Raw genomic sequence first — 55,935 nt, forward strand, 5'->3', positions numbered from 1 at the left:
ATGCGCCGTGGTCTGGACACTTAGGGGTAACCAAGACGTACAACCGTGTTCTGAAATATTTTTTTTGGCCATCACTTAAGCAAGATGTTGTGGAGTATTGCCGTACTTGTCATGTGTGTCAGTGCACCGGGAAGCCTAATCAGGTGGTTCCCCCAGCTCCTCTTTGTCCAATTCCCGTTATGACAGAACCTTTTGAGAGGGTGCTGGTAGACTGTGTTGGTCCGTTGCCAAAGTCTAAAATGGGTAATGAGTTTCTTTTGACAATTATGTGCACAGCTATGCGCTTTCCTGAGGCGATTCCCCTCAGAAAAATTACAGCGCCAGTGATTATTCGTGCTCTGATCAAGTTTTTCTCTACCTTTGGGCTGCCGAAAATTATCCAAACAGATCAAGGGACAAATTTCATGTCGAAAGTTTTTAGTCAGGTCATGAAAACTCTAAACGTGCAGCACGTTGTTTCCTCTCCCTATCGTCCTGAGTCGCAAGGGGCTCTCGAGCGCTTTCACCAGTCACTCAAAGCAGCTTTGAGAAAATTTTGTTTTGAAACGGGTAAACAGTGGGACGAGGGTGTTCCAATGATGTTGTTCGCTTTGCGGGAAGCTGTACAAGAATCTTTAATGTTTAGCCCTGCAGAGCTGGTGTTTGCTCACACGTTGCGTGGTCCCTTGAAAGTAATGCAGGAATCACTTATGGAGATCAGCAATGCTGGTCAGCCCAAATCAGTTTTAGAGTATGTGAGTTCGTTCCGTGAGAGGTTGCACAAGGCTTGGGAAATAGCAAGGGAGACTTTACAGTCGTCCCAGGAGCAAATGAAAAAAGTCCATGACAAACGTGCTGTATCACGCAGTTTTAATCCAGGGGATCAGGTGCTCGCTCTCCTGCCTGTTCCTGGCTCCTCTCTTTCTGCTCGCTTCTCAGGTCCTTATTCTGTAAAAAAAAAGTTAAGTGACACAAACTATCTCATTAATACGCCTGATAGAAGGAAAAGTTCTCGTGTTTGCCATGTTAACATGCTGAAGCTGTATCTCACCAGGGAAAGTACAGCTGATGCCACGAAGCCGGTTTTGGTTGCTGCTACAGAAGACGTGTCAGACGACGATGACTCGTCGCAGTTGCGTTCCTCCAGCATTGTTACTGCTCGCGTCCCTAACTCTCAAGCAGTAAGTGAGCTACCCACGAGTTTAAGCCACCTAACTCAAAGTCAAAGAGAAGACATTCTCTCTTTAGTTGAGGAGTTCCCTGAGCTGTTTAATGATGTCCCTTCACAAACATCTGTGTTATGTCACGACATAAAGGTGACCTTTGAACGCCCGATTAAGCAGCACCCATATCGTGCTAATGCAAAAAAGAGAGAACTGATGAAAACTGAGGTAGAGTATTTGTTGGAACATGGCTTCGCAAAACCTAGTGTGAGTCCTTGGAGCTCGCCATGTTTAATTATCCCTAAACCTGATGGTACCTTTAGGTTCTGTACCGACTACAGAAAGGTTAATGCTGTTACAGTCCCAGATTCCTATCCATTGCCACGAATGGATGACTGTATAGATAACATTGGTTCTGCTAAATTTGTGACAAAGCTTGACTTACTGAAAGGATATTGGCAGGTTCCTTTGTCCCCAGAAGCGTCGGAGATATCAGCGTTCGTTACACCTGATCATTTCCTACAGTACACTGTAATGGCGTTCGGTTTTAAAAACGCACCGGCTACGTTTCAGCGGCTAATTAACACTGTTTTAGGTGATGTCCCACACTGCTCCGCTTATTTAGACGATGCTGTACTTTACAATCATGATTGGCCCTCTCATATTTCCACCTTGCGAGAGTAATATAATACAGGAAATTGACAAATCCTGCACCTAACAGCTGGGGTTATGCATAGGGCTCAGCCAGGATCTACTACTCACTCAACTAACAACAATAGCAAAACCACCACAATCTGATACTGGCTCGACAAGAATCCAGAAGCACAGCCTAACACTATGTTCATGGTCCATTGCCTCAACTGCCAAGTAACAGACCTACCAAAAAATAACCTATGAACACATAGAATCCCTCCTTAATCTAAGCTCACTTCCTTTAACTATGGCAACAACACACTTACCTAAGCACAATCGCACACAATAAATCACATTATAAGTTGCGTGAGCAGAACACAGCAACCACTACCATCCGATACTGGCTCGACAAGAATCCAGAAGCATAGCGAACTATGTTCATGGTCCGTGCCTCAACTGCCAAGTACTCAGACGTCTACAAAAACTCATGAGACAAATTATTACAAGAGCAGGACCACACCAATCCCCTTCATCCAAACTTTAACACAAACTTCAGTGCAAGCTCTTCTCGGGGGTCATCAGGCAGGCACCTTCCTTCGTCAGTGTTTCGCTGAATTAGGTTTTTAACCGATTGAAGGATGCTTCTCTGACTCTGAACTTAGCTAAATGTGTGTTTGCCCAGGCTACTGTTTCATACCTTGGTATGGAGGTTGGGAAGGGTCAAGTGCGCCCTCTGGCGGCAAAAGTTGCTGCAATTCATGTGTTCCCAGCACCAAAGACTAGGCGTAGTTTGCGTCGGTTTCTTGGCATGGCAGGCTACTACAGACGTTTTTGTAGAAACTTCTCAGATGTGGTAGAACCCCTCACTAAGCTCCTGAGTCCTAAAGTGGATTTTGTTTGGTCTCCTGCTTGTGAACACGCTTTCACTAGTGTGAAGGTTTTGTTAACCGAAGCCCCTATACTTTTGGCTCCTGATTTTAGTAAGCCATTTTTGCTGGAGGTAGATGCTAGTGATGTTGGCGCTGGGGCAGTTCTTCTTCAAGAAGATCCAGATGGCATCCTTCATCCCACTTGTTATTATTCCCACAAATTTAACAAGCACCAACGAAATTATTCCACCATAGAGAAAGAGGCACTAGCCCTGATTCTAGCAGTACAGCATTTTGAAGTTTATGTTGGGGGTTCTTCTTTTCCTGTGGTTGTGTTTACTGACCATAACCCATTAGTTTTTCTGTCCAGGATGTTCAATCAGAATCAGAGACTGATGCGGTGGGCTCTTCTACTACAGGATTACCAGCTGGAGATTCGACACAAAAAAGGTGTCGATAATGTTGTGGCTGATGCACTTTCTCGTGTATCATAGTTTTTTTTTTAACTCTTGGTGTTGTTGTTTAAATGAAGTACTGACGAAAAACAAATTTTTTTTTTATGTAACTGATCGCAAACTGTGTTGCTCTTTTTAGGGGGGGCGTGTTACGTGCATATGCACGTAGAAAGTGTTTTTCTCTTTCTCCCCGTTTCTCTCTCTCTGTCTGTCTCTCGCTCTTTCCCTGTCTCTGATTGGCTGATTAGGTCTGGTGGGAGGACCCAGTAGGAGGAGCGTCGTCTGGCCGCCCAATAGATCTTCCCCGCTGGATCTTCACCCGCCAATGACCTGCATGTTCTGACCGGATGGGGCGGGCCTTTTCAAATATAACGCAGCTCAGTCGCGTCAGTCGGGAGATGAGAGCTGAGAGGAAAGACCTGTGTTTGCGAGAGCTGTGATTATTTAAGCTGTTTCTGTCTGTTTCTGTGTTTCCTGTGAATAGTTGTGAGTAGTGAATGTTTGGCTGAAAGTGGAGTAGGTAGTTTGTTTCTGTGAGAGTGAGGTGTTTGTTTGAGTGTTCTCCCTCCCTCACCCTCCACTCTGTTACACTTTGGTGGACAGATAAGTTGGGCCCTTCACATTATTCATCACGTAGGTAACACAATGTCTAGACACACCAGGTAAGGGGCGGGTGCCACTATTGTATTTTTGGTTTAGTTTAGTTTTTGGGTTAGGTAGTTTAGCACTTATATTATTTTCTTTCCTTTGGCACCGTCCACAGTCCACCTTAGGCATTTTAGTTTGAAGAAACGGCTTATTGATTATTATTATTATTATTATTAATATTTTTTTTGTTATACGCTTGTTTTTTTTGTATCTTTCATTTGCTATTTGTGTAATTGTACACTTTTGTAATTGTGTAAAACATCCAGTAAAATCCCTGGTTTTCTCTTTTCTACTAAATCTCTGCTTCCAGTCCCTTTATTCAATCAATTTTTATTTTTGTTTACTTCCTGATTCACCCTAGACCACAACACTTTTAATTGGGAACGTAACACTTACTTAGGAGTAATAATTATTAATATTTCTTTCAATAATTAGTTTCAGTGTGTCATAAAAGGTAAAAAAAAACAATTTATAAACAAGTGAATTGTTTACATTGTTACATAAAATCCATTAATGTACTGTTTTGCATACTTTATTGAGGAATGGATTTACTGATGGAATATCTTGTCCGTGTCCATGTACTATATTTCGGTCACCAACAACAGTCATTTTGCAGATACCTATTGTATATACACTGCTCAAAAAAATAAAGGGAACACTCAAATAACACATCCTAGATCTGAATGAATGAAATATTCTCATTGAATACTTTGTTCTGTACAAAGTTGAATGTGCTGACAACAAAATCACACAAAAATCATCAATGGAAATCAAATTTATTAACCAATGGAGGCCTGGATTTGGAGCCACACACAAAATTAAAGTGAAAAAACACACTACAGGCTGACCCAACTTTAATGTAATGTCCTTAAAACAAGTCAAAATGAGGCTCAGTATTGTGTGTGGCCTACACGTGCCTGTATGACCTCCCTACAACGCCTGGGCATGCTCCTGATGAGGTGGCGGATGGTCTCCTGAGGGATCTCCTCCCAGACCTGGACTAAAGCATCCGCCAACTCCTGGACAGTCTGTGGTGCAACGTGATGTTGGTGGATGGAGCGAGACATGATGTCCCAGATGTGCTCAATCGGATTCAGGTCTGGGGAACGGGCGGGCTAGTCCATAGCTTCAATGCCTTCATCTTGCAGGAACTGCTGACACACTCCAGCCACATGAGGTCTAGCAGTGTCCTGCATTAGGAGGAACCCAGGGCCAACCGCACCAGCATATGGTCTCACAAGGGGTCTGAGGATCTCATCTCGGTACCTAATGGCAGTCAGGCTACCTCTGGTGAGCACATGGAGGGCTGTGCGGCCCTCCAAAGAAATGCCACCCCACACCATTACTGACCCACTGCCAAACCGGTCATGCTGAAGGATGTTGCAGGCAGCAGACCGCTCTCCACGGCGTCTCCAGACTCTGTCGCGTCTGTCATGTGCTCAGTGTGAACCTGCTTTCATCTGTGAAGAGCACAAGGCACCAGTGGCGAATTTGCCAATCCTGGTGTTCTCTGGCAAATGCCAAGCGTCCTGCACGGTGTTGGGCTGTGAGCACAACCCCATCTGTGGATGTCGGGCCCTCATACCATCCTCATGGAGTCGGTTTCTAACCGTTTGTGCAGACACATGCACATTTGTGGCCTGCTGGAGGTCATTTTGCAGGGCTCTGGCAGTGCTCCTCCTGTTCCTTCTTGCACAAAGGCAGCGGTAGCGGTCCTGCTGCTGGGTTGTTGCCCTCCTACGGCCTCCTCCACCAACATTCAAAACTGACCAAAACATCAGCCAGACAGCATAGGTTCTGAGAATATTCTGTGGTCCCCACCTGCAGAACCACTCCTTTATTGAGTGTGTCTTGCTAATTGCCAATAATTTCCACCTGTTGTCTATTCCATTTGCACAACAGCAGGTGAAATTGATTGTCAATCAGTGTTGCTTCCTAAGTGGACAGTTTAATTTCACAGAAGTTTGATTTACTTGGAGTTATATTGTGTTATTTGAGTGTTCCCTTTATTTTTTTGAGCAGTGTATATATATATATATATATATATATATATTTATTTACCCATGGTATGTAGTCTAGTATGAAGATGATCCGTGCAGAGACTCAAGAGAACTCCAGATAAACTCCAGTCCAACTAAACTTCTTTAATATATTTACTTTATTCTACTAAAATACATTCATTTACAATCAGCATATATGCAGCTGAAACAAGGAACAGCCGAGTGCATCTCAAATTTATCAACATTAACATTTTAATAATAGAACATTATAGTTATTATGACTTTTAGAAAAATGTGTTTTGGGGAGGGGGGTGGTGCACTATACGACTCTGTGGGCGTGGCATAAGCTTTTGTTGTATGTCATTTTTTCCCCTTACATTACTTTTACTTTTATACTTTAAGTAGTTTTGAAACCAGTACTTTTACACTTTTACTTAAATAATAAAAAGCTTGAGTTGATTCTTCAACTTATACAGAAGTATTTTAAACCCTAGTATCTATACTTCTACCTACAGAGTAATGAATAGAGATATTTTTTTACACCTTTGGACGTTATTGAGAAGCCCTGCTCTATCCAGCCTGCAATTCTCTGTAATTCTCCCTATAGCCAGAAGGTGGCATCTAAAGCCACACTGATCAAATGATCTCACGTTATAGATTAATCCTGGTAACCTGGTGTTGCTCTGTCTGTCTGTATAGCACTATTATCTTTAGGTGGACCTTGAACGGCTCGGGACTCTGCAGAGCGCTGCAGATCAGACGAGATGGAAGTACTATACACTGTTGTTTTGGGAGCAGCTTTAATTTTGTTTTTTTGTTTCTTTAAGTTTCCTTATTTCCTGCAGGACTGCAGGTTCATGAGGAAAATGCTGGTAGTCCGTTCCAAGAGGATGAAGTTTAGAGAGAAAACTCCTTTCTACTCAGTTCTTGATTGTTTTCTGGACGTAGTAAAGAAACAACCACACAAGCCCTTCATCTTGTATGAGGATCAGGTGCACACTTACCTGCAGGTGGACCAGGCGAGTAATAAGGTGGCACAGGCACTGCAGTTGCACGCTGGTTCCACCGTGGCGCTGCTTCTGGAAAATGGGCCGGTGCTGGTGTGGATGTGGCTGGGCCTGTTTAAGCTCGGATGTCCTGTTTCCATGCTCAACACCAACATCAGGACCAAATCCCTCCTGCACTGCTTCAGATGTTGTGGAGCGTCTGTCCTGATCGCTGGAGCAGGTATCGTCTCATTCAGGCCAACACAAGAGCTCATATAAAACAATTTATTTTAATTTCTTTACCCTTTCTTTAACCGGTAAAATCTACCTCGAACATTTGTGTGTCCTTTTTTTAGATTTGTTCAGTGTTATTTTGTTGTAAGATGCAATTCGGCCTTCCATTCCTGCTAATTAAATCTCATGCTCAAAGCGCACCTTTAACCTCTCTTTCTTAGAGAGTAACAATATAGTATTGTTGTCTTATCTTGCTACTTAAGTTCTTTAAATTGTTTTCTTGGCCAGTGATTGCATCAAAATCGTGTGTCTGGTGTTTTCATTTCATTCTGGTCTGTGGTGCTGCACTCTCTGACAATTAGGTTCTTGATAGTTGGATTATTGGTTTATCAGTCACTACCTGTGTTAGCTGAGGTTAGCATAGTAAGTAAAAGGTTTTATGGGATAGTCTGGGACTCTGCTCCCAGAGGGCTTCAGTTGTACTGCTAAGGAACCTTTGGCAAAATGTTAAATTCTTCTTTTTTTAACATATTTATATATACAATGGCGCAAAAAAGTATTTGCCCCTTACAGTTGTTGTTTTGTTTTTGCATTTTTGTCAAACATATAGACTATACGTTTTTCAGATGATTAAAAAAATTTAAATCAGACAATGTAACCTGTATAAATATGATTAAAGGGTGATTTCATTTATTAAGGGTTAAAAAACTATCCAGACTAATCTAGCCCTGTGTGAAAAAAGTGTTTGCACCCCCATAAATTAACTGTGATTAATCACACTTTTTGGAAAGCTGAGTTCAGGTTAACTACTAACCACAACCAGGCCTGATTACAGCCAGACCTGTAGAATCAAGAAATTACTTAAATACAACCTGTCTGACATCATGAAGCAGATAAAAGATCTCAAAAAACAACACCTTATGCCACAATCTGGAGAAATTCAAAAACAGATGAGAAAACAAATTCATTGATCATCTATCAGTTTAGAAAAGGTTATAAAATAATTTCTAAAGCTTTGAGACTCCAGTAAACCACAGTAATTCACTATTATTCACTAATGGAGAAAACATGAAACACTGGTGAACCTTCCCAGGAGTGACCGGCTGACTGAAATTACTCCAAAAGGGCATGAACAACTAATCCAGGAGATCCCAAAGGAACCCAGAACAACATTTAAAGAACTGCATGTCTCACTCGCCTCAGTTAAATAAGTCCACCTTAAAAAACGAAATGAAGATTTTGAACTGGCCAAGTCAAGGTCTGATTGAGATGCTGTGGATGATAATAAACATGCTGTTTATGCTGGAAAATCCTCCAGTAAGTCTGTATTATAATAATACTGTAGATAAGAAGATTTGAACAAAATTCCTCCACAGAGAGGAGAAAGACTCGTTACCAGATATTAGTAAAGCTTAATTGCAGTTTTTGCCGCCAAGGGTGGCACAACCAAGCTATTAGATTTAGGGGGCAAACACTTTTTTTTTTTTTTTTTTTACAAAGGGCTAGATTTGTTTGGATATTTTTTCCTTTAATAAATAAAATTAACATTTAAAAAGTTTTTTTTTTTTACTCAGGTTATCTTTGTCTGATATTAAAGTTTGTTTGGTTATTAGAAAAAAATGTCAGTATGACAAAATAGCAAAAACAAAAGATATCTGTAGGGGGCAAATACTTTTTTTAGGCTTTTTAAATGAGGATTACCCAAAGATTTACTGTACTTAGCTCTCACAGTAAGTGTTTTTCATCCAGTGGGACTCGGCTCCCAGTGTGCCACAGTGTTTCTGCTAGGGAACTTTTGGCCATTTGTTCTTTGGGGTTTGTCTCTACCAGCTTTGCGCATCTAGAGATTGAGATTTTTTCTCATTCTTCTTTATAAAACAGCTGAAGCTCAGTCAGGTTGGATAGACAGTGTCTGTGAACAGCAGTTTTCAGATCTTTCCACAGAAACACATAAATATATTCTTAAATATATCCTAAACCATTCCACTGTAGCTTTGGCTGTAGGTTTAGGGTCATTGTCTTGTTGGAAAGATTGAACTGTATTTGGTAGGGGTGAGACGAGACACTAATATCATAAGACGAGACGAGACATTATACTGGGTTCACGAGAACGAAACGAGATGAGATTTAAAAATAAAATTTTAAAGAAGGCGTCAAAAATGAAAAATGGATTGAAAACTAAAGTTTTATTTGACAAAATCATATAACGCAAACTTAACAGACTGGTTTCTCTCACGCATTGATTATATAAGAAATATAAATAAAAATAAGAAAAAAAAAAAAAAAAACTTTTCTGGGTCTTATATAGTGCAAACAATAAGTGCAAAGTGCTTCATTATTGTAAGTGTCACATCCTGGTCTCGTCTCGTGTCTGTGTGTCTTCCCCACGTGACCTGTGCTCCTCTGTGTCTCCCGTCTCAGTACTTTTCCACCTGTTTCTCATTTGTTGCTCCGCCCCTTCCCCAGGTGTTTCTAATTATAGTGTTTCCTGTTTCTTTAAATAGCCCTCCACTGCCACCTTGTCCTCCGTCGGTCTTTGCACCTTCCCCTGTTGTTTTGTCTCTCTGTTGTTTCACCGCGTTTCATAGCCCTAGTCCTTGCTCTGTGTTTACCTCTGTTTATCTCTTGTGTATATTTCTAGTTTCCTTTATTTCCATTGTTTTCTCCCTTGCCCTGCTTAGTTTAGTTCCCCTTGTCTAGTTTAGTTTCTTGTTTAGCTCTATGTTCCCTGTATTTAACCTTAGTCATTTGTTTCTCGTTTATTTCTTGTTTTCACGTTTATAGTTTATTGCCTTGTTTATTTTCTAGTTTATTTCCCTTGTATATATATTCCTTATTTGTTTATTATTATCATCGCTCGTTTGTTATTAGTTATTTGTGTTTCTTTGTTACATGTTTACTTGTTCCTCGTTTCCTTGTTTCTTTGTTATTTATTTAATAAATTATTTATTTATATCGCCCTTACCTGCACTTGTGTCCGCTTTCCTCGTCACCCTGCCTGGGTCATTCCGTGACAGTAAGTCGCTTTGGACAAAAGCGTCTGCCAAATGTAATGTAATGTAACGTAATGCAAACCACAACCAGTCATATTAAGAATGTCTTTTTTTTTTTCTCCTAAATCTCTTGTAATTTAACTATGCATAAACATATCCAGTCATATTAAGACTATGCTTGAAGTGCAAACAGAGACAGAACATTTTTTATACAGAGCTAAGGGATTAGTACACCTGCCTATGAAACAGTCACGTGTAGGATTTACTTACAGTATTGATATATGGTTTGTGTCTTGTTGGTCACTCTGTTACCGTCTGCTGAGAGCTGCTCTCACTGCTCAGCCACCACACTCGCTGCTGGGTTGCCAGATCCCTCTTAAAAAGTTTTTTTCGCAAGACAGGTTTAAGCTTGACGAGAAATATCGTCACGTTTAAATCTCGCGAGATATCGTGCCACGAGATCTCGTCACACCACTAGTATTTGGCTCCATCCATCTTCCCATCATCTCTGACCAGCTTTCCTGTCCTTGCTGAAGAAAAGCATCTCTACAGCATGATGCTTACACCACCATGTTTCACTGTGAGGATGGTGTTTTCAGGGTGATGAGCAGTGTTTCTTTTCCACCACACATAGCGCTTTGCATTTAGGCTGAAAAGTTTAGCTTGGGTCTCTTGTGAACACAGCATGGCTTGTTGCCAAACTGCAAACAGCACTTCGTACGTTTTTCTTCTTGACACTCTTCCATAAAGGCCAGATTTGTGAAGTGCATGACTTCTAGTTGTTCTGTAGACAGTTTCTTCTATACAGTTGTGGATTTCTGCAGCTCCTCCAGAGTGATCATGGGTCTCTTGGCTGCTTCTCTGATCAGTTCTCTCCTTGCTCGATCTGTCAGTTTGGGTGGAACATGGTCATGACTTCACAAGCAGTAGGTTTGCAGGTGTAGAATACTTTTTTTTTAATCCGTTTTTGGATGATGGATTGTTAGACAGTGCTTCTTGGGATGCTTAAAGCTTGGGATATGTTTTTGTAATCTAACCCTGCTTTAAATTTCTTCTCCACAACTTTATCTCTGACCTGTCTGGTGAGTTGCTTGTTCTTCATGATGCTGTTTGTTCACTAGTGTTCTCTAACAAACCACTGAAGCCTTCACAGAACAGATGTTTATACTGAGACTAAACTACACACAGCTGAACTCTAGTAATTTATTTAGTGACTTCTGAAGGCAATTTATTCCACTGGATATTGAATACTTTTGCATGTCACTATTGCAGTTTTTTATTTGATTAAAATGTTGAAAACCATGTATTATGTTCATTCCATTTCACAATTATGTATTACTTTGTGTTGGTCTATCACTTCAAATCTCAATAAAATACAGTTAAGTATGACAAAATGTGACAAAGTTCAAGATGTATCAAGGTGAAAATTAGAAAGAAAAAGACCAGCTCAGAGAAACAGAGTTTGTGCAGAAAAACCTCTAGCTGTACAGGTCACTGTCGCTGCACCATAACAGATAAATACGTAATCTATTACTGTAATCACACGATGTCCCAGGACAGACAGTGCAAGAGGGTAGTGAACAGGAACAAAACAAGGTTTCACCATGTTCACCCAGTTACCCAGTTCACATAGAGGAACTATAAAAAAATATATGTTTTATTGGTTTATATGATGTTTAAGTCTCTTATGTAGTACTGTTGAATCGAAACAGATTTTCTGAAAAACAGAGGGATACAAATACTTTATTACCTTACTTAAAGGAGAACTTCGGTGTAAAATGGACTTTTGTTGTTGTAAAACATGATAAAAAATGCTTACATTTGATGAACAGCACACCTCTGTTCTCCCACAGCGTTCCAAGATACAGAAATGTTAACAGTTTGTCCAAACACTCTTCAGACTGGGTGACACGGGGCATAATTTACCCTGATAAATCACTTTTTCCACCGTTTTCCAGCTCAAAGTAGCTCCACACCTCCTTACTAGAATCCGGAGAGCCCTGATATTTAAAACAAGGCATTAATAACTTCACTGCACAAGAAGCTTATTAAAAACCACTATTTACATCCTATAACGCTAGCTTCAGCTCCGAGCGCCGGCTGTAGAGTCATTGTAGTATCAAGTTTTACTACACCAAAAGTCCATTTTACAGTCCATTGGTTATCTATACTTTACTGGAGTAATTATTTTTCAGATGTTTTTTACTTCTACTAAAAATAGTCTTGTTACTCATATTTAATTTCAGCTCGTTTTCATTCCGGCTTCTCATCCTTCAATAAAACCCCTATCCAGATAAATCTCTCCATCCAGATAGAGTGAATCTGATTGTGATTGGATGTAGAGAAGTATGAACATGTACTATTCTGACTCCCTACGTCCCCCCACCACACCCCCAAACACACACTCCAGCAAGAACATAGCAGATGTATGTAGTCTAGTATGAAGATGATCCGTGCAGAGACTCAAGAGAACTCCAGATAAACTCCAGTCCAACTAAACTTCTTTAATATATTTACTATATTCTACTAAAATACATTCATTTACAATCAGCATATATGCAGCTGAAACAGAGAGAAGCCTAGTGCATCTCAAATGTATCATCATTAAAATTTTAATAATAGAACATTATAGTTATTATTGTGTACTGCACTATAGGACCCTGTGGTTCAGCCTAAGCTTTTGTCCTTAATGACATTTTCTGTCCTTATTATTATAGTAAAAAGCTTGAGTTGATTCTTAAACTTCTACAGAAGTATTCTAAACCCTAGTATCTGTACTTCTACCTACAGAGTAATTGATGGAGATTCTTTTACACTTTTGATGATAAACTCATTGTAGAGTTTCTGTTCCCCTTTACAAATCATTCACAAATGTGATGTGTCAATTTTCTCACGTTTCTCTGGATGATACTGTGGTGTGTTTTCTCAGAGCATCGAGAGGCAGTGTGTGAGGTGCTCCCAGACCTGCTGGCAGAACATGTGCGTGTGTATATCCTGGGGGATGCAGGTGGGGTGGAGGGGCTTCACAGTCTTACTGAAAAAATACAGCAAAGCCCAAACACACCTGTACCTCACACACTCAGAGACAACATCACCATGAGCAGCACTGGACTCTTCATCTACACCTCAGGAACCACAGGTACACACACACAGTTACATTACATTCTGTATTAGTTTTTTTGTAACAATGTGTTTTTAGGTGTAATGATATACAATAATTTATTTGTTTTATTAGAGAAAATGAAAATGTGTTTTTCTATTACAATTGACTTTGTACAGATTTTGAAAATGAAAGAGCACATATATTTATATACAGATATTAGGCCCTATCTTGCACCCTTTGCAAGACACGTTCATTGCTCATTGCTATCTTACAATCCACCAACAGTCTATTGTGCATCTAAACAGCAACTGTGCTTGTGAATATATCTATGCCGATAAGCGTGTTAGTCTGAAAGTGAGGTGTATTCAGGTAAATTTCTTAGAAAAAAAAAAAAAACAGGTGCATCACTGACTGAAAAAGTTCATTGCTATCTTGGCAAAACAGGCATGCAACACATACAAAATAAAATAACATTGCTGTTTCTGTAAATTGCCTGCTTGTGCATCTTCATAACGAGAACAAGCAAGTCAGTTTCCTCTGCTGAGAAACACAGAAGCACTGCACTGTTTAAATAGCAATCCGCCAGTCAGAGTTTTAGAGCGCACCTGCCTCCTATAGGGAATGGCAAGGTGACTTGCTGGTTTATTTTATGTTACACTCAAAACACACTCATGCTTTGAATTAAAATAATTAGTACATGCCTTTTGTGCTTTTAAGCTGCGTAAGGTGTACTTTTCCTGTCGTTACGATAGCAAAGACACAGTGACACACCCTAAATCAAGCTGCACGGTGCACAGTTGGACCCTGAGTCTCTTATCTCTGTTACTACAACACTAGAAATATTGATGACCAACACAAACTGTTCAGCAGCAGATTCCGAGATTCTGTTTCTGATGTGTCTTAGTGTGACTTTGAGCTGATAAAATGTACAATATGTGCAGAAACAGGAGAAGGTGTTAATGTTAAGTGTTTATTGCAGGGTTTATGTTGTGGATGATGCACTGTGTGTTATTGTTATAAAGATAATGCTGAATGTGGTCAGTTTTCAGCAAAAATCAAGCCATAACACTTTTCACTTTGGGTGTTTTTGCAGGTTTACCTAAAGCAACACTGATTCCTCAGGACAAAATATGGGGTGCACCATTTTTTCCATACCTGACAGGAGTGAAGGCGGATGACGTGTTGTACATCCCGCTGCCCCTTTACCACGGAGCAGGACTGCTGATTGGCCTGGCTGGTGCCATAGAACGAGGTACGTCTACAACTAAGTTGTAGTGTTGAAGTTGTAGAGGTACGTCTACAACGTCACTTTCTTTCTTTGGGCCTTACACTCTGCACAAGTCACGGTGCAATGCTCACCGCTATCTTACACCCTGTCGAACCTTCCTTCTGCATCGTTTAAATAGCGACAGAGTTTATAAATATATCTACTCTGTGGTGGTCTGGAGGTGAGGTGTATTTAAGTAAATTTCTGGCACATTGCTATCTTGGCAGTGGAAAACACAGGTGCATCACTGACTGATTTAAACACTGTTTTTGCTATGTCCCTTGTCACAAATGAGTAAGGTGAACGTAAGTGCAGATATATATTGTTCATTGTATTTAAGAAACAAGATGAATGAAAAAACAGAAAACAAACATGGGTAGCGCAAGAACTAACAAAACTAAGAACAAAACTAAGCTTAACTAAAGAAACAAGAAACAGAAAAACTAGAATAACACTAAGAATACAAAATTAACAAACTTGGCACTAGGGTTGCAACGGTATGAGATTTTCACGGTATGATAACCGTTTTAGAAAATACTGCGGTATCACGGTTATCACGGTATCACAGTTTGTTACATATATTATTAAACTGACCCTTAAAGAAATTACAACAAAGGTTTTTTGTTCAATTAACTATATATTGTAGAAACCTGGAACAACTATAATTTTAATGTCTCTTTAAAAAAAAAGAAGCTGTACACCATCAGGTGAAGGAAAACAGGTTTTTCCACTACTCTTAAGGGCATTAATTTTATATATATATGTAAATATATAATATATATATACATATATATATATATATACACTGCTCAAAAAAATAAAGGGAACACTCAAATAACACATCCTAGATCTGAATGAATGAAATATTCTCATTGAATACTTTGTTCTGTACAAAGTTGAATGTGCTGACAACAAAATCACACAAAAATCATCAATGGAAATCAAATTTATTAACCAATGGAGGCCTGGATTTGGAGCCACACACAAAATTAAAGTGAAAAAACACACTACAGGCTGATCCAACTTTAATGTAATGTCCTTAAAACAAGTCAAAATGAGGCTCAGTATTGTGTGTGGCCTACACGTGCCTGTATGACCTCCCTACAACGCCTGGGCATGCTCCTGATGAGGTGGCGGATGGTCTCCTGAGGGATCTCCTCCCAGACCTGGACTAAAGCATCCGCCAACTCCTGGACAGTCTGTGGTGCAACGTGACGTTGGTGGATGGAGCGAGACATGATGTCCCAGATGTGCTCAATCGGATTCAGGTCTGGGGAACGGGCGGGCCAGTCCATAGCTTCAATGCCTTCATCTTGCAGGAACTGCTGACACACTCCAGCCACATGAGGTCTAGCATTGTCCTGCATTAGGAGGAACCCAGGGCCAACCGCACCAGCATATGGTCTCACAAGGGGTCTGAGGATCTCATCTCGGTACCTAATGGCAGTCAGGCTACCTCTGGTGAGCACATGGAGGGCTGTGCGGCCCTCCAAAGAAATGCCACCCCACACCATTACTGACCCACTGCCAAACCGGTCATGCTGAAGGATGTTGCAGGCAGCAGACCGCTCTCCACGGCGTCTCCAGACTCTGTCACGTCTGTCATGTGCTCAGTGTGAACCTGCTTTCATCTGTGAAGAGCACAAGGCGCCAGTGGCGAATTTGCCAATCCTGGTGTTCTCTGACAAATGCCAAGCATCCTGTACGGTGTTGGGCTGTGAGCACAACCCCCATCTGTGGACGTCGGGCCCTCATACCATCCTCATGGAGTCGGTTTCTAACCGTTTGTGCAGACACATGCACATTTGTGGCCTGCTGGAGGTCATTTTGCAGGGCTCTGGCAGTGCTCCTCCTGTTCCTTCTTGCACAAAGGCGGAGGTAGCGGTCCTGCTGCTTGGTTGTTGCCCTCCTACGGCCTCCTCCACGTCTCCTGGTGTACTGGCCTGTCTCCTGGTAGCGCCTCCAGCCTCTAGACACTACGCTGACAGACACAGCAAACCTTCTTGCCACAGCTCGCATTGATGTGCCATCCTGGATGAGCTGCACTACCTGAGCCACTTGTGTGGGTTGTAGAGTCCGTCTCATGCTACCACGAGTGTGAAAGAACCACCAACATTCAAAACTGACCAAAACATCAGCCAGACAGCATAGGTTCTGAGACGTGGTCTGTGGTCCCCACCTGCAGAACCACTCCTTTATTGAGTGTGTCTTGCTAATTGCCAATAATTTCCACCTGTTGTCTATTCCATTTGCACAACAGCAGGTGAAATTGATTGTCAATCAGTGTTGCTTCCTAAGTGGACAGTTTAATTTCACAGAAGTTTGATTTACTTGGAGTTATATTGTGTTATTTGAGTGTTCCCTTTATTTTTTTGAGCAGTGTATATATATATATATATATACACACACGTTACACACATTACATGTCCTCTAAGAAGTAAAGATTCTGTATTTAAAATATTCAGTACAATTTTTTAAGTTTAAATTATTTAATATCTGATAAACTGAGCCTGGGTCAGTGTCTGATCTACAACTGTTGTAAACGTCCGTTTTACTGCCAAGTTGGTATATAACCAAATAATGCAGAAAGAGGGGATTTATTTCTGACATGATCCTCACAATAGAGATTTCTATTTTAAGGCTTTCACAGCGAGTCTGGTTTTAACACATGAAAAACAGGCACGTCAGAATGTGAAAATGAACGCATGTAAATGAACGGCGTCTTTCACATCCAGTCCGGCCGGACCTTTACACGGACACGTGAATCCGTCGTAGCGCGCACTTCACGCCTGTACCTGCGTGCCCAAATTTCGGATAACTCAGCGCTTTTGCGGGCGCTTACCGCATGGGTTGTGCACGACTACAAAGAGGTTTTATTTAGGTTCAGATTAAAATGATAAACTAAACACATACTTTGCGCTGCACAGCGGGGTGGTGTTCTTGGAGATGGGAGAACAGGTTTGGCGTATGTCCACCTTTAGCTGTGACTTTACGGCCACATTGATTATAAATCAGATAACCATCCTCGGGTGCGTTCGACGGGTATCCGAAATAGTCCCACACTGCTGATTTTAGTTTCGCCTTTTTGTAGGCGGACAGAGGTTTGTTTAGTCTGATGCACTTTCTGCCGTTCTCACCGCTGTGTGCTGAGTAGCTGAAGCGGAGCAGAGTTGCGCATGCGCGGGTGAGTTTCTCCGCTGGCTTGCATTTTACTGGTAATAAGCAAACACACACGGTATGATAACCGTGCATTTTAATACCATGGTATACTGTGAAACCGGTTACCGCTGCAACCCTACTTGGCACACTTACTTAACAAAACAGACCTGGACAAACTACAAAACTGATACACGCATATACAGAAGACACAGATGCAAAAGACCCGACCAGCAAACACTCATACAATGGGCTATTTATACATTATATATATATTCATAAGGTGACAACACTAATGGCAAGGGCTGGCTCGGGGCGGGGCTAGGGTGGGGACATCCAAAACACACCAATGATTCATTAACAAAATTACTACATGCCTTTTGCGCGTTTCGAGCTGCACAAGGTGTACTTTCCCTGTTATGATAGGGCAGTGTTCCAACATGATGACCCCAAATATGATGACACCTCCAAGACAACCATCTTTCTCTTTCTAAAGATATTGAGAGTAAATATGCTGGACTGGCCAAGCATCTCTCCAAACCTAAACCTTTTTTACGCACCTGTGAGACATCTTCAAAAGGTGGAGGAGTGGAAAAGGATTCCAGTGGAAACCTGTAAAGTAATAGTGAACTCCATGCCCTAGAGAGTTAAGGCAGTACTGAAAAATAGTGGTGGCCACACAAAATATGGCACAGTTCTATCAAATACTCTATTTTGTTTATATGGGTGATTTAGACATGAATGACTGTGTTGAGTTGTTTTGAGGGCACGTCTTTAGTGTTGACCCATGAGAAGATATATAATTAAATATTTACATGAATTTAAGGTGTGTTCTCATTTTGTGAGCTAACCCTAGTGTATGTATACACTGTTTTGTAACTAGTGAGTAGAGTTTGTGTTCCTGACTCAGGTTGTGTGTGTGTGTGCAGGTATCACAGTGGTGTTGAGGAGGAAGTTCTCAGTGTCTCAGTTCTGGAAGGACTGCAGGAAGTACGACGTGACAGCGTTTCAGTACATCGGAGAAGTCATGCGCTACCTCTGTAACACACCTAAGGTATCATATAAGCCCCCTCAGACGCAGACCATTAATGCAGCTGATCAGCCTAGATAAGTTAAGGTGCTTCTACAGTTGGCACTGGAGTAATGAAGCTAATGTAGATAATACATATTAATATAATAATGGGGTATAAAAAATATATACCCCATTAATTACCACTTATGCTACACTGTAACTATTTGCTGCATTTTTTTTGACAGTAAAATTTTACAGTAAATAACTGTTAAATTATATTTCCTTGTGAAATGGACTTGAAGTGAAACATACCAAACCTTTGTCGAGTAGCCCACCTATGTTCACCAACAGCATTATAAAATACACTTTGAAAGTGCAGGTTGTTTATTAAAGGTCTCATTCCGTAGTTTTTTCATTCATTTTTAAAATGCCATGTGAGCTGTTTTTTTTTTTTTTTAAAGTGCTTTGGTGATCCGGTGTGATGTGGGTGGGAATGATGAGATTTTGGTGCTTGCTCATTAATATTCACACATGCAAACATATCGCCTCTGATTGGCTAACAGCACTAACAGAAACGTTTTAAAATAAATACTTTTTTACACTAATAACAGTCTTTGCAATGTCATATATTACTCTACAACATGTGTAATGCCATGTGTAAAGTGCAGTTTAGCCACTGACCCAGTCTTAGAGTTTCTGTAGTATGCCAAATCCACTGGAGATCCTATGTAAACCTATAGTTACTTACAAACAGAGGGAGCAGGCAGATGCCCAGGCAGTTGGAACAAAATCGTGGGGTGGATTTTTAGTTTTTTTTTTTTTTTTTTTATAATTTTATTTCTAATTTTTTCCCATTTTCTCCCCAATTTACACGGCCAATTACCCAACCCATTCATTAGGACTCCCCCTATCACTAGTGATACCTCAACACACCAGGAGGGTGAAGACTAGCACATGCTTCCTCCGATACATGTGAAGTCAGCCACCGCTTCTTTTCGAGCTGCTGCTGATGCAGCATTACCGAGCAGCCAGCGCGCTTGGAGGAAAGCGCAGCGGCTCGGCTCCAGTACATCAGCTCACAGACGCCCTGTGCTGCAGACATCCCCGTAGGAGTGATGTGGGGAGAGAGCGCCATCTACCCACCCAGAGGGAGCAGGGCCAATTTTGCTCCCTCTGACTCCCTCTGATGGCAAAGCTGCATGAGCTGGGGTTCGAACCGGCGACCTCCTGCTCATAGTGGCAGCGCTTTAGACCGCTGGACCACTCGGCGCCATGGATTTTTAGTTTTAACTAGTGTAAACAGAACTGCTTCAAAAATACACCTACTTATCTCAGTTGTACTTCGCTTGTGGTGTTCCATAGACAAATTCTAACCATTTGTTCCATAGCTCTGAATTACTGGGCAGAGCAAATAAGAACACAGGAACGAATGCGATGTTAGCTCCTATGTGATGAGATGACGTCGCTGAATGACTTTAGCTCTGTCTGTGGGCGATCTTGAGCCGAGGTGGGCGGGGCCAGCAATACTAATTCACAGGATGATGTAGACACGGTGATTTTCCTAATCGACTTGTTTTTTCTGAATATTTTCTTTTACTAGCTGCTGCAGACAATGAAGGCTGAGGAAGAGTTTATGTGCAGCAACATATACAACTCAGAGAGACCTATAGTATTGCACATAGAACAAAAAAAAGTAGATTTTAGCGGAAGGACACCTTTAAAAACACTGTTTATATGGAGGTGGGCTATTCGACAAAATTTCATACTTGTTATCATTTATCACTACTACCCAAGTCCATTCCACACTGGATTTCTTCTTTAAATATTTGCTCAAATGGAGCTTTGTTTTTAAAAACGACCTGAATATGGTGCTGTAAGTCCATCACACCATCTGATGTCCTGAATGCTGCTCTTCCAGACAGACACCGACCGTCAGCACAAAGTCAGACTGGCCATTGGGAACGGGTTGAGGGCCGACGTGTGGCAGGAGTTCCAGCGTAGGTTTGGATCTGTGGATATTCAAGAGTTCTACGCTGCCTCTGATGGGATCCTGAGCTTCATAAACTATGTGGGGAAAGTGGGAGCTGTGGGCAGAGTCAACTTCTACCAGAAGGTGAGTAGGTAGGACCAAGTCCCAAACCAGTCAACTCAACTCTTCTGGGTTTGGTCAGGTTTTGGCTTTAGGTGCAAATTTTATGATTGTGTTTGTGGTTTTACAGTAGCTGTTAAATAAAAGTAGCTTGGCTGTTTTTATAGTTGCACACTGGAGGATGCTTTATCTCTTCTGGTTACTGTTGCATGGGTGTGAATGAAGCTCATGCTCTTCTTTTAATAGCTGCACTCCAAAGCCAATATTCTAGCAGAGGAAGAATACTTAATTTTTTGGCTGTTTCAAAGTGAAAAATCCTTAATATATGGCCTACAAATATAGCTATTTCTTCCAAAAAGAAATACTATTTTTTTCTCCTTTGTGTGCTTTTTAAGTTGAATTGTGCTATAAATTATACCAAACAAATTGCCTCAACTAACTTATTGAGTTTCTTGTTGAAAGTTGGTCTTACTAATTTATCTGTGTGGCAAAATGTACAAATTGTTGTTGAACCATAGTTAAGGCCAAGCCAACTACTGCACCTGAGCTTTTACCTGATGTTGGTCACGGTATTTGCATATTGGGTGTTTCCACCCACCTCTCACTCACCATCAGTGTGTAGTCATTCTCCTTAAGCTGCTGCTGCCTTTCTTAGGATTTATTTACAGTATTGTGCAAATGATTTGGGCACCTGTGGGAATTTCAGTAAAGAAAAGGCTTCTTATCTGTAAAGTAAATGTTTATTAGCTCAGTAAAACACTAACTCAAACTGCACACAGCAATTTTTTTTTACAAAAAAAACAGAGCAGCTTTTACAGCCCAGTTTTACTTAAACATCTCCTAATCTCTCCTCCTCATCTGAGTGTAATAGAGTTATTTCTAGTTCTCATCATATTAATCAACACCTGGTTTGGTAAATTGGTAAATGGGGTAAATCAGGTGAGCTGCTGAAGGAACTGAACATAATATACACATGCTGGCTGAGAAGCATCCAGAAGAAATCTGGAATCTCTACACTTTGTTCTTCAGCTTGGCTCACAGGATATAACACACTTATCTAAAAATGAGAATTCTTTGTTACGTTTTACTGTACGTATGTTTATTTTTGGATAGGTTGTGGTGTTTTTTCCAGAAAAAAAACACTCATATTGCTGAGATAAATGGATTAGTGTCATTTGCTTTGGTGCCTAAAACTTTTTCACAGTACTGTATGTGTAATATAATAGTTAACCCTTGTGCGATCTTAACATTCTTTTTACTCCTCTTGTCCTACAGGTCAAAAATGAGCCGCCCTGCCAAACCCTCTAAATAAATCAGCCTAATTAAATACAAATAATTCAAATTTGAGTACACTGTTGGCCCTGGAGTCATGCATCAAAAATGACCTATAAGACAATCCTTGTACCCTAGTGGTGAACAGCCCACATGGAAACATAAACAAAAACAAAGTATACTTTTTTGTAATGATGGGGTGCCTTTAGGAAAAGTCATACATTTCAAAGAGATAGTTTAAGGTATTTTTTCTAAAGCTAAACATGGTAGCTGGTCACTTTTGACCCGCAAGACAACACAAGGGTTAACTACCTGGCTTCAGTGTTGCAGGTTATAAGAGCAAGTTGCTATGATTTGTGTTGCTGAGTGTATGAGAGTTTATATGCTGGTCACATCTGCATTACTGCAAGCTTATATGACTGACAATAAAACAGATATGTAATTTTAATAATTCCCAGACCAGGATTTTGTAAAATGTGGTAAGTGATTTTAATACATTTTAGTAAAGCTCTAATTTTGTATAAAAGATGTGTATACCCAACCATTACTCAAATAAATTACTCCAATTTCTTTCAAATAAAATCAATTTATCAGATTTAACAGTATGGAGGTAGACTTTGTGTTTTTGATTACGGAATTTTTTTCTTTCAGAAAATGTTTCCCCACGCACTGATTCAGTACGACGCAGAACGAGAGGAGCCAGTCCGAGACAGGGAGGGGCGCTGTGTACCTGTTCCCACAGGTCAGACTACATCTATATACAGTCAAATGAAAAAGTTTGGGCACCCCTATTAATCTTAATCATTTTTAGCTCTAAATATTTGAGTGTTTGGAACAGCCATTTCAGTTTGATATATCTAATAACAATATATCTAATAACTGATGGACACAGTAATATTTCAGGATTGAAATGAGGTTTATTGTACAAACAGAAAATGTGCAATATGCATTAAACCAAAATTTGGGGCAAAAGTATGGGCACCCTTATCATTTTATTGATTTGAATACTCCTAACTGCTTTTTACTGACTTACTGAAGCACAAAATTGGTTTGTTAACCTCATTAAGCTTTGAACTTCATAGCCAGGTGTATCCAATCATAAGAAAAGGTATTTAAGGTGGCCAATTGCAAGTTGTTCTTCTATTTGAATCTCCTCTGAAGAGTGGCATCATGGGCTCATCAAAACAACTCTCAAATGATCTAAAAACAAAGATAGTTCAACATAGTTGTTCAGGGGAAGGATACAAAAAGTTGTCTCAGAGATTTAACCTGTCAGTTTCCACTGTGAGGAACATAGTAAGAAAATGGAAGAGCACAGGGACAGTTCTTGTTAAGCCCAGAAGTGTCAGGCCAAGAAAAATATCAGAAAGGCAGAGAAGAAGAATGGTGAGAACAGTCAAGCACAATCCACAGACCACCTCCAAAGAGCTGCAGCATCATCTTGCTGCAGATGGAGTCACTGTGCATCGGTCAACAATACAGAGACACTTTGCACAAGGAGAAGCTGTATGGGAGAGTGATGAGAAAGAAGCCATTTCTGCAAACACGCCACAAACAGAGTCGCCTCAGGCCTCAGGCAACTCTGTTTGTGGCTTAATTAATAGGGGTGCCCAAACTTTTTCATATGACTGTATCTATCTTGATCGACTTTTTCTAAATATTTTCTTTTACTAGCTACTGCAGACAATGTAGGTTGAGGAAGAGTTTTATGTGCAGGATCATACAACTCAGAGAGATCTATAGTATTTTACAAAGAACAAAAAAAGTACATTTCTTCTTCTCCGTTATAAGAGCCTCTTTCTCGGCCGGTAATCACGTTCATCCCTGAGGACAACATAATCTAAATTAGTAACAGAAGCTTCATAGAGAACACAATCATTATTCTACTATTTACACATTAAATCACTCAGTTACAGTTTAATCTGCAGTTATTCCGTCTAACAGTTAAAATTGGTACACCTTACGACTAAAGGGAGTTTAGCTTCCCCGGTGAATCGGCTAACCCGCTAAGCTAACAGAAGCTTTAGCCGGTCAGGTCTACCTTTTAAATCAAGTACAGGCAAAAACAACACTGGAAAACAACTTAAAACAGTGTTAAATGTACTAGTTTGATAAACACAAGCAGCAGTGAGTGGAAATACAGGAGAAAATTACTTACATTTGTACAGAACCCCCAAATAATCCCCAGCCAGGCTTAACTGATCCAGTTCTACCCACAAACACTGACTCCTCCTTTTATTCAGTGCTGTGAGGATGAAGGCCAGCATCTGTTGTGTTAAAGGAGAACTCTGGTGTGAAATGGACTTGGATTGTTGTGAATCATGATAACTAGTATGAACTTTTGTTAAATAGCCCCTGTCCATTCACCCCCAGCATTTCTTAATACAGAGCTTTTAGCCGACGCTCCCAACAGGCTTACACTGCTAGTGATAGGGGCATAACGTTACCCATGCAAAGAAAGGGCTATTTTTACACGGCACTTATAATTTGTTACCCATGGTTACATGTGAATCATTGAAAAAAATGAACCAGAAATCATAAAATACAATTGGATAACATATTGATCATGATGAATATAGAAAAAATACTGATTATTTGTTTAATTGAGAATAACACAATTTACTATAGGACCAAACACCTCCATATTCTTTTAATGGACTAGGATATTTTCCTTAGATATTGTCCTAAGATATTTTTCTTTAGAGACCATAAACCGAACATGAACAGTAAATTATTGGCTATATTTCTGTGTGCAGGTGAAACTGGTCTCCTGGTGGTGAAGATAACGAAGCTGGCTCCATTTGTGGGCTATGCTGGGAATCCGGAGCAGACGGAGAAGAAGAGGCTGAGGGACGTTTTTGAGAAGGGAGATGTTTATTTTAACAGTGGAGACCTGATGAGAATGGACAATGAAGACTTCATCTACTTCCAGGATCGAATTGGAGACACTTTCAGGTATAGATCAGCCTATGTTACTCTGTATTAAAGTTAATGTCTAGTTGAAATATACAGCTCCCTGCTTGGGGTTGTAGCTGGTTTCAGATGGACTAAGTTAGATTTAACTGATCAAATTGATAAGAGGCTCCCATTAGATAATTACTGCATGGATAATTTTGTTAAATGACCCTAACTGATGCAGTGAGTAGCTTCTCAATTGTTAAACAACTATCTGGAACGACTCATCCTGTGGTCCAACACATTATTAAAAATTGGAAGGACAGTGGGGGAACATCATCTTCCAGGACGGAATAGGGATAATTGATGGTGATCTGTGATGAAATCAAATCATAAAAAAAACAACACTAGAACTCAGGGATATGTTTAATAGTGAAAGTAAGAGCATTTCTAAACACAATGCAGCGAAGAAAACTCAAGGGATTGGAACTAAACATCTGTCTAGCCTAAAGAAAACCAATTATCAGTGAGGCTAACCGGCAGAAACAGCTTAAATTAGCTAAGGAGCATAAAGATTGGACTCTGAAGCGATAGAAGAAAATCATGTGGTCTGATAGGTCCAGATTTAACCTGTTCCAGAGTGATGGGGCATCAGGGTAAGAAAAAAGGAGGCTAAAGTGATGCACCCATTAGACCTAGTGCCTACCGTATAAGCCAGTGGGGGCGGAGCTATGATCTGGAGTTGCTGTAGTTGGTCAGGTCCCTGATGGTACGGGTATATTCCAAGATGTTAATGCCAGGAATTCAGTTTCTCAGCTTCTGAGACATTCTCACCCAAAACTTAAAGACTATACATCCAAACTGAACTTCAAGTTGTTTAAACTGGTGGGTTAGTTTGGTTAAGCTGGTGTTTAAATAATAATGTGTGTTACTGTACCCCTCCATCTCTGTGCTCTGTTGTTCTGCAGATGGAAGGGAGAGAACGTGGCGACAATGGAAGTTTCTGACGTTATGACTATGCTGGAATTTATTGAAGACTGCAATGTGTATGGCGTTGAAGTTCCAGGTACAACAGCTTCTAACTTTCTTTGCTTTGTCAGTAAAATAAATCTGCAGTAAAGCACCATATTACACATATTACACTTTAGTATAATCTGTTCCTAACATTTCTACATTCATTTTTTAAACCATGCTACAATACACATACTTTCCCTATAGTCCTTTTTCTGCCTAATAGAGTTAAAGTTTATTACAGCACCCATACTTAGGGGTGTGTATCACCACTGATTTCCCAGTTTGATTTGACTCAATATCGATTAATTTAAGTGTTATTTTGAATATGAAATGTAATTACACAAGGAACACTGAAACTTCCATTATTAAAATATTAGTGTTTATATTATGAAGACTTAACACAACAGTTAAGTCTTTTTTTATAATATTTAATGTAGCTTAGTTAATTGTGACACCATGCTTCACATCTCTATACAGGTTTAGACTGGCCCCTTTACTCAAATGTGGTCCCAGAGCATTAATGAGGCTTCAGAAGCCATCGTTTTCTACAACGCTGTACGAACATATATACTGACATTTTAGTAACATAAATCGAAAACATAACTTGTTTCATAAATTTCTTATTTATTTGCAAATAAAAGTCAAAACGTTACTCATATCCACTAGTTCAGAGATGATACTACAATTAGCATAGTGACAATAAAAAGACAACAAGCATTATGAACAATGTTAAGAGAGAAAACTTTATTAAATTAAAAGAAAAGGTACATTTTCTACTCTTTTAATAGAGTTAGATTGTGAAAAAGCACTTACACTTTCAATCTAGTTCAGTTTCTCCTTTTTTAATTGAGTTGAATAGTGATACAGTAGCCATACTTTAACTATTAAACAGTTTACATGCATTTTCAATTGAGTTAGGTTGTAATACAGTATATACTTTGGCTATAATAAAGTTTCTACTCTTTTAAGTTACGTAGATTGTGATGGAGTGCTCTTTCTGTTACTATGGTACAGTTTCTACTCTTTTAATTGAGTTACACTGTGATACAGTACACATACTTCCACTATATTGCACTTTCTGCCTAACTAATTTGGATTGAAATACAGTACCCAGAATTCAACTATAGTACAGTTTCTACTCTTTTAATTTTTGTTGAATAGGGATACAGTGCTCATATTTTCAATCTAGTATAATTTTTGTTATTTGAATTGATTTGGAGTGCAATACAGTATCCAGACTTTAACTATAAAACAGTTTGCATGTCCTTTCAATTAAGTTAGGTTGTAGTACAATATATATTTGGACTATAGTAAATTTACTAATAACTGAGTTGGATTGTAATACAGTACCCAAAATTTGACTATAGTACAGTTTATACTCTGTTAATTCAGTTGAATAGTGATACAATACTCATATTTTCACTATAGTACCGTTTCTGTTATTTGAATTGAGTTGAATAGTGATACGATACTCATATTTTCACTATAGTACCGTTTCTGTTATTTGAATTGAGTTGAATAGTGATACGATACTCATATTTTCACTATAGTATCAATTCTGTTATTTGAATTGAGTTGAATAGTGATACAAAACTCATATTTTCACTATAGTACCGTTTCTGTTATTTGAATTGAGTTGAATAGTGATGCAAAACTCATATTTTCACTATAGTACCGTTTCTGTTATTTGAATTGAATTAAATAGTGATACAAAACTCATATTTTCACTATAATACCGTTTCTGTTATTTGAATTGAGTTGGAGTGCAATACCGTATCCACAACAAAACAGTTTACATACCATTTTAATGGAGTTTGATTGTAATACAGTATGTATACTTTGACTATATTACAGTTTCTAGGTTTTAATTAAGTTAGATTACTCACACATTCACTATACAGTAGTACCATTTCTGTAGTTATGGTACAGATTGCAATATAGTATCCATACTTTACCTTAGTACAAAGTACTACTTAGTACAAAGAGTTTCTACTCTTTTAAAGATGTGATAAAATACTCATACTTTCACTATAGTAACAGTATGCATACTTTGACTGTAGTACAGATTTTACTCTTGAATTAAATTATATTTTGATACAGTACTCATACTTTCAATATACGTAGTGCATTTTCTTCTGATTGTAATACAGCACCCATAATTTCACCTGATTACAGTTGGGTTCTAATACAGTATCCATACTTTCATCTTATTACAGTTTCTGTTCTTTTATTAGAGTTGGGTTCTAATACAGTATCATACTCTCAATATTAAATAAAATCTGCTCTTTTCATTGAGTTAAATTATTTGACAATTAAGTTAGAATGCATGTTTTTTTAATGTTTTACATGTTGATATTTTTGTTTTTTATATTTCTAAAGGTCACGAGGGTCGTATTGGCATGGCAGCGGTTACTCTGAAAGAAGGCAGAGAGTTTGAGGCTAAAGAGGCGTTCATCCACGTCTGTAACTTCCTGCCTGTTTACGCCAGGCCGAGATTCATACGCATCCTGGTAAAATATTCACATGCAAATAGATAACACACAAATACAGAATATTCTACAGTGCTTGAGATGAAAATGGTTAGAGTGGGTTTTGAAGAGTATGGGCCCTATTGTAACGACCTATAGGAGAGCTGCATACCAAAAGTAGTAAAATGGGGGTGGCTTAACTGCTTTAGACTTTACGAGTGAAGCTTAACTAATGTGGATTCTGTATGATGAATGGGTGGAGCTGAAATGCTGCAGGATGAATGAGTAAAGCTGAAATACTGTAGGTTAAATGGGTGTAGCTGAAATACTGTAGGTTGAATTGGTGAAGCTTAATCACTGTGGAATGAATGAGTAAAGCTGAAATACTGTATGATGATTGGGTGGAGCTCAAGTACTGTAGTTTGACTGGGTGGAGCTTAAATACTGTAGGTTGAATGGGTGGAGGTGAAATACTGTAGGATGAATGGGTGGAGCTTAAATACTGTAGGTTGAATGGGTGGAGGTGAAATACTGTAGGATGAATGGGTGGAGCTTAAATACTGTAGGTTGAATGGGTGGAGGTGAAATACTGTAGGATGAATGGGTGGAGCTTAAATACTGTAGGTTGAATGGGTGGAGCTGAAATACTGTATGATAATTGGGTGGAGCTGAAATACTGTAGGTTGAATGGGTGGAGCTGAAATACTGTATGATAAATGAGTGAAGCTGAAATACTGTAGGTTGAATGGGTGGAGCTTAAATACTGTAGGTTGAATGGGTGGAGCTGAAATACTGTATGATAATTGGGTGGAGCTGAAATACTGTAGGTTGAATGGGTGGAGCTGAAATACTGTATGTTGACTGGGTGGAGCTTAAATACTGTAGGTTGACTGGGTGGAGCTGAAATACTGTATGTTGACTGGGTGGAGCTTAAATACTGTAGGTTGACTGGGTGGAGCTGAAATACTGTATGTTGACTGGGTGGAGCTTAAATACTGTAGGTTGAATGGGTGGAGCTGAAATACTGTATGATAATTGGGTGGAGCTGAAATACTGTAGGTTGACTGGGTGGAGCTGAAATACTGTATGTTGACTGGGTGGAGCTTAAATACTGTAGGTTGACTGGGTGGAGCTGAAATACTGTATGTTGACTGGGTGGAGCTTAAATACTGTAGGTTGAATGGGTGGAGCTGAAATACTGTATGATAATTGGGTGGAGCTGAAATACTGTAGGTTGAATGGGTGGAGCTTAAATACTGTAGGTTGAATGGGTGGAGCTGAAATACTGTATGATAATTGGGTGGAGCTGAAATACTGTAGGTTGAATGGGTGGAGCTGAAATACTGTATGATAATTGGGTGGAGCTGAAATACTGTATGATAATTGGGTGGAGCTGAAATACTGTAGGTTGAATGGGTGGAGCTGAAATACTGTATAATGAATAGGTGGAGGTGAAATGCTGTATGATAAATTTGTGGAGCTGAAATACTGTAGGTTGAATGAGTGAAGCTGAAATAATGTAGGATGTATGGGTGGAGCTGGAATACTGTAGGTTAAATGGGTGGAGCTGAAATACTGTAGGATGAATGGGTAGAGCTGAAATACTGTATGATAATTGGGTGGAGCTGAAATACTGTAGGTTGAATGGGTGGAGCTGAAATACTGTATGATAATTGGGTGGAACTGAAATACTGTACATTGAATGGGTGGAGCTGAAATACTGTAGGTTGAATGGGTGGAGCTTAAATACTGTAGGTTGAATGGGTGGAGCTGAAATACTGTACATTGAATGGGTGGAGCTGAAATACTGTATAATGAATAGGTGGAGGTGAAATGCTGTATGATAAATTTGTGGAGCTGAAATACTGTACATTGAATGGGTGGAGCTGAAATACTGTATAATGAATAGGTGGAGCTGAAATACTGTATGATAAATGAGTGAAGCTGAAATACTGTAGGTTGAGTGAGTGAAGCTGAAATAATGTAGGATGTATGGGTGGAGCTGGAATACTGTAGGTTAAATGGGTGGAGCTGAAATACTGTAGGATGAATGGGTAGAGCTGAAATACTGTATGATAATTGGGTGGAGCTGAAATACTGTATGATAATTGGGTGGAGCTGAAATACTGTAGGATGAATGGGTGGAGCTGGGTGGGTGTGTGTGAGCTGTTTGTTCTGTTTTTTTTCAGGAGAGTATGGAGCTCACTGGGACCTTTAAGCAAGTGAAGGTGACGCTGGTGAAGGAGGGGTTTAATCCTGAAGTCATCTCCCAGCCCCTTTACGTCCTGCAGGAGAGCAGCCACAGCTACGTCCCGCTCACCCACTCCGACTACAGCATGATTATAGCGGGACAAACATGTTTCTAAACACCCACACACTGAATGACTGACACTCACAATGATCTCAATTATCAATCCTGTTATTACTGTTAAATTAACTCCTCATCTTTTGTTACTGATATTATGCTGTACTTTAATAAAAATGATCTGATAAAATGAAATATTATTTTGGTTAATTTGAGCCGAATACTAACTTTAGAAACCACAAATACACACAAATGCAAACTTCACAGTCATTGGCCTTTTATTATTCTTCTGATGAAGCAGGTCAGTAGTTTTAATAGTACTACATATAGAATATGTGTTCAAAAAAAACGTACACAGAATCAGTTGCAGCATATCCAACAAAAAGGCAAAAAGTAAGAACTTTACATTTAAACATAGATTTTTGGCTGAAAAAAAAATTTGAGTGACATGAAAATTGAATGTTGTGAAGATGCTGAATTCTATCACCTGTCTGTCAAAACATAATATTAAGTTGGCATTAAGCTCAAACATCAATATACAGTATATCATCGTCGCTGTCCAATGAAAAACACTTATCTCCAAAACAGCACCTTTACAGGAGAGAGAGACCTTGTAAACTTTCAGTGGAAGTCAATGTAAAAAGAGTTTATTTCAGGTCATTTTAAAGAGTTTCTATTGGTCTGTTCATCAATAAAAAATTTTGACAGTGTAAGGGACAGTTTATAGATTCAAATTATGTATTAAACTAAAAATCGTCAAAAATGGACAGCTACGATATTCAAGGATTTAAGGAGACTTTTTTGTCATTTACATCACATGTGGGACATGAGGTGGAACGAAACTGTATTCTCACTGTCCAATAACACCCAAAAGAGCAATTGTTTAAATAGATAAATATAAAAATATAATAAAATATTTTCAATTTCAAGATAATTACACGAATATGAACATGTAACATGATAAGGTCTCAGTGCGGAAGAAAGAATCAGTGTTGTTTTAATATGTAACAGACCTGGATTTTGGTCACTTACCTGTCACTTATCAGTACTATGTGTGTTTTGGTCACATAACATTTTGACTTGCATTTAATCAAATAACTGTGTATTGGAATACTAAATTCTAAATATATTGGCATAACGCTAACTGGCACAAAGTTTCGTCATTCGCATCACATGTGGTACATGAGGTGGAAATAAATTGTGCTCCTCTTTTACGCTGTGTCGGGGAGGGATGCTGGACGACTGGGCAGGCTGGTGAGGAAAGCTGGTTCTGTGCTGGGATTGTGCTGTGTAGTTCTTAACACCACTGGCAGAGAGGAGAGCCCTCAGCAAGCTGCTGAACATCATGGACAATGTTCACCACCCTCTGCACCCACAGCACCATCACCATGCAGAGGAGCTCATTACCATACCCCCACAGAGACACTTCCTCAGAGATGCCCTATTATATTATTATTTTTATTGCTTATTTTATTCTGCACTAGTATTTATTGTCCACTGTTTACTGTTCAATTTAAATGATTATATAACTGTGTCATTGCACTGCACTACATCCATAACACATACTAAAATACTGTATATGTGTATATGAAATATATATATATATATATATATATATATATATATATATATATATATATATATATATATATATATATATATATATATACTGCTCAAAAAAATAAAGGGAACACTCAAATAACACAATAAAACTCCAAGTAAATCAAACTTCTGTGAAATTAAACTGTCCACTTAGGAAGCAACACTGATTGACAATCAATTTCACCAGCTGTTGTGCAAATGGAATAGACAACAGGTGGAAATTATTGGCAATTAGCAAGACACACTCAATAAAGGAGTGGTTCTGCAGGTGGGGACCACAGACCACTTCTCAGAACCTATGCTGTCTGGCTGATGTTTTGGTCAGTTTTGAATGTTGGTGGTGCTTTCACACTCGTGGTAGCATGAGACGGACTCTACAACCCACACAAGTGGCTCAGGTAGTGCAGCTCATCCAGGATGGCACATCAATGCGAGCTGTGGCAAGAAGGTTTGCTGTGTCTGTCAGCGTAGTGTCCAGAGGCTGGAGGCGCTACCAGGGGACAGGCCAGTACACGGGGAGACGTGGAGGAGGCCGTAGGAGGGCAACAACCCAGCAGCAGGACCGCTACCTCCGCCTTTGTGCAAGAAGGAACAGAAGGAACACTGCCAGAGCCCTGCAAAATGACCTCCAGCAGGCCACAAATGTGCATGTGTCTGCACAAACGGTTAGAAACCGACTCCATGAGGATGGTATGAGGGCCCGACGTCCACAGATGGGGGTTGTGCTCACAGCCCAACACCGTGCAGGACGCTTGGCATTTGCCAGAGAACACCAGGATTGGCAAATTCGCCACTGGCGCCTTGTGCTCTTCACAGATGAAAGCAGGTTCACACTGAGCACATGACAGACGTGACAGAGTCTGGAGACGCCGTGGAGAGCGGTCTGCTGCCTGCAACATCCTTCAGCATGACCGGTTTGGCAGTGGGTCAGTAATGGTGTGGGGTGGCATTTCTTTGGAGGGCCGCACAGCCCTCCATGTGCTCACCAGAGGTAGCCTGACTGCCATTAGGTACCGAGATGAGATCCTCAGACCCCTTGTGAGACCATATGCTGGTGCGGTTGGCCCTGGGTTCCTCCTAATGCAGGACAATGCTAGACCTCATGTGGCTGGAGTGTGTCAGCAGTTCCTGCAAGATGAAGGCATTGAAGCTATGGACTGGCCCGCCCGTTCCCCAGACCTGAATCCGATTGAGCACATCTGGGACATCATGTCTCGCTCCATCCACCAACGTCACGTTGCACCACAGACTGTCCAGGAGTTGGCGGATGCTTTAGTCCAGGTCTGGGAGGAGATCCCTCAGGAGACCATCCGCCACCTCATCAGGAGCATGCCCAGGCATTGTAGGGAGGTCATACAGGCACGTGGAGGCCACACACAATACTGAGCCTCATTTTGACTTGTTTTAAGGACATTACATTAAAGTTGGATCAGCCTGTAGTGTGTTTTTTCACTTTAATTTTGTGTGTGGCTCCAAATCCAGGCCTCCATTGGTTAATAAATTTGATTTCCATTGATGATTTTTGTGTGATTTTGTTGTCAGCACATTCAACTTTGTACAGAACAAAGTATTCAATGAGAATATTTCATTCATTCAGATCTAGGATGTGTTATTTGAGTGTTCCCTTTATTTTTTTGAGCAGTGTATATATATCATTATATCTTATTTTTCTTTTGTAACTTCTGTGTACTATGTATACCTGCTACTGGGTGTCTATAATTTCCCTCTGGGATCGGAAAGCCTCACTTCCAAAGTCTTTTATCAGTCTGATCAGACTGAGAAAGGCTGGAATTATGGAGCTAATGACTCCAGCAGAAAAGACTATAACTAAAGGCAGAGAGCCAAAGGGTAACATAGACATGGAACACTCTGAAACACTGGAAAAATATGTGTACATTAGAATTTTGTACACTGAGCTGTATGGGTTGTGAAGTGCAGTGATGGGAGTAACGGCGTTGAAATAAACGGCGTTACTAACCAGAGGCGGTTCCTTAATTAAGCAAACCGAGACATTTGCCAGCGGGAAGTGTACGCGACTAGAGTGACAGCTGTCACAGTGAAAATGAAGCGGAGTTATGAAAGTGGTTCTGCTAAACGAAAGAAACGGACAGAGAGCAAAAGAATCAAAGATGTAGTGCCAAAATTCACCTCCCTTTTTTACACCTCCTGGACCGATCAGTGTTCGCCGATCGTCGATACCGATATTGGGCGGGGCCAAATGCCACATTAATGCCACACAGGTGCCAGACAAACCTGGTACAGATTCCTCTAATTACATCCACGCCAAATCAAACACTGGTAATTTACACTGATAGTAAATAAACACAAGTGTTACTGACCAAAATAAACGCTTTTTAGGAGAGAGATAAGTTCTGTGTAAATATTTATAAGACAATACCTGACAAAAGGACGCAAAGGACGAGGACGTGAATCAATTATCTAACCAGCCTTTACTGATTTCTGCCCCCAATAACCCTTTCAATAACCTCCAATAGCCTTGAATAGTCTTCAGTAGCCTTCAAAAGTCTAACCTTGCAGCCGTGGTGTGTCCACTAAACTAAACTCCGTAGTTATAAACATCCTGAGGTTAGCAGCGCGCTAACTAACCTGTTTTTAATGTAATCCCAGCAGTGACTCCGTAACGCAATAGTTACTTTTACTGGTAACTAGTAACTTTTATAGTGGAGTAACTCAGTTAGTAAATCAGTTACTTTTTTGGAGGAGTAACTAGTAACTATAACTAACTACTTTTTCAAAGTAACGCGCCCAATACTGGTGAAGTGTACCGTAGAATACTGAGGTTTTTTTTTACTTATAATGAAAAAGCAATCCTTTTGATCCTATATGAAATTATTTTAAAGATTTAAGCTATTTAGAATCATTGACTAAGAGTGGTAGTATGAGTCAAACGCCTTCCTTTTGGGACTGAGTTTAAATAAAATGTAATAATAAATGGCGTGTTGGTGCCATCTAAAGGCCAGAGTGAGTAACGCACCTGGAAAAAAACTTAAAACATTTAAAACTATATTTATTTAATTAACTTCCAGAGATAAAAAAAATATCTCAAAATAACTAATTTGAGAATCATGTGGAGGAGCAAGCCTGTCACACAAGAAAATACATAAAAGTAAATGCATAAAAGAAACAAAGAAAAAAGTAATGGTTAGTATAAAAATCATAAATAAATTAATTAATGGATTCATGTGGGACATAAAATCATTAATAAATTGATCAATTCAGCATAGAATATAAGTAAAAAAATATATACATTTTTCACTTTTTGTTTATTATTTCTGTATAACTTTCTATTTTTTAATAATGCCTATATTATTTATTTTGTTTTTGTATGCATATTTGTTGTGGGTATATTTTTATCTTTTGTTCAGTTTACTTATTTATTTATTTATTTTTCTGTACGATAATTAGGAGCATGTTTTTTCGGGCAGGCTTAGCATCAACACCAGGAGCTGGTTGGAATTTATCTATTTTCTACGCTGAATTTATTAATATGACTGATACAAAACAATTAATTTATGAATTAATTTGTGTTTTTATATAGTCACTATTTCATTTTTGTTTGTTAATTTTATTTTTTTTATTCATTTATTTATTTTTATTTTTCCTTCCCCTTCCTAACCATGGAATTAAACTTTTTTTCCCCTCATTTCCTTTCAGAAGCTCTATCATAGAATAGTATAATAATAAGGGGAACTTTCTACTCCTTACATTTTAAAAATAGCCTCGTTACTCCTATTCGTTTTCATTCCGGCTTCTCATCCTTCAATAAAAAACCCTATCCAGAGAAACCTCTCCATCCAGATAGAGTGGATCTGATTGTGATTGGATGAGAAGTATAAACATATACCATTCCGACTCCCTATTGGTTTATACTGTGATCCATCACACCTGCACACGTCACGATCCTTAAAAGTCTTCCGGAGTAGGATACACTGATGTAACCTCCGTTGGAAGCCTACTACAGGTGGATTTTAAGCTGCTTCTTTCGTCTCCTACGGGCTGCGTCCGAAATCGCGTACTTAAGCAGTACGTACTGGATTGGGGTGAGTACGCACTGCTTGTCGAGCAAAGCAGTACGCTTTTTCAGTACGCCAGACCGCAGTACGCACGCAGCCTCGGACGCACTACATCCACCATCTTACCTCTGACGCCCTTTCACCTCTCACCCCTCCTAACCAGCGGCACACTTTACAGAGCTTTACCCTAATTAATTTCATTAAAATCCCCTCATTAATCAGCTCTTATTAATAAATAAACCCCCAAACTGTCCTATTTAATAAACACTGACTAAATAAAACTTAAAATTAATATTTCCTCAAATATGAAATATTTAATAATAAATATGAACAGACTGTTTAATATTCATGAAGCATATTAATAATACTAGCTTATGCAACAAAACAATTATCAAAAAGTTTCAATGATAAATACCAAAATGTTAATTAATTCCTGCCTTTCCATTTCACCTCAGAATTTCCTTTTCTAGCCTAAATATTTAAACACATGATCCTTATTGTTATACATTATCTTTTACTGACTGCATTAAACATAAAGGCAACATATATGCATTACTGATGTAAATAAAATATGCTAGAACCAGTCAGTTTCTGGAAAACTGGGGATCATATTTGGCAATAAAAAAATATTTTAGTTATTTTATTTAATATAATTTTTCCCTCACTTGCATATTTACACAAATACATTTCTCACAAAATACAAGAATGACAAGTCTTTAAAGTAGCTTTATTTATTTTTTTTATTCATTGTTCATTTTTCTCCCTCTCTTCATCTTCATCCTCTCGAGTAGGAAGGATAGTTGAATCTGAAACACACACAGATTAAAACAGTTTAGCTTGGTCATTAAACAAATATAATATAAATTCTGAACAACATAAAAGTCTTACCATCCTGGCTGGTTAGCTAGCTATTTAATAAAACTAAATAAAATGGTCAGATTTTGGTTATAATTTATTAATGTGATTTTTGGCAACCAGTCTGTCTGTCTGTTGAAAAGCCTCTCTGATATCAGCAGCCTTTTTTCTCAGATGAGTTTATACAGACTGATCAGTATTAAGTTAAAACTGCCCCAGCTCTTCAGCACTGCAGCAGTATACAGGGCTGTAGTGAGTTAGTAAACGCTGGTGTTGTAGAACAGAAGATTAATAAAGAGTTGTGATAAGTTTGATAACTCTAGCTAAGCTAACTGATCTCAGTAGCACAGGGCTAACGCTGCTGAGTAAAGCAGTTCAGATCCGAAAATAAAGATGTTCTGTCTGCAACAGCATTAATAACAAACCCACACCCCTATAACTCGCTACTTTAACTTAAACTAACCCTCATAAATCTTTCATTTACAGCCTGATATCACAAACAACCAAAACAGTTTATATATCTGAATCTCCTCACCTCATAAACTTCTCTCTCTCTCCACTCCTCTCCTCCGCCGCTCCGCCGCTCACTGACGGGTCACTCAGCTCAGCGCGGCTCCCGGTGGATTGTGGGAAATATTAGCGGGTGAAGTGTGCTGGGCTTGTATACTTAAAAATGTCTCCCGGTGCAGTACGTCATCCGGGAACTTTTCGCGTACTCAAACTCGCCTACTGCGCATTCGGACACACTACCCGATCTCGCATACTGCTTTTGCATACTGTTTAGTATGGAAGTACGCGATTTCGGACGCAGCCACGGGCTGCGTCCAGAAACTTTTGCTACTCCTCCTCTCCTACTCCTCCTTTCCTACTCCTCCTCTCCTACCCCGGAAGAAGGTGGAGGAATCGAGGAGAGGAGAGGAGGAGGAGGAATGGAGGGAAGGAGCTGTAATTGGGGAAATGGGACAGCTGATCCCTTTTAGATAGGATGTTGACTACCGTTGAACTGAGCCAATCACAACGCTCACTTTCAGCACGTTTCATAACATTACTATCACACACAGCTAAAAATTCAGATATTCCAATAAAATCCTGTTTACTCCCAGACGCATTTTTGGCCGCATCTCTGACCAGTGACTCTGGCAGCCCTGTCTGACCTCAGCCTTATGAGGGATCCAGTTCCTCATCAGTACCTAAGTTAAAATAAATAAGTAAATAAATGAATTAATTAAAATTATATATATATATATATATATATATATATATATATATATATATATATATATATTATAAATAATATATGTTTTTATATGTATAACATGATACACATAGGGTCATAAATATAGTTTTACTGAGCATACAGTTTATCTAAACTATAAATTATATTACTGCTTTACTGGCTGTTTAATTAGATAAGGAACCTAGTTAATTAATGTGTTTATGACGTATATTTGGGCGTTGCCTTCCCCATTTTCACGTGCTCTGTGGGCGTGGATGCAGTGATGTCATTGGAAAATCCTTAAAAGTCTTCCGGAGTAGGATACACTGGCTGCGTCCAGAAACCCCAAAAGTGTCTCCTTTTTCCTACCGATCCTCCTCCTCTCCTCCGTGACCCGGAAACTGATTTCGTGAGGCCATCTTGCCGCCTGTCCGAATACCGTAGGAGACGAAAGAAGCCGCTTAAAATCCACCTGTAGTAGGCTTCCAACGGAGGTTACATCAGTGTATCCTACTCCGGAAGACTTTTAAGGATTTTTAATGACATCACTGCATCCACGCCCACAGAGCACGCGAAAATGTGGAAGGCAACGCCCAAATATACGTCATAAATATATTAATTAACTAGGTTCCTTATCTAATTAAACAGCCAGTAAAGCAGTAATATAATTTATAGTTTAGATAAACCGTATGCTCAGTAAAACTATATTTATGACCCTATGTGTATCATGTTATACATATAAAAACATATATTATTTATAATATATATATATATATATATATATATATATATATATATATATATATATATATATATAATTTTAATTAATTCATTTATTTACTTATTTATTTTAACTTAGGGACTGATGAGGAAACTGAATCCCTCATAAGGCTGAGGTCAGACAGGGCTGCCAGAGTCACTGGTCAGAGATGCGGCCTAAAATGCGGCTGGGAGTAAACAGGATTTTATTGGAATATCTGAATTTTTAGCTGTGTGTGATAGTAATGTTCTGAAACGTGCTGATAGTGAGCGTTGTGATTGGCTCAGTTCAACGGTAGTCAACATCCTATCTAAAAGGGATCAGCTGTCCCATTTCCCCAATTACAGCTCCTTCCCTCCATCCCTCCTCCTCCTCTCCTCTCCTCGATTCCTCCACCTTCTTCCGGGGTAGGAGAGGAGGAGTAGGAAAGGAGGAGTAGGAGAGGAGGAGTAGCAAAAGTTTCTGGACGCAGCCACTGATGCACCCTCCGAAAGAAGCCTACTACAGGAGGATTTTAAGCGGCTTCTTTCGTCTCCTACGGTATCCGGACAGGCGGCAAGATGGCGTCACGAAATCAGTTTCCGGGTCACGGAGGAGAGGAGGAGGATCGGTAGGAAAAAGGAGACACTTTTGGGGTTTCTGGACGTAGCCCAGAAGACTTTTAAGGATTTTCCAATGACATCACTGCATCCACGCCCACAGAGCACGCGAAAATGGAGAAGGCAACGCCCAAATATACGTCATAAACATATTAATTAACTAGGTTCCTTATCTAATTAAACAGCCAGTAAAGCAGTAATATAATTTATAGTTTAGATAAACTGTATGCTCAGTAAAACTATATTTATGACCCTATGTGTATCATGTTATACATATAAATACATATATTATTTATAATATATATGTTTATATATATATATATATATATATATATATATATATATATATATATATATATATATATATATATATATATATATTTATTTTATTTTTTTTTTATTTTTTTTTTATTAATTCATTTATTTACTTATTTATTTTTACCTAGGGACTGATGTGGAAACTGAAACCCTCATAAGGCTGAGGTCAGACAGGGCTGCCAGATTCACTGGCCAGAGATGCAGCCAAAAATGCGGCTGGGAGTACTTTTATTGGAATATCTGAATTTTTAGCTGTGTGTGATAGTAATGTTCTGAAACGTGCTGAAAGTGAGCGTTGTGATTGGCTCAGTTCAACGGCAGTCAACATCCTATCTAAAAGGGATCAGCTGTCCCATTTCCCCAATTACAGCTCCTTCCCTCCATTCCTCCTCCTCCTCTCCTCTCCTCGATTCCTCCACCTTCTTCCGGGGTAGGAAAGGAGGAGTAGGAGAGGAGGAGTAGCAAAAGTTTCTGGACGCACCCAGGGAGTTATTTTGGTGAATCGATACACGACTCGGTTCATCGTGTCTGAGTGTTCTTAAGAGTCGAGTCGGAGAAGCGCTGCTGGATCTGCGGTTCAGCGCTGAAGTGCGGATAGTTAGTTAGGTTATTTAGCTCAGCAGCTCCGGTTTATACTGAAGTTTAGCTTCATTACTTTTAAACCAGCGTTTAAACATGGCATCGGGAACACCGTGAGTTTGTTTAGCTTGTTTTTTAGAGCTTTAGCTTAAACCCAGCGGGGAGTTCGCCCAGCTGTTTGTAGCATTAGCAACATGGCTATTGACTTAGCTGAACTGTTAGCTACCTAGCAGTTGCAGCAGATATTAGCGAATAAACGTTACATAATTATAAATACGTCTTTATAAGAGTGGTGTATACTAATACTGATTATAACTATATAACCTGTATATCTTATTTAGCTTTTTGTTAAAGTGTGTTTTTTCGTTTCAGTAGAACGCTCAGCTGTTAGCCTGTCTGCGCTAGCTGGGTTGTTACCTAACCTCCCCGTCTGTTAGTTAAAGTTATATTTCTGTGGGGGGTTGACTTATTTATCCTAAATTTTGTATTATATTAATAGGAGTATTATTAAGTGGTCTGGAGGGTTTGAAAGCGGCCTCAATAAGCTCTGAGTCCCGCTGATACTCCCCTCCTACAGTAACGGTAAAATCCCTGCAGAGGCTGAACAGGCCGCCGTCTCATAGTCCGAGCTGCGGCCTACTTGCCCTGCACACAAGTTCCCCCAGCACCGTACTCCAGCCCGCGGCTTCAAGGCCTACACCGGGGCTCTACAACATTTTTAACAATTTTTCTACCATATTAAGACATTAACACATGTATAGTGTTTATTAATATTCACACATTCATTTAATATTAATTAATATATTTAATAGCACACTACATTAAAGCTTAAAAAATACAGGAACACATGCATAATTATTTTTGTTAACAAAAAAAGTGTACAAAAAAGTACAATTAGAGTATTATTAAAAAAGGTAATTTATTTCAGTAATTTAGTTAAGTTTTTAAACTCTCATTTATATAGTTATATTGCACATAGAGAGGTATATTTTGAGCAATTATTTATTTTAGTGCTGATGATTATGAAAATCAGTGTCTCAGAATATTAGAGTATTATATAAGAGCAATTGGCACTTTTGTCAGTGTGGGCAGTTTGCCAAGTCCTGCTGGAAAATGAAGTGCTGTAAGATTTTGTGGGAGAACACTGCACTGACTTTGGGCTTGATTTAACACAGTGGATCAACACCAGCAGATGACATGTCTCTCCAAACCATCACTGATGTGGAAACTTCACACTAGACCTCGAGCAGTTTGGACTGTGTGTCTCTCCACTCTTCCTCCAGACTCTGGTCTCTTGATTTCCAAATGAAATGCAAAATTAACTGATCAGTGATTTTGAGAGACATGTCATCTTCTGGTGTTGGTCCAATGTGTTCAAACTTTTGACTTGTACTGTATGTCTTGAGTTGATTATGTTAACAGAAAATACATGTTCTATATTTTTTGCTTGTTTCCTGCAACCATTGCTGTTTGTATATATGAATGATTTGACTGAATGATTTCCTTGTGGTTCTACGTTTGTGTTTTAGGTGCCTAAACAGTCGATGGGATCAGCCCAAACCGAAAGCAGGCGTGATGCAGGGCATTCTGGGCAACGTATCCCATGCCCTTTCTCCACATACGGCATCAGCTTCTGCTAACAAGGGGGCAGGTAGGGTGGGGATTCAGCTTTCTGCATCAGGACCTCCTGGCTCAGTGGTGCCCACTGCTTCTGGAAATGATTCCCCACAGGGAGGGGTGGAGATGGCAGCTGCAATGGCAGCCAAAATTAATGCCATGCTAATGGCCAAAGGAAAGCTCAAACCACTACAGCCTTTACCCAGTAAGGTACGTACTGCACAGGTCAGCTAGATGATCACTAAAGGTCATTTAAAAGTTGTTGTTGTTGTTATGGATTCCAGTGGAGCTTCATATATGTACTAATTCGACACATTTATATTGATTTGAGTTTGGTGTGAAACGGTTATTTGTAGAGAAACTTACTAACTCTTATTTAATCACAGTAGTGAGCCAGGTGTGGCCATTTCTACATTACACGCAAAAAAACCCTTTTACATTCTATCCAACACTACCAGTGATCGTACAACAGTCTTTGCACTTTCTGTTTGCCATATAATACAGTGTAGGCTTGTGCAATTTGACAATGTATTTAATGTGACAAACATTCAGTATTACCCTCTATCATATTTAAATTGTTGCAAAATACAACGTCCTTTTTGGTCACCTTTTGGGTAACTGCTTGTCTGAAAGCTCTCATTCTCCCTCTTTCTCCCGCTCTCTCTTCTTCCCTCTCTCTCCCTCCTTCCTCGCTGGCTGCTGAAGAACCAGCTCAGTCCAGACCTGAATACCACTGCTAAACATTAGCATGGTGTCTGTCCCAATTGTACACTACAAAAAAGACATTTGGAACAAGGGTTTGGCACATTTTAATGATGTTGCCATATAGTAAGTAATAATGTGGCTGTTTTAAAGCAGCACTAGGTTGGATTTCCCTAATTTTTTATCTTTTTAAAGAAGTAAAATTACAGCTTGAAACTCACTGCAGCGCTGCATTGAGGTGTAATAGGAGGAATAGCGGTGCTCTCGTGTCTGTGCCGGAGCTCCTCTGAGCTCAAACCAGACTCTGTAAGTTTTCTGAGGCGGCCGCGACCAACGCTCGCCAGAACTGCGACCTGCTTTCCGACCTTTAGTTCTAACAGTTCTACAAGGACTACTGGTTCATTCTTTACAAACTAACATACAGACACTCTGGCAGAAGCTATGTGTCTGTGAAAGCCAGAAAACGAGAGAAACTAATCCCCCTGAAACATTTTATTACACTCTGCAACTGTAGGGGGAGCCCACGAGCACAAAATCTTAATCTTACCTAGCTACCGAGCTTTAAGTGTTTCAGGTGTTGAGATGAAAATTGGGATTTCCCATCATGTATTTTAATTTAAGAGTCCCTGCATTAACTTCTCTCATTTAAGTGTTCTTAACCATGATCCTGCACATCCTGCTCTACACATTTAGTGATTTTCCTGTCCCCAGCACACCTGATCAGCTAATCAGCTCATTAGACCTGTCAGAATAGCAGGGGTCAGTTAAATCAGTGCATCAGTCTGGAAAATTTACATAAGGCAACACAGAGTTTCTCAATAAAATGGGATCTAATAAAATATGAAAGTGTATTTTTGTTTGAGTGTAATTTAATTTATGTCTGTGTGTGTGTCTAGGTGCCCCCATGTGCTGCGCAGCTTGTCAGCAGTGAGGAGGTTGTCACTGAAGTGGACATTAATGACGTTCCGGTTAATTGCAGGAATCTGCTCACTAAAGGCAAAACCCAGGAGGAGGTGTGTGTTAGTGCAACTGCTTCTCAGTACTGAGTTTCGTTACTGTTTCGTAAGTGTGGAGTTCAGTAAGATAGAGTGAGGCCTGAAATTACCCCAGGCAAATTCAACCAGCATTATTTAATATTATTTATTTATGTTTATTTATTTAGGTATTTTAATATTTGAGCAAAAAGTAAAATGTCCAAAATAATGCATACCCGTTGCAACCTGTCAGTATCTATGGGAAAAATCCACAATTCTATATTATTCCACATAAGTCTTAAGTTTTTCTAAAATTTCTGAAATTACCCTGATGTATTGGGAACAGCTTTCTTTAATCAACTTAACAGGTGAAAAACAATAGTTGAAAAACAACCTCTGCAGTTGGTTTGTGGACAGTCATAACTAAGACAAAGGAGCCCACTGAGGTCCTGTGACTGCTCATAAGTCAGGAATAGGCTGTAAGGCCATATCTAATCTCTCTTATCTAAAATGTATGTTTTTAAGTTACAGTTTTCTGTTTTCAAGCCTCAAGGCAGACAGTCCAATTGACATGGCATTCTGCTGTGTTCCACAGAAGTAGGCTAACAAGGAAGCCACTTTTTCAGAAAAGGCTTACTCTGCCTTTGCAAGTGCTGAATAAAGAATAGTACTTCTCATTTTTGGTCAGATAAAAAAAAAAAAAATTATCCACAATGATGTACCCTTCTTTCTTCAAAAAAAAAAAACTTTCATCCATAAGAATTCCATCCCCACTGTCTACTGTCTACAAAAATTGGTGAATAAATTGTTAGCGGACAAAAATATTGAACATTTTGCAGTGCAGCCAGAATCCTGACTTGAATTAGTGAAGTGATCAGGGAGATGACAAATGACCGGAAAGGGTTAACCTGAAAGCCTTTTTTTTTTTTTTTTTAATAATAAAATAAAGGTCTCTAATGCATCGTTCTTTTGCAGATCCGGCTGTACAGTGGTGCAGTGGTGTCCACTAAAGGCCTCTACATGAGCGATGTGGAAAAATCGTCCAGTACAGGAGTGTATGTACAGTATTGGTAAAATAACAGTGGCTGAGGAATTGCATCAGAGTTCAGTAGAAAATCATGGACGTTTGAATGTTTTGCTGAATTTTTCCTTTTAACGTCTGTTTATAATAAATATATGTTTTTATTTTAATATTAGAGAGAGACCTCTGTATCTGCATGTGCAGGGGCGCACCCAGGATGAGGTCAACAGTATGTATATTTTCCATTTTTGTTCGTTTATAATTTTTCATTCGTAGTAAGCTGATAGACTGCTGAATATAATCTGCTGATTGCCTGATGTTTTCTTCTTAGAGGCTGTGCTGCGCATTAAGGAGATCATCTCTGAGGACTTGCTGCGGGCATCTGGAGGGCAGCAGCCTGCGGTGATGCCACCGCTCCCCATTTACCCACAGCCCCCCCGCCCAGCGACCCCTGCTCAGCCACTTCGCCCTCATCTGCCCTCCAGTGCCAACCCGCGCCTACCGAACGCTCCAGTGACTCCTGCCCACAGACCCCCACCTCCACACTCGGGGGTAGGTACCACACACTTAATCAACTCCTTTGTGTGTTTGGAGGTTAATGAAGGCGGGGTCAGTGAAGACCATGTGGCTCTTGTTGATACTCACCTCCTAAAACAGAACGAGCAGCTGAGAGATACTGGCAGGGGCTCAGAAGCCCTGTCTTCACACTGCTTTTGCTCATACACGCACATCTACGCCACTGTTCAGTTCACTACTTCAATAGTGAGTCTCAAACAGCATGACTGGACTGTACGTGTTCCACGGATCAGTTAAAGATGTTTCATTAGGAGCTGTAAGCAGCAGATGCTATTCAAAGGATGGTTGAAGGAAAAAGGGAGTCTGAGATTTTCAGGTATTAAGAGTGCTTTATTAGATTTTTTTTTCCTCATTGTGCATTAATGATGAGGGTAATTTTATTATTTTTTTTATTTTAGTTTATTTACGTGCATTTGTTTGGTTACATTTAAGGCAACGATAAACACTTGCATTTTTTTATTTTGTTAGTAATAAATAACTAAGTGTTTGTAGTAGGGATTCTTCAATACCTTGCTAATGGACGCGTACTCCCCAACGCGGCCCCGATACCAACATTAGAGACCTAGAGCACATTGCTGTGCTAATGAATAGACAAGTAAAAGTCTACAACCCCCCGGTTGTTTACTTCCTTTTTGTTCCTTGAAAGTCTTGTCCGATTGGCTGGAGAAATTAACGTTTAATTAAGGTGTCCATAGAGCAAAACTATTTTATTTATTTATTTTAAGTGTAAAAACAAGTATTCTTGTTTAGGGGAGAGTGAAAAGTAAGTAAAAATAAATAAATAAACTGTTGCACGTAGAATGTTCTAGGCAGGGGTCCTTAAAAAATCCAGGACATTAAGGTCTTAAATTGTCTTAAATTTACTTTAAAGTTGCTGTAGGTATAACATTTTTAGATGGTGCGTTTAATGCTGATGGGAAAGCACATGTTAACATTAGCAGCGAGTTACAGAGGAGAGAACTAAGGTTAGCATAAAGCTAACTAACGTTAGTGGTATATAACACAAGTTAAAATAGAGCTAGTTAACAATTAGCGGGGAGCAAGCTAACGTTTCTGGGGAGAGAACTAAGGTTAGGGGTGAGCTAGCTAACAACAGTGGCGAGCTAGCTTACATGCTAACATATTCTACAACATAAAAAGAAACAAAATGTAAAAAAAATAGATAAACGAGAAGCTTTAAGTTTAACTAAAAATTTATAACTACATATTTGGGCCTTAAATTATATGTATTGAGGTTTAAAAAAGGTCTTTCAAAGCATTAAAATTGACTTTTAAAGTGAAACAAGAACCTTGCTAGAGGACTAGGGCATTGCAGTTATGATTCAAATGGTGGTTTGAATCCTGGTCATGCAGCTTCACCATCAGCTGCCAGAGTCTGAGAGAGCACAATTGGCCTGGGTGGGTAGAAAGTGCTTTCTCCCCACATTACTACACTGCTATAATGCTCCTGATCGCCTAATTCAAAGTAGGTTTTTGTGTTGGCAACTACCCAAATACAGGTAGTTGTACTCTCTGTACAGATTTGCAACATAAGCATGACATGATAAATAATGCTGAACCAAAATATAAAAAAAACATGTAGTACTTCTAGCTTTAGCCTTAACTCAGCTAAAAGTAAAAAACTTATTACAGAAAACCACCTACTTTACCAGACATTCACCTGTACTTTCCTTCTGGAAAGTGAAGGGACTCCTAGATTTGATTCTGCTTGGTTCTGGTCAGTTACATCTTCAAAGTGAACTGGATTTCAGCTCTTCTGTTTTTTCTGGGGAAAAAAAGTTGGACACATTTGGCTCCAATTACTTTACACTTTGTTTTACACTTTGAAAACTCTACCTTAAATTATTTCTCAAGATCAAATATAATGAACAGTTAGCAGATTGTTAATTGATTTGTTATAATAAGATTTTATTCTTTAGAGAAATGTTGTTTTGTTACCATGTAACATTAAAACTAGTATGAACTGTTTTTAATTCTTCAGTCCTGATTCTGTGTACTATTATGTTTCTGGGTTGGTCTTGTGTGTTTTGACCTGCATGTAAAAAGAACACTGAATAAATACAATTGCCATTTAATTACCAACCATGCAGACTGCATACTGTATTATAAATGTCTTTAAATATCTTCATTTAGCACTTAAGTATCCAACCATTACTTACATTTTTTGCTTGCTAGCATCTAGGTCTCTTATTGGTCTCTGAATTTTAGAGTTCTTATTTTGAGGTGATTTATACTTTAAGATTATAGAAATAATTTTGCTCTTGCAACAATACAATCTGGGGAAGTCAAATCAAGTTCATTTATGGTAAAATAGTCTTGCTGAAAGGAATAAAAGTATTAAAATTAGCTTGATGCAATTGTGCTTCACACTGGTTGTTTTTAGCAGTGACAATTCCCACTAGTGGTTTTTGAATATCTAGCCTGTGCAGCTGTTAACTCTCACAGTAAGTTTTATTATTGTTGCCCATCTAGGCAAATGCTCATATGCACATTTGCAGGACCAGTTTAGGAGCAAAATGGCTAAGTCTTATTTTGCTCAGTGTTTGAGTTGTAATGGGGGTGTGGTTTAGTGTTAGTGTAAAGTGTAATTGATGTGCCTCTGGTGCTGGTTGCAGAGTTTTGTCCACACTAAGATATTTGTAGGCTTGGACCAGTCGCTGCCGTCCTTCAACGTGAACGAGAAGGTGGAGGGGCCGAGCGGTACGTACCTGCAGCACATCCAGACGGAGACGGGGGCGCGCGTGTTCCTCCGGGGGAAAGGTTCCGGATACATCGAGCAGGCTTCACGCAGGGAGTCCTTTGAACCACTCTACCTGTACATCAGGTACTGCACTTTACACTCCTAGACCAGGAACAGGAGTTCAGACCTGTTTGTTAAACAGGTTCTTAGAGCAAATAAAACATTCTGGCATGACGGTTATTCCAAATAATGCTGAGTAAAATGGCTGATTTAGAAGTTCAAGGAGGTCGTGTGGTGTTATAGTGGCAGTAAAGTGCAACATAATATTCTCTTTAACCCCAGCAGATTTTTACACAATAACTGGGTTCCAGTGGAGGCAGAATGTACGAAACCTTAAATTTAAGGTGATAAAAGATACAAACGTCTAGATTTTGAGACAAGGTCTTAAAAATACATTTCATTTAGTCAAGACTTAGATAAAATTTAGTTAATTCATACCCCTACCCCTTTTTTTCGAGTGAAACAACTTACCCAAGAATTGGAAAACCCTTCGATCACCTGATACGTCATCAGGAGAGCTAAAGTAGCTGCTGGTCATCTAGTTAACTTTATTCAAAGCATCGTATGTCTTCAGAAAGGGGGCAGGTGGTGCAGAAATGAAAGCACCATATAATGTAAAATAGGAAAGTTACTGACAGAAACTCCTATTGATATGATCTTCACATTAAAAAGTGGTAATATGGCGCTAATCTAAGAAAACTTACATTTGTGGGTTTCGTTGGTTGCTTGTTTTGCCATCTTACCAGTAATTGTCATACCACTTGGTGTGATCTTTGGTTGGTGTGCATCTAAAAAATCTCAGTATGAAGGGCTGAGAAGCCCTATCCCTTCCCCCAACCTACCCCTCCAGCCTAACACGAATCAGAACACCACTACACCACTAACATCATTACACTACTTACCCCTACCCATCTGTTTTGCTTGTGAACGCCAAGGGGTAGGGGTAAGTGGTGTAATTTGTACACTAGTGTTGTGTTAGTAAGGTTAATTGTGCTAAGATTGTAACTATTTGATTGTCTGTTTTACTATTTAATTAATACCATTTTCTGTAAATAAATAAATAAAATTATTTATAATAATAATTAAAATAATGTTTTTTTTAAGACCTTCTGTATCATTGGAATTTGTTCTGGTATGGCGTTGTGCTGGTCTAAAATTTCACTGAAACCTGCAAGAATAATGGATAACATGTTATGTGAAATTTCTCCAGATTACCCCATACAGCCTAGCTTAGCCATTAGCATCAGCTTTCAGTCTGAAATTGCCCCTCTGTCATTAACAAGAAATTAGTTTTGGTTTGTTGGAAGACCAGTTCTAACAAAGAGGTGTTTATTAGAATATTTCATTTGTACAGTAAAATAAAATTTGTAATTTTTTTTTTTTTTTTTTTAACAGCCACCCAAACTCTGCTGGACTGGAATCAGCCAAGAAACTCTGCGAGAGCCTTTTAGAGACGGTGAGTCTAAACTGCTGTTTTATCTATTTATGTATTATTAATATTAAGGGTCACTAGTGTTTTACCATTGCATGATTTTAAATGGTTGCTCTGAGCTTCCAGTGGAGTAAACTGAACTTGATCAAGGATTATAGTTGCTGTTTTTGCTCTTTTGCTTTTACGTGATGCATATTTGCACAAATTCAGGGACAATTTGAGAAAAATAAAGCTTGGAAGAAACACGTGGATAGCTAGATGGGTAGCTTACTGGGCTTACTGATACACTTTCACTCACACAAGCAACTTGTTGCCTGCCAGTGTGAAAGCAGGGTAAGACTAAGTTTTAGGTGAAAAATAGAGGTTTATGAAAATGTGACTGGACCAATGGCAGCTGTTTTGAAAACTGATAAATTAGACTTAACTTGCACACGTGGGGACCTCAGATCAAATTTTTATTTTTTTTTTGTTTGATTGTAAAGCTGCTGTCTTGCTGGCCTAAGTAAAGTAAAGTAAATATTTGAGAACCAAATGATTTGCATATTAAGAGTAATGTACTTGTCTGTAAAGGATATGGAGCCTTTAAAGTTGGCTGTGTGTAGGAGGTGTGTGGTGTAGTGGAGGTGCTAATGTGAGTAATTGTGTGTTTTTAATTACAGGTGCGGGCAGAGCATGCACGTATGCTGTCTATGTACACGGCCACCGGCTCCACACAAGGTGACACTTCATATACCCTTTACACTTCTAATCCCTCCCACCTCCACCTTCATGTAGGCTGCTTGTCTAGTCAGCTACATACAGTGGTGCTTACATTTTTTTTCTGCATAAAGATGAATTAAAACATTTGTCCTGAAACTAGATAAAAAGAATCCAATTAAAACAAATGAGACGCACATTATTATACTTGGTCATATTTCATTATTTATAATGGAAAAATTTTACAAAATATTTTACATATTTGTAAGTGGCAAGCAGCAACGTTCATTTTGGAAAGCAGTGGCCTTTTCCTTACAACCCTGCCATTTACACTACTGTTGTTTCATTGTTCTCCTGATGGTGGACTAACTAATATTTACATCAGCCAATGTGAGAGAGGCCTTCAGTTGCTTAGAAGTTACACTTCTAAACAACTCCCACTACACCCCGCCTTTATCGTGAAGTGATTTTTGTTGTCTACAATCTGTCTGACTGTGGATTGGTGAAGTCCAGATTCTTTAGAGATAGTTTTGTAACGTTTTCCAAGTATAATATTTCTCATTTCTTTAACTAGGTTCTCTTTATCTACTTTTCAGGACTTTGTGAAAATCGAATTGTTTTAGATGTTTATGCAGAATTGTAGAAAGGTTTCCAGCAGCACTGTAAGTCTTGAAGCTCTAGTGATTAAAGTAAAGAGGAATTGAAAGAGAAGCCACAGAACAGCACACTCAGTCACGTTTATTAAACAGTTTAAGACTTGCAATACTCTTACATATCAGAACAGCTGAATCATTGCTTTAAGTGGATGAGATACTAAGTGTGTGTCTGTGTTGTAGCGTACCCGTCTCAGGGGTACTCTTCCAGCAGCAGCTACAGTGGTCAGTCCTGGTACGGCTACCCGACTAATGGCTATACTAGCGCCTACCCATCATACCCTGCTGCAGGAGGATACTGGAACCAAGCCAGTGAACCATCCAGCCAGACCAGCGCAGACACAAAAGCCCCTGGACCTGCGCAGGGCATGGTTCAGTATCCGGTCTGCCCCCGCAAACCTTCTGCCTTCTTACTGCCGGTCAGTCTCATTTAGGATTTGAGAATTGGGAATTTATTGTTTTGCAGACCTGCCAACATGTACGCATTTTGATCTCCTAATACACTTGGACGCTTCCATGTTCTGAAGTATGCTTATGGTTTTATCTCGCACTTTACAGTTTTTTTATTCAGAATTTCACTAAATGTAATTCAACCACTGTGTTAGAGCGATTTGTGAGCATGTGCTTTCGGCCAATCAGAGAGCTTAGTTTTCATCAGTCTCCTTATTATTGACTGTAATGGTGAACTTGTCTGAGTGCGTTCATGGCTTCGCACATTGTTTATCGCGTGTCCAGCAAGATACCAAGCTTTATTTTCTCCAAACTGTCGACACAGCTTGATGTGCTAAAGGCTATCAGTGTGTCTCTTTCCATCACTTCTCTCTGTCTGTCTCTCTGTCTCTCTCTCTGTCTCTCTCTTATCTGTCTCTGGTTCTTTTGGTCTCTGACTCTGTCTCTCTCTCTCTCTTTTTCTCTCTGTCTCTCATTTGGTCACTCACTGGGTCTTTCTTTCTCGGGCTCTCTCTCTATCTGTCTCTCAGTCTGTTTCTTTGTCTGTCTCTCACTTGGTCTTTCACTCTGTCTCTCTTTCTGTCCCTCTCTCTCTTTCTCTCTGTCTCTATCTCTCTATCTGTCTCTCACTTGGTCTCTCACTCTGTCTGTCATTCTCTTTCTGTCCCCCTCTGTCTCTCTCTCTCTCTCTCTCTCTCTCTCTGTCTGTTTCTTTGCCTGTCTCTCACTCTGTCTTTATCTTTCTCTCCCTCTCTTTCTCTCACTCTCTCTCTCTATCTGTCTCTCTCTGTCTGTTTCTTTGTCTGTTTCTCTGTCTCTCACTTGGTCTCTCACTCTGCTTTCTCTCTCTCTGTTTCACGCTCTCACACGGTCTCTCACATTCTCTATTTTAATGCACTAAATTTACCCTGAGAATGTTACAATGCAGTGAAGAAAAATAATCTAGCCTTCCAGTCTCACACTACACTTATTAGTGCCCCTCTCCCAAAAATGGGGTTGTGGTTTGGGGAGGGGTTGTACAGGTCTGCATTTTGAGGAAATACCTTTCAGTATGGTTGTCTGTCCCCTCTTTTGATGTACTATACTGCCACACTAATAATTAAATAGCCCTGTATTGATTGTTTATATGCTTTTCGTGCTTGTTAGGATGATGACAGCCCACCCGGCACTACAACAAACACCTCATCCAGCTCTCCTGACTCCAGGAGCCCAAAGAGACGGTTTATAGAAGAGGGGGAAGAAGAAAATAAGGACACTGAGGTAGGGATCTATGTTACTGGTGTAACATTTTAGACACATTTTAAATAAAATGAGTTCCGCTAAATACGAGCATGCAATTTATTAAGACATAAAAGGTCTGTTTATAGATTATATTGATGACGTTCTAAAGATGTTTTTTAAGAGACACATGCATATGTCTGTTTACACAGCAGAATAAGCCTGATGATCCAGTGAAGGAGACGGACTGTAGGTCTGAAGGTGGCAGTAAATCCGATGGGTGAGTTGTTCTACGGAGTTTCAGTGGTAAAGTGCATTTCTATTGGGGTGGAATTAAAGGAGAATTAATTTGCACCCAGACTGCTGAACTGAGGCACCATTAAAGGACCAATCTGTAGTAAATGAGTGTAAAATGGCTACACCAGGCCAATTTCTGCACAAGCACTAGAGCCCACTCACCTTTCCTTTGAAACCAAACTCGTGTGGGTTGCGAGATTGACGTACAGTGGCAAATAACAAGTCATACACTGTAAGATGATTTTATCTGTTGCTACCAAAGTAGTAAACAGCTGACTGATCTGCTCCTTCCTTGTGACTGATATAAATTCACATTAGCATGTTATAGCATGACCACATTAACCAGCAGCTCAGATCACTTTAGTTATCAATCTCTAATACTGGCTGCCTTGATAAACTAGCTGTACATGGACCAATACTGCAGTCTTATGTGGAAATGACCAAAATGCCTATTCCTACTACACTGATTGTGGTGATAAATGTAAATTCTGTTACTTAATGCTGTTGTGTTCTATACCTGGCAAACCTGGATGTGCAAATGAGACTGAGGGGAGATGGTGGTGGGCAGGTTCGGAGGATAAAGCTCACACAGTTCAAATAAGAAAATACTGGCTAAAGCTCTGTTGATGCCTCTGTTTGCTACCAATGTTCTGAAATACAGCACTTTCAGCCAATACTTAAAAAAGGCTTATAATTATAGCGATAGAGGGATAACTTACTAATGCAAATACATGGCTATTTTGCCACACAGTACTTTAAAACATCCTTGCGATAGTTGACTTCTGCACCAACTTCAGTCCAAAACTAATGCGAATATTCACGAGACTTATCAGCTGTAGTTTTGTTCATGCTCGTAGTTGACTTATCGTGATTTAATTTCAAGATGGCATTGGCTGAGAACTACATGGAGATATTGTGTGTTTATAAGCAGTGTTTTTAATAAACTGTTAGTGCTCTTTCAAAGTTCTCAGTGCCTCGTTTTAAATATCAGGGTCCTCAGAATTCTACCAATGAAGTGTGGAGCTACTTTGAGTTTGTTAATAGTGTAAAAATAGTGATTTGCATGGGTAACTCTATGCCCCTATCACTAGTATTGTAAGTCTGTTGGGAACATTGACTAAAAGATCTGTATTTCAGAATGCTGGGGGTAAATGGAAGTGGGCTACTCAACAGAAGTTTGTACTCGTTATCATTTTCACTAAAACCCAAGTCCATTTCACACCGGATTTAGCCTTTAAAAAAAAGGTTCCTTAATATTTGATGATGCATCCTGATAATTTTACACAAAACATAATCCTTAATGGCCCTTTAAGAACATCCTACAGACACTAAAAGAGTGTTTGATGAAATCAGTGGTGTAATAGTAAAGCCTATCATTTTTAACCCGTTTTAAGTGTTTGTCTGTATTTTAAGAAGTGCGTGTTTGTGTTTGTTTAGAGTGTTGATGCCCCCGCCTTCTGTCCTGATGCTCCCAGCAGTGCGAAAGAGGCCGAGAGACACAGAGCAGCCTGCGCACTCCAACACGGGTAAAAACACCAACACTTCCATTCAGTCCTGTAGCTCCACCTCAGTTTAGATCAGTTCCTACATTTAGTGTGTGTTTAATTTATTCCTGCTCAGGCCTGAAGGAGGAGAAGGATGACGAGGAGGCTGTGGAAGTGAAGAAGACGAAGGTGTTTACTGATTTATCTGGACTCGTGCCATATGGAGGAGACTCCTCTGATGAGGAAGAAGAGAGCAGGAGGAAGAACAGTGCGTAGACGTGTGCAGACGTGCGCGTGTGCACAGGACAAATTGCCTGATTTGGATCTCTCTCAGATGGAACTTTTCAGATTTTGAAAATGGTGAAACGGTTCCTATGGAATACAGAAATAATAAAAGAATGAACTGTAACAGAGGTGGATTTGAGTGTTTATTCATTACATTATTAATATAAAGGGGAAAAAAATATTTTTTCTCACTCTGGAGCCTGCTAGAGTAGTTAAACAAGATGTTTCTCATTCTTTGCAAATTTCTTGTGTTCGAGTTTTCCCTTTTAATGTGCAGCTTGACTAGCAGTTTTAAATTAAGCTATAATTTTAGTCAAGCTTAACATTAGCAACAAGGTTTTTTTTTTTTTTTTCTTTTCCCCCCTCTTTCTTCTCAGTGTTCCTACAGCCTGCTAGAGTAGTTAAACAAGATGTCTCATTTTTGGTACATTTATATCTCGCTCCCGTTTAGCCAGGCCCGGAGTGCGTGAGGAAATAATTTTGACACTTATCTAATCTTATTCTTTCATTAATTTCCATTCAACTACGTATGCGTTCTCTATTCATCTGACAGCACAGCCCCTACTTGGCAGTAGATTAGATGGGTTTAATCATCTGAGGTAATTCTCCTCTCCCAAATGTTTGAGTTGGTTGCGCCAACGAATGGTCTTTTCCTGAGCAATAAAATTAAATATAGCAACAGAAGAAACAGTGCACAATATCTCTTCTTTAGGAGTAGAATATACAAAAACACCTTTACTGCAACATAAGTTATAAAATAAGTAATTTTTATTCTTATAAAGGTTCCAGTCCTTTGGAGAAAGAAAGTACCAGTCCAAGTTTAAATCTCTTTAATATCTAACCAGTGAAAGGGAGTTAAAATTTTTACATGGTGATTCTAAACACTTTAAAGCAAAATACAGAGCTGCAAAAACACTTGATCCATATACATATTTCATTTTATGGATCTGAAAATAAAAAAATTAAACTAGAAAATCTGAAAAGCGCCTCAATTTCCTGTTTTTTTTATTGTTTTGTTTGTTTTTTTTAACCGTATTTTGACCATTACATGTTCAAATGAATCATTTTTAGTGTTTTCAATTAATTTTGTAAAGATTTATAAGTAATATTAATTCATAAAATTACATATTTTACCTTTTAAATCTTTATCTGATTTAAATTGGAATGAAACATGTTTAAGTGAAGGGTGTTCTGTTAACTTACCAACATATACTTGAACTTATATGCAATAAAAAGGCATTGTAAGAGAGAGCTGCTGTTTCATTCATTCAAATTCCTCCTCCATG

At 39.3% G+C, this 55,935-nt stretch overlaps 2 protein-coding genes and 2 long non-coding RNA genes across 6 annotated transcripts; 3 read left to right on the plus strand and 1 right to left on the minus strand.

The window, feature by feature from the left end:
• Positions 1-6,457: 6,457 nt before the first annotated feature.
• LOC111197561 (very long-chain acyl-CoA synthetase) lies at positions 6,458-30,736 on the plus strand. Of its 2 annotated transcripts, none has more exons than XR_007440639.1 (10): positions 6,458-6,974; positions 12,890-13,099; positions 14,157-14,315; positions 18,416-18,540; positions 20,417-20,611; positions 22,511-22,601; positions 24,616-24,814; positions 25,723-25,820; positions 28,148-28,541; positions 28,687-28,817. XR_007440639.1 is itself a non-coding variant. In XM_022687025.2 (10 exons), the coding sequence occupies exons 1-10, from the start codon at positions 6,512-6,514 to the stop codon at positions 30,600-30,602; spliced, it is 1,848 nt and encodes a 615-aa protein (XP_022542746.2). In that variant the 5' UTR covers positions 6,458-6,511; the 3' UTR covers positions 30,603-30,736. The 2 variants fall into 2 exon arrangements, 1 of the variants encoding a protein (XP_022542746.2); XM_022687025.2 differs by lacking the exon at positions 28,687-28,817 and adding an exon at positions 30,426-30,736 and having other exon boundaries at positions 28,148-28,278.
• On the plus strand, positions 28,970-30,162 carry LOC125804531 (uncharacterized). The gene is made up of 4 exons (XR_007440640.1): positions 28,970-29,063; positions 29,122-29,237; positions 29,296-29,643; positions 29,963-30,162. It is a non-coding gene; the product is annotated as an uncharacterized LOC125804531 (long non-coding RNA).
• Positions 30,737-36,899: 6,163 nt separating the features above from the next.
• LOC125804577 (uncharacterized) lies at positions 36,900-38,183 on the minus strand. Its single transcript, XR_007440696.1, has 2 exons — positions 37,568-38,183; positions 36,900-36,983 (listed from the first exon to the last, which is right to left on the minus strand). It is a non-coding gene; the product is annotated as an uncharacterized LOC125804577 (long non-coding RNA).
• Positions 38,184-40,443: 2,260 nt separating this feature from the next.
• Positions 40,444-54,773, plus strand: LOC103035405 (KH homology domain-containing protein 4). 2 transcript variants are annotated; one of them, XM_007242434.3, is made up of 14 exons: positions 40,444-40,617; positions 42,034-42,331; positions 43,720-43,836; positions 44,773-44,852; positions 44,995-45,047; positions 45,150-45,370; positions 48,010-48,218; positions 49,530-49,590; positions 50,226-50,283; positions 51,099-51,334; positions 52,512-52,625; positions 52,799-52,863; positions 54,318-54,406; positions 54,501-54,773. In XM_007242434.3, the coding sequence occupies exons 1-14, from the start codon at positions 40,601-40,603 to the stop codon at positions 54,638-54,640; spliced, it is 1,758 nt and encodes a 585-aa protein (XP_007242496.3). In that variant the 5' UTR covers positions 40,444-40,600; the 3' UTR covers positions 54,641-54,773. The 2 variants fall into 2 exon arrangements, with proteins under 2 accessions (XP_007242496.3, XP_007242495.3); XM_007242433.3 differs by having other exon boundaries at positions 40,445-40,617; positions 52,796-52,863.
• Positions 54,774-55,935: the final 1,162 nt, after the last annotated feature.

The sequence above is a fragment of the Astyanax mexicanus genome, chromosome 9 (genome assembly GCF_023375975.1).
Source record: "Astyanax mexicanus isolate ESR-SI-001 chromosome 9, AstMex3_surface, whole genome shotgun sequence".
In the NCBI taxonomy this organism is placed as follows: Eukaryota; Metazoa; Chordata; class Actinopteri; order Characiformes; family Acestrorhamphidae; genus Astyanax; species Astyanax mexicanus.

Coding starts and splice junctions, on each gene's coding strand:
- LOC111197561 (XM_022687025.2), top strand. CDS start 6,512: ATGGAAGTACTATACACTGTTGTTTTGGGAGCAGCTTTAATTTTGTTT. Junction 13,100..14,156: donor CTACACCTCAGGAACCACAG/GTACACACACAC, acceptor GTGTTTTTGCAG/GTTTACCTAAAGCAACACTG. Junction 22,602..24,615: donor CTGTGTACCTGTTCCCACAG/GTCAGACTACAT, acceptor TTCTGTGTGCAG/GTGAAACTGGTCTCCTGGTG.
- LOC103035405 (XM_007242433.3), top strand. Junction 49,591..50,225: donor GCGAGAGCCTTTTAGAGACG/GTGAGTCTAAAC, acceptor TTTTAATTACAG/GTGCGGGCAGAGCATGCACG. Junction 51,335..52,511: donor CTTCTGCCTTCTTACTGCCG/GTCAGTCTCATT, acceptor CGTGCTTGTTAG/GATGATGACAGCCCACCCGG.